At 43.4% G+C, this 72089-nt stretch overlaps 1 protein-coding gene across 1 annotated transcript; it reads left to right on the forward strand.

Moving 5' to 3' along the window:
• Window positions 1-3726: 3726 nt before the first annotated feature.
• LOC147630696 (V-type proton ATPase subunit B 2) lies at window positions 3727-45381 on the forward strand. Its single transcript, XM_086810657.1, has 15 exons — window positions 3727-3863; window positions 4343-4435; window positions 4762-4817; window positions 5382-5480; window positions 5561-5620; window positions 5728-5839; window positions 23289-23497; window positions 23590-23718; window positions 43128-43265; window positions 43349-43499; window positions 43582-43664; window positions 43768-43815; window positions 43908-43961; window positions 44694-44777; window positions 44964-45381. Exons 2-15 carry the CDS (start codon window positions 4384-4386, stop codon window positions 45147-45149), a joined length of 1461 nt encoding a protein of 486 aa, XP_086666783.1. The 5' UTR covers window positions 3727-3863; window positions 4343-4383; the 3' UTR covers window positions 45150-45381.
• Window positions 45382-72089: the final 26708 nt, after the last annotated feature.

Consider the following 72089-nt stretch of genomic DNA (forward strand, 5'->3'; position numbering starts at 1 on the left):
GGAAAGGGCATTAGTAATGGTGGTAAAGAGGCAAATGTGCATGCCTTAAGGAAGGAAAAGAGAAGGTTGATGATCATCTTGAAAATGTACATGATGTGATAGGTGAAAGTGTAAAGACTGGTGACATATCTAGTGTTGGAGACACCGGGCTAGCAACATGGCTCAAATCCTTCCGTCCAATATAGCAGGATAGGTCACGAGTTCTGTCGCTTCTGCAACATCATCAATTTGTTAGTGGGGTGGTGCCCATGACTTTCAGCTATATAGATCTTTCCTCGATTGAAGCACAAGCCCTCGCACACCCTCTACCTTGGCTTTTAGAAACAACATGCTGCCGACGCCCTCTACCTTGGATTTCAGAAAAAAACATGCTCTATTCCAAAAATGGCTTGCCCTGCTCTGCTTTTCTTTATTAAGCTTAGCTTCCATTGCCACATGGCCTCACACCCTTGCTTGCTTTTGTGCAAGGGTGTTAGGCTACCCAAGGTTTAAAAAAAGGCTTGGCCATGCTCTATTTAGTTATATTTCCAAGCCTTTGACAAAGTGCAAACAATTTTGCACACCATGTTGCCAACCTCTTTATGGGCTTATTGCCAACCTCTTTATGGGCTTTTTGTTGTTGCTCGACAAAAAGAGGTGTATGAAGATTTGATGCAACCTTTGTAGTATCCAATTCATTATATCAAGGCACAAATGTGTATCTATTTATTTTGTAAAAGAAAATGATTTCTTATCCTTAGTCAATGCAATTAGATCCCAAGTACCATTCTCATATAGTGCATTCATCTCATTGCCTCTTGCTAGTGTTTATGATCCATAGCTTCTTCCACACAAGTGGGCTCAGCATCTTGTATAACCAGTGTCATCATGTATGCATAATGCATAGCGCCAAAGCCATCATAAGTAAGTTGTGTACTAGATATCTGGCTCTCAAAACGACCTCCTTTTAGTGTATGCATATATAGCTCCTAAATGACCTCCTTTTAGTGCATGCATAGACCTCATCTTCCTTACACCAAGTGTGTAGAGATGGTATCCAAAACTACCTCGTTACTCTGCAAGCACGAGTCTTCGATAACATCATCACGTAGTTTATCAGCTACACCTGGTTGGGGGGTAACCCCTCAACGGTTACGTGTCTCGCGCATTGTTTCCGAGACGTTCCGGCTTGGCTTGTGTGACATACAATGGCTTGTGATGGGCCACAATGGCACCATATTCTTTTCGGAGAATCTAGTGACGATGCTCCAGAAGTATGACCACTTGTGCTTCGACTACGTCGGCCAATCATCAAAGAACCAGAAGCATAGTGCCTTGCATTCGTTCGGGATGGCTAGTTAGCAAATTCTTATTAATCTAGGAGGATAATGTTTTTCCTGAGCGCTCTTCTCTTTAAATATTTTAACTCGATTGTCTTGAGCGGGTGGATCACTCCTCAAACATCAGCCGTTTAGCATCACAATGGGACTACTATAAAGGGTAGACTACGTCCTTGAGCGGGTGGATCACTCCTCAAACATTAGCCATTTAGCATCACAATGGGACTACTATAAAGGGTAGACTACGTCCTTCATGGAGACGCTCCCAAAAAGCTTTTACCACACTGAGGCAAGTGAGCTGATTGCATCATTGATGATTATCGTTTGATGGTATGCCATTTTCATGAGCATCTTCTCCTTTTGATTGATGGCTATATGGCTTCGTCATAACCCCCCTTTAATGTGTCACGTAGGTTGCTGAGATGGGTAAAGCCCTACTTTTGCCTCTATTGAAGGAAGCCCTACTTTTGCCTCTATTGAAGGAAGCCCTTGGATGACTTGGCAGAGTGCATTGGATGGCTATTGGATTTTCTTTGATCGCTTGGTCACTTGAAAGGATCGACACCACTGCGCAAAACTGGAAGGACTGTTTACAACTTGTATGCAAGACAGTTTCTCTATTGGAAATGACGAGGGACATACGGCAAGCCAGTATCAAGGACGACGACATCAAGGTTCTCTAAGACAGTATAGGAACAACATTCCAGTGTGCTATTATATGTAGCTCCATGGTCATGCAAGGCGATGGTCTCGAGCATCTTTTGTTAAGGTAAGGTGCATGTAATTAAAGTGGTTTGGCAACCTGTGATTCATGGGTTTTCTTGGGGATTTCAACTTCTCCTCGTTTTTTTTGTGTGAATCAAGAGCACACCGCGCATATCATCAAAGTTCCTTCCATGTAAGGGGAACATTGACGTGGTATTTATGTGAGAGAAAGTAAGCGAAGCGCACAACCAGTAGAGCGCAAGCTAGAAAGCAATGTAGGCAAGAAGGAATGACATTTAATGGTGTGGATGTGTGTGTTGAAAGGTCCAAGCGCTGCAATCACAAGGCCTATGCAGGTCAATTAGAGCTCGTGCTTTTTGGTGTGTTGACATGGGTGCATAAACATAAGCAGGTACTCTCTCTCTCTCTCTCTCACGTACACACACACACACGTGCATGCGTGCACACACACACGCGTGTGCACGTACACACACACACAATCATCATCATCAAAACTAGCTGCACTCCATGCTCTGAAGCTTGCAAAACAAGATTGTTTTTTTTAATTCTTTTATCGTGTTTTGTGTGAGTGCTTGGGTAAGATACCTCGTGTAGTGTATTTGAAAAATGCTCGAATGAACATGAATTTGAAAGCATACTTGGAAGTAATGCTAGCTTGAAGCTTGTTCTTATATTCGATAGGGATTCAAAAGTATCTCGCAAATTAGAAAATCACAAATTCATTACCACATTTAAAAATGAGTTTCGTATCACGAATCAATATGTAGGACTAATGGCCGCCTTCAACACTGAAGGTGTTTTGGTCCACTTTCGATATCGAAAGTGCTATTTGGGAAATGGGGGAAGGGCACGCTCTCCTATGTTTATTAAATTTTGGGGAGGACTATGCCAACTCCCCGCCATACTTTATGTATGGTTTTTTTTTTAACTTCACTCACACAAACGAGCACGAAAATCCTATGACTTGATGAATGATGTGTAACTCAGATTTAAATGTGGTAATGAATTTGGTATTACCTTGCAATGTACTCTGAGATCTCTTGATTCCTCACATCAAATATAATCATAGGCTTGATGTTCATGCTCGTTCAAGCTCTATAAGCTATTCCTATAAACTTGAGAAAGACTCGCATATGAAGATGATGTGATATAGAAATGGTATGGGTTGCAGTGTCCACCTTCATTCAAGCACTTCAAGATGTTTACACATGAATGGAAGGACACATGTTCTTTCAAAGTACGCTGACAACGCACATGTACACGCAATCAAGAGGATAAGGGTACCCAAGCATTCTAGTTGTCACAAGAGTCTCGTGTAACTTTTAGATATCTTTACAAAACGTGATTCAATAGATCATCCCCAAATTATATGGCGGCCAAAAAAAAAAACTTTCCGAACTCCCACTTAGCGAATATCTTCTTGCATCTATCCTATGGCTTTTAAGCTGCTTTGCAAGAGCCCAGCTGTCACTCATAGTAGAGTTGCGTGTGTGTGTCTCTCTTGTTCTCTCTTTCTCGTGTCAAAGTGTGTCCACCTAGTTTGAACATCCAATTTGGACACGCCATATTTAACACTCGTGTTTCAGTTGGCCCGGATCCTTTTTCCTTCACGAGGGACTTGTTTTTCACCTACAGTCTAGAGATAGAGAGAGAACGCGTGTAATTTTACGGTTCTATCAGAACTAGGTTCTGTGTCGAGAGAGAGAGTATTATTCCACGGGGTGATTGCTGCTATTCTATATATAACTATTGCTTCTAGGTTCTTTCCCTCTCTCTCTTTCTCGTTCAGATCTTGATTGCAGCAAGAGGCTGTCGAAGGTACGTTCTTTTCTTTTGATTACTACTGTTAGAATCTCTCTCTCCCCCCCCTCCTCTCCTCTCCTCTCTCTCTCTCTCTCTCTCTCTCTCTCTCTCGCACCCACACGCTAAATGAACCAACACACACAAAATCAATGAACCAATCAGTCAACCAATTCCTTCGAGTTGCTCAGTAGAAAATTGGGTCGCCAAAGGGAGCTTTCTTATTTCTTCTTATCAATAACATTACCCACATCAGGTTCTTGTCGCACTTTGAATTGCTTCGGTACATTGCCCTACGCCACAGCTAGGCTTTCTGTTATCGCCCTGTGTCTGATGTTCTCTGCTGTTTCGTGTATTCTCTGATGCTTTTCTATGCCAACTTTAGTGTTGTATATTGAGATTCTCCTTTCTTACTCATCAGAAAGATAGAAGATCGACTTGTTTTTTTTTTTTTTGGTTGTTGTTGTTGTTGAAGCTATGGTTTTTTTACCGTTTAGAGTTTCTGCGCGAGTGGGGCAGCTAGAAAGAGCTGTCGACAATGGTGGCCAAAGGACCTGCATCGCGTGACTATGAGTGCCAACCGCTTCTAGGTACTGATACCCCATTTGCTTTTGGTCTCATCTTGTGTGTCTAGATTTGTATGCTTGCAACATCCTTTTTTCAATGCCTTCGTGTAGATCTTGCAATCTCTAGATGCAGGATTTTCGTCGATCAAGAAAATTTGTACTGAAGTAAAAGAAATGGTTAACCGTGAGAAGACAAAGAACGATTCAGAAAGCTGCCTGTTCTGTTGTCTTGATTGGGCATTGGTAGCGTAGGAATGAGATGTTCACATGACTGCAAGGGTTGACTCTTTTCATACAGCAGTTAGGAATGATCAGCATGATTCATTCGTTCACATCTTGATCATATGCAGAGTATAGGACAGTGTCAGGGGTCGCAGGCCCACTGGTGATTTTAGATAAAGTGAAGGTAAGGACCCTATCTTGTCAATTGATTTGCAACACAACACATATAACTCGATATATTTTAAAATAATTTCACAAGTGTTTTGTCTTGCTATGGATCAAAAACATCTTTTTATGGATTTAATCAAGACTGATGCTGGCTACACACATATCTTCATGGGTGGGGGCTTGGACAGGAAAGATTGCTTGTCCAAGATGGGTCTCCCAACCGACCCCAGCCGCCCACCCCTCCCTCCGTCCCTCCGTACACCCCTTCCTCCGTCCCTCCTCGAACAACCAAAAAGAAACAGAAAAAAGGACGAGGAGAAAAAAAGGCATGCCTTTTGTCCCCTTGCCATGCAACTGAGGGTTCCCAACGTGGAGGTCTGGGTTTGACCCCTGATCGCCACAGGTGGGAGCGATACGTTGAATAATGTGATGGGCTAGTCAAATTATGATTAAAGCACGCTCTTTATGTGTAACCGACTTCAGCGTTTCTTTTCACAAAGAGATGATGAGATCCAATGGCTGGATTTACAGTTCATGTCATACAAGAGTTTTTTTCCGGTTTTGGCTGATTTTATGACAGGGTCCAAAATATCAAGAAATTGTTAACTTGACATTGGCTGATGGGACAACACGCAGAGGACAAATTCTCGAGGTTGATGGTGAAAGAGCCGTTGTGCAAGTGAGTATAAAAACACTTGCATTTTGCTCCTTAGGCTCAGTAGGTTTAGTGGTAACACGCATAACTGCTTGATTTTGCAGGTGTTTGAAGGAACTGCTGGTATTGATAACAAACACACAACTATACAATTTACTGGAGAGGTCAGGCTCTGTTTTCTGTTGCAGTCTTGCTGTAATGGATGTTGGCAGTTGGTCAAAAGAGTGGTTGCTGTCCATGTTTTTCATGGGTGTGTATGATGGGAATGCAGGTCTTAAAAACACCCGTCTCTTTGGACATGCTTGGACGCATCTTCAATGGGTCAGGAAAACCGATCGATAATGGCCCTCCAATTTTACCTGAGGCTTACTTGGACATTTCAGGTTTTTAACACATAAATCCGGGGCTTTTATTTAATTAAGTTCTTACCATCTTTGAGTCCAGTCTAGTGCCTAGGACAGACAGTATTTTTCTTGAATCCTCATGCTCTACTTCATTTATGCTAAATTATTGGAATGCCATATTACAAGAACTTCTTGTACTAAGATGGAGTTTAATAGCGAGCTGTTGTGCACTACATCTATGAACACACAACGAGCAAGGGGTGGATGAAGGACACATGCAAGTTCAAAGAATGGCTGTGAGAGAGAAAGAAAGGAAGAAAGTTATACACGTCTACAAAAGGCCAAAATGACCTATGAGACCAAAAGGATTACATCATGTCCATGGAATACATAATCATGGGTACTAAATGAAAGAAAATGACAAAGCTAAAATGCTAGAGCTGATCCATGTACGAAGAGCATAGGCTCGCATATCATCCTAACATATCCCACATGGGGCGCTACAACATGGTACTCAGAGTGGTACAGCTGAGCTGGCGTGAGGGAGTCCTCTGATGGTGTAAAATGATGGCCTTGGTCCTCCTATGGTGATGCTGGCGTGGGCGGGGGCCTCCGGGTTGAGGTTGTCGACCTTTGCATAGCTCGGTGGCTCTGTCCAGTGTCACTCCTCTCGGTTGGCATCATCCTACATCAACTTGGGATCCAGGTAGGGTGGGTGGGTCTGCCCTTGAAGCTCGAGTCTCAAAGAAATCAGTGAGAGCTCTCTGCACTAGGCCTCAAGTAGGTGCTGTTGGTCTGGGCCGCAATAGTAACTCCCCATGTCTGCGAAGCTCTAGAAGGAAGAGCCCTAGGCATCTCTGATCCAAGAAGTCCATGATCTTGGAGAGTTGTCCAAACCCGTCTCGGAAGAGGTAGTGGAACCTCCCCCGTGGTCTAGTATACCGGACATCGGCATTTGTAGTGCTTCTCTGTCTCAGCCTCTGTATGGCAAAGTTGACACATCATATCCTCTAGTGCAGCCGTCCTTGGCCCATATGTGGCTGTCTCCACTCTCAACTCGTGGGATGATGTCACATGCACCATGCATTTGTCAGAGGGCAGTGGAATGTTGTAGACATAGTCACCAGGGAACGGGAACGGATATGGGAACGAGGGGCCAATCCGGAACGGGAACGGGACCCCTTGCAATCCGGAACGGGATCTGGAACGACACGTTATCATATTTCAATACACATGAGTAGACAAATATACAATTAAAAGCAGGTAAAAAGAGACAAATATACAATTGAAAGTAGACAAAAAAAGACAAGAATTTGATAGCAAACTCAATGACCTTGTTCATATTTAGAAAACCAGAAGTACAATAGCTTGTACAATGTACAGCCACATAGTGAAAGCTAGAATCTAGATAGCTAAGAACAAAGAAACCTAAAGTCCTAGGTGATATCAAATAGGTGCAAAGATGTCAGCTAGATCATCCATAGATGCATCATGCATCGATGCAGGTGGAGGTGGAGGTGGAGGTGGAGGTGGAGGGTCGTCATCATCCGACTCAGACTGTGGCTCCATATCTATGAAGCTCTCATGGTCAAAGTCACCACTAGCAACCTGGGCTAATAGTCGCAAGTTGGCTGACACGTACACAAGGTCATTTGTTCTGGTAGTGAGTAGCCGATTTCTCTTCTTCGAGGCAACATGGCTAAAAACACTCCATAGTTGCTCAATTGGAGAAGAACTTGCATTCTGACTGAGAATGCGCATTGCAAGCCGTTGTAGCTCTGGAGTACCCGATCCGTAGTTCTCCCACCAAAGAGCACCTCCCATAAGTGTCCTATCTTGCTGGGCATCTGCTGAACCAAAATTACATGTCTTTGCTCTGTACTTTCCCAAATCAATTCTAATCTTGCTTCTCATCGTAGCATTAGGCACCAATCTGGCAAGGATTTTGTCCCAGCCATTTGTGACTTCTTCATCCGATTCCTGGCCTTTGCCTTGAAACTCTGGATCAATCACAAATGCAGCTGCATGCATTGGTGAGTGATATCGGTCCCACCTTGCTTGACACAAACTTTGAAGTTCTGCCTTCTTTGTTGTGTCGGGCTCCAAAGAAAGGATACGCTCCACCATCTTGTCCATGCCCTCATAAACTTTGCCAATGCAAGGTTTTTTCCCATCCACCATACGCAGCATGTAGATAATGGGCTTCGTAATGTTGACAACATGCTCAATCTTCACCCACAAAGGAGCATCCATGATGTGGGTGTAACAAGTTGTTCCTTGTGTGCTACGGGCAGTGGGCCACGTGCTCCACTCATCACTCACTACAAGCTGCTTGAGAATGTTATGGAGTGCAACTAGCCTCTCTAGCATAATAAAATTATATGCAAAACGAGTTTCCGAATATTTTTTAAGATCCAAGTTTGGGGATCTTTTCCTAAACTCGGAGAGGCTAAATGTGTGCCGAGTGATGAATGAAACTATGTCTTTTCCCTTTGCTATGCATGGTGCTACCCATGAAAGACCATCAATGTCTTTCAGAAGATTATTCAAGCCATGTGCAATGCATGGAGTGAATGTGATGTGTGGATACCTTGCCAAAAGAAGGTCGCCTGCAGCTCGATTTGAGGCCTCCCCATCACCAATGACCTGGATCACATCTTGAGGACCCACTTGCTCAATTGCCTCTGCCCATTCCTCCACGATGACGTCGGCATACTTGCCCGTTGGAGAGGCATCATGGGAAGACACAAAAAATGTGTTCCCTCGAGAGTATGCGATGATGCCATGGATGGAGCGAGATTGGCTATCACTCCATCCATCACTAATGATGGAGACACCGTTGCGTTGCCACCCTTCCTTGACGTTTTGCATGGCTTGCTCAACAGCTTCCTTTTCCTTTGCCAAAAGCGTGGTTCGAAGGCTCTCCGAAGAAGGGGGAGTGTAGGTTGGTCCAAATTCAGCAATGAGACGAACCATTTCCCGAAAATAAGGGGACCTTGCCACATTGAAAGCGATGTGGTCATGGTAGAAGAACCTTGCAATAGCTGCATCCACGGCTTCTCGTTTGCGTGGATTCCAAGAACCCGCAAGAGTTCTTTGCGTGCCTTTGGGGGGTGGTGGTTGATGCACGGAAGAAGAGCCTACGGATGTGGAGAAGTTGCTTGAAGGAGTTGTAAAGAATGATGGGTTCGCAGCCATAGCTCTTGGAGGAGGAGCACGAAAAATCACTTCATTATGCCTAGCTTCTAGCTCTCTCTTTTTCTCAGCTGAGATTGACAAGCATGGTTGGATTTCTTGTCCCGGCTCATGGATTAGGTGACCTCGAACTCGGTTGACTCCCCCATGTTTGGTGCTGCCACAATAGCGACATTTCCACTTCCTAGCTCCTCCGCCTTGATTGGCCTCAAGAATATCCACCTCATCCCACCATGACCATGCTTCGTTCTTCTTGGCTCTCTTGGTTCCCTTAGGAGGCATTATATGAGAGAGAGAGAGAGAGAGAGAGAGAGAGAGAGAGAGAGAGAGAGATTGTACTTGGCTTTGAGAGAGAGATTGTACTTGGCTATGAGAGAGAGAAAGCTGTCTTGGTTCCCTTATGAGAGAGAGAGAGAGATTGTACAATGTACTTGGCTATGAATAATGAGAGAGAGAGATTGTACTTGGCTATGCACACTGTACTTGCAGCTGCAGTGTGCACTCTGTAGGTTTTTATAAGTTCTCAGAGAGGTACGTTTTTTTTAAAACGTTGATATTGACGTTTTTTTTTGAACGTTGCAGGGCAGCCTGGCAGGTCTTCTTTCAACGTTTAAAAAAAACGTTGCATAATCTTTTTTTTTTCCCATGTTTTTTTTTTAGGGGTCGGCGGCGGCGCTACTTGCAGGTATCCGTTTTTTTTTTAATACAAAGGGTGCCCAAAACGTTTTGGGCACCCGTAACCCAGCTTGTCCAAAAAAAAGAAAGAACGATGCGCTATTACGCTGCCGGCGGATTTGTGACGTGGAAAAAAAAACGTAAGGGGTGCCGCTTCGCGAATCATGGAAAAAAAAATTAAAAAAGCGTTCCTCCACGTTCCGCCGTTCCCTTGTTCCATTACTCCACGTTCCCCCGTTCCACACCAATGGAACGGCGTTCCCATGTGACTATGGAACTTGTAGATGAATGACAAAAATGTTGAAGCTCCAAGTGAGAGATGGAGAAAATAGCAAAATGCTGATGCACTAATCCTCAAGAAAGAGATGGATACAACCAACTTGTAGGCGAGGAGTGGACTCCGTAGGTAGAGGGTTGAATGTGCTCACCAAATGACCAATAGCGACGAGGAAAAGTGAGCTGCGCGGGGGCGGGGGGGGGGGTGTGCGGGGGACACATCTACATCCATATGAGCTGGCTGACTCCCTCCTAAACTACCTACACGACCTAAAAAATGGAGAAATAGGCATAAAAAGCCATAAAAAGGGTGGGCATCCCACATCAACGGTCCAATAAAAAAAGGTAAAAATAAGGGAAAATATGGGGGGTGCTTGAGCATGGAAAGGACACAGGTGTACACACCAAAATAGCCATCAATTGGAGATGATATATGTTAACACCCCGTCTTAGGTCTTGGGGGTGGCCCAAGGCCCAAGTAGCTGCCATGAATGCCAATAGCTGATTGAGATAATCCTTTGGTGAATAAGTCTGCATCGTTGTCTTGGATAGGACAATATTCAAGGATAATGTCTCCCTCCAAGATCTGCTCCCGCACAAAGTGGTATTGGATCTCTATATGATTGGTCCGTGCATGAAATACCGGATTCTTAGCAGTAGCCAATCAACTCTGTTTGTCACATGAGATAAGGGTAGGTTGCTGAAGTCGAAAACAGATCTCCTCAAGTAGCTGTTGCTCGCAACCAAATCACCTCACAAGTAGCGAACAATCCGCTCGATATTCCGCCTCAGTTGATGAAAGTGCCACCGTAGGCTGCTTTTTACTCGTCCATGAAATTGCTCATGATCCAAGAGTAAAGCAATACCTTGTAGTAGATTGTCGCCAGCCTAGTCGGATTTGCTCGAGCCACGGAAAGTGCCTCCCTCCATAGAAAATACCAAAATCCTTGGTACCTTGCAAGTACTGCAACATGCGGAGTGTTGCCTGCCAGTGAATGTCCAAAGGTGCCTACATGAAAGCACCGAGAGTCCCCACCACAAATGCACAATGGGGTCGTGTGTTGAGCAACCAAATCAAGGAACCAACCAATTTCTTGTACATTAGTGTACACTGTATTTGCTACTGGATCGAATCTAGGAGAGGAGAGTTTGATGCCGGGATCCATGGGGGAAGTGAATGGGTTTACAAACTGTCATCTTGAGAGCCTCTAGCAGCTCTGTAACATACTACTGTTGAGAAATGAATATGCCATCTGAGCACTGAAAAATCTCCTATCCAAGAAAGAAGTGAAGCAACCCGAGAATTGTCACTCAAATTACTTATCGAGGGCCACCTTTGTTTGAGCAATATGCGCTGTATGGCTGCGTGTGATGATCAAGTTGTCCATGTAGAGAATGATAAGAGTATACAATCCTTTATTGAGAAAGATGTAGAGATTTGGATCAGCCGCCGATTGGTTCAAACCCTTTTGTTGAAAGAAAGCATCAATCTTCTTATACCAAGCCCTGGGGGCTTGTTTCAAACCATTTTAGCTTGCAGACCATACCTGAACCCGAAATCCCGGGGAGTGTTCCACATAAACTACTTCCTTTAGCTCCTCGTTTAGGAATGCTGACTTGACATCCATCTAAAAGATGGGCCAATGAGAGTGTGTAGCAAGAGCAAGAACTGTTCGTATGGTCGCCATCCGAGCAGTCGGTGCAAAAGTATCATCAAAATACGCACTAGCTATTCTGAGAATAGCCTTTGGCCACAAGCCCGGCCTTGTGCTTATTAAGAGTCCCATCTGATTTGTACTTGGTCTTATAGACCTGTTTGATACTAATCACCTTCCGCTTTGCCGGTCTAGGAACCAAGTCCCAAGTCTGATTCCGCTCTATAGAGTCAAGCTCTGCTTCCAAGTTGGTTTGAAGATTGCCTCCCCAATATGAGTAGGTTCGGAGTCCTCCTTGATGTGTGATATTAGTGCATAATTGACGCACAGGTTCTCTTTAGGTGATGTCGTGGTACGCAACCGCTCCGATCGATGGGACCCCCTGCTAGTAGGTGAAGGCAACCATGTTACCCCTCGAGTCCCGTAATGTATGGTACAACCAATTGGGAATATGAGATCCCACAGAGAGAGAGTGTGTGTGTGTGTGAGAGAGAGAGAGAGAGAGAGAGCCTTGAGGGAGGAAGAGATAGGGTCTGTGTTAGAGAGGGAGAGAGAGTGAGGGTGAGAGTGTGTTTGTGTGTGTGTGTGTGAGAGAGAGAGAGAGAGAGAGAGAGAGAGAGAAGAGAGAGAGAGAGAGAGAGGGGCTGCCTTGAGGGGGAGAGAGTGAGAGAGAGTGTTGGGTATGAGAGATTCGAGAGGGGGAGAGAGAGTGCTGTAGCCTGTCGGCTATATCAAATAGCCCAGTCCGTGCACAAGAGAGAGAGAGGCCGGCCGCCAGTGCACAAGAGAGAGAAGACACTGTACGGCCCAGTGACCAAACCAAGACTACCCAAACGGGTAGATTCAAGATTCCAGAAACGGGCATAAACGGCCAGACTTTCCCAAACGGGCGATTCGGCAAAAACGGAGCAGTCGGTGACTCGACGAAAACAACGAAGTCGGCGAAAAAAAATCTAGAAGATCTGTATGCGCCTCGATCATGCTTTCGTACGCCTCGAACGGATAGGTGCGCGCCTCGTAACAACCCTGATCTAAACTAAGACAGAGTAAAGAACATGCCTTGGGTTATAACCCTAGTCTCGATATGCTATCACTTATGTGAAACCATCTCTAGCTATTATCTAGCCTCATAAGTGAAACTGCTAAGTGATTTATTATAAGCTTTTGCCTTCGTATACATTTTCTTTTAACATAAGAAATTAAACTTTTAATTCTAAGAAAGTAGGGCACCACTCTACAAAGACCCAAGCAATGGCCGAGAGACTCCATACAAGAGTATCTGAGAACCTCTAAGTACCTCGACAATGATGGATTTTTAGCTCTTTTATTGGTATGTTTTTAGCCACAAGGTCCCATCCCATGAAGACCAAGGCTCTATCTAAGAGCCAAAAGTAGTACTAAGATCTCACATGGTGATGGTTATCTTCTTGGGTTTTGTCAACACCCCAAGGGTCTCCTCGTAGAGCAATCCTGAAATAAGATCCGAAACCTGCAAAACAAAGCTATAAAACGTGAAGGGAGTGCAGGCCTGACTCACCACCCAGCTATGACAGCCGTGGACAAAACCCACAAGACTTGGCTGTCCCCACCGAGCCACGAGCTGAGCTAACTAGCAAGACGCACCGACTAGTCTCTACCTCATCACGTCCCATACCGCCATGGAGCTAACCTCATGGGCCTCGACACTGTTGTTGGCCTTGGCTACATGAAGCAGGTGCACGTCTACACTAGATCCAGGCTCTTGACCGCAGAGCTCTCGCATGGACTTGTCCACCTAACTGACTGACCTTGGACCCCTTTTATAGGCTGTTGGCCGGTCATCGGTCGTCCACGCTTGGACGCCCGCCCATCAGTCCATTCCTAGCCCAGCTCGCCAATCAGCCTGCCTAACTCCAAGCTACCCCAAGTCTCGAAGCTAGTCTTGTGTGCGTGCTGCACATGGTAGGTACACTTTGTGCGCATGACATACTCCCCTTCCTCTAAGAGCTCACTCTTGAGTTCAGTAAAAACTCATGGTAATCCCTCTGAAGAGTAGTCAATGTCTCCCATGTAGCGTCCTCCTTCATACGATCCTTCTACTTGATCTTGTATTCCGTGAGTAGCATATGCCGTAATCGTCTTTCACGAAATCCAAGAATCTTTTCCAGTTCGTGTGGCACAAATGTCATATCCTCGACATCTATGATTTCTTGAGGAGTAACTGATTGGTCTGTTCCACCCAGTACTTCCTTAAGTCTACTGACATGAAATACGGGATGAACTTTCACATGAGAAGGCAAGTCCAATTCATATGCAACTTGAACCAATCCGGTGTTTAACCCGAAATGGTCCACAGTATCTAGGGGATAATTTCGGAGATCGACCCGTTGGTAAAGTCTCAGAATCTTTCGGAACTCGCAAATACACCATCGTTCCTTCAGAGAACTCTCTTGGTGAACGATGTCTATTAGAATAAAATTTGTCTCTGTCTTAAGCGCTTCTAATAGATTCCTTTGTAACGTGTAACATTTCTTGCATGTCTTGCAAAAAAGTACGTGCTGCATCATGCTGAAGTCCTGAAAATCCCATGGTAATAGGTGATCTAGGTTGAACTCCGTACGTAAGCATAAAAGGACTAAAACCGCCACTCGTATGCTTAGTACTGTTGTATGCATATTCTAACATAGGAAGATAATCCTTCCATGAATCCTGTCTTTTGGAGACATATGCACGAAACATGTCCTCCAAAGTCTGATTCACCCTTTCAGTCTGGCCATCAGATTGAGGATGATTTGAGGAACTCAGATTCAAAGTTATTTACAACTTCTCAAAAACAAGCTTTTAAAAGTCACTTGTAAACTTAGAGTCCCTATCACTGACTATGTCGTGCGATAAACCGTACAGTCTAAACAATTGCTCGATAAATTGTCTTGCTAATTGCTTAGCCGTAAGAGTCTTCCGTGTAGGTAAAAATCTAGCCATCTTTGTCAAGCGGGCTACCATAACCCAAATAGAATTGTGGCCTTGACGTGTTCTTGGCAATCCGGTGATAAAATCCATGGAAATACTTTCCCACTCATTACTTGGGATTTGCAAAGGATGCAACATCCCAGCCTGTCTAAAGTGTTCAGCATTATTTACTTGACAAATCTAACACTTGAGGACATAATCTTCTAGATACTCTTTCATCTTTGGCCAATAGAAAGTGTCTCACTAAAGCTAATGTCTTGTGTACCCCACACTCCTTAAGAATCTTGGACCTAATGTCCGAGATCTGCGGTACACAAATTTTGTCATTACGGAACAGTAAACCATTCCGAATCATTCACTGGTCTCCCACAGCCTGAATCGTAGGTTGCTCAATCACCGAGTCTTGGTCAATCAATGAGCTCTCGTCCTAGATCCTCTACCAATATGGACCAAAATAACTATTAGTCTTGCAAAGCCCTCTCAATGACTGAAATAAGTCCGTGGAAATCTCAATGAACGACAAAGTATTCACCTCTCTAAACCGACTAAGCGCATTTGCTACACTATTCGTGGACCCCTTGCGATAGCATATCTCAAAATCAATATCTTGCATTAACTCTGTCCATCTGGCTTTTCGTCCTCTCAAATCATTTGCATCACACATACTTGATTGACTGATGATCAGTCAATACCACACACTTGGAGCCATATAAATAATGCCTTCAAACCTTGAGAGTGTAAATGACAGTGTAAAGCTCTTCTCAAGGGTTGACTAACGAGATTGAGTGTCGTCCAGCTTTCGACTCTCGAAAGCAACTGGTCTACCATCTTGGAATAGAGCAGCCCCAATCGTAATGTGGTGGCTGTGCCCTTGAGGAGAAGGGCAGTCTAGCTCATCTCAATCGCTCCCTCTCCCTCTCTCAGTATAATTGCATAGAGGACTCTAGTGCTAGTAGTCACAAAATTCCTCACAGCTTTTGCTTTTTCTAGTGTCTATGTAGCATATGGAGCCTGACATGATAGTACATGTATGGCTGGTGTAGAGTACATGTGTGGCTTGTGGGGCCTGACATGGTGTACATGTATGGCTCATGGAGCCTGACATGATGTAATTCTTTGGGAATAGCTATCCTGGAGATCTTTTGTATTTATATTCTAGGAAGGTTCCAGAAGGATCATGAGCCCTGGACATTTCATCGGATACAACTGAGTAGATGGGTGTTTCTTCCAGTCTAGGTGCACTCATGTGTATGCATGACTTTGATTTTATCTTTGGATGACTTGTATTGTTTGCCTGGACAATGCTTGAGATTTTTGCCTGCGTTGTCCATGGGGCCAGGACGCCTGGGCACCCTACGGACGTGTATGCGCACACCTGTTTGGGGCTAACAGGTGGTCTACATGTGTCTTGCGGGTGGTAAGTATCCCCAAAAACTCAATTTACAGCTTTATGATTTCACATGCTAATAATTATTGGTGCAGGATCACTCACTTATAAGTGACCGGACAACTTATAAGTGAGTACACATTGGGCAGGACTTAACGCGGCGGCCAAAAGTCGGGCCGTGGACAGTATTTGGGCCAACTTCTAGTAGGTGCCCTTTCTGGACCAAAAAAGCATACGTGTGGGCTATTCTCAGCAAGGAAGCCCTATTACGAGAGTAGAACTCGAGTTTTGGGGTAGGCGCTTGCTTTTTGGTGGCTGAGGGCTGGTCGACCTGTTTGGGGGCAGAGTTGGTGGATTCTCTCGCGTGAAATCTCATCCAAGTGGAAGACGGTGGCTGTCCAATCATCATGCAAGCTTTTGTTAATGTTGGCAAGCTGTAAACAGCCAAATAGAGGCTGGTTGACTGTTCTTGACTGTTTGGGCGTGTTCTCTTCCGTATAAACCTATCCAGGGAAAACACAGAGGCTGGTCGACTGTCCGGGAGGCCAAAAGGTTGGTCGTTTTTGAGGTACAAGCTGGTATCTACTGATTGGTGGCCTTCTGGAGCATAGACTACTATTGTATGACCTGTTTTAGGGTTTTTGAGGGCTGGTTGACTATTGTCAGCCCATCTTTTGGCCCCTAGTGTGGTGTATTGTGCAGTGTTGTTATCATCTTTATATCTGGCATGCGTATGTATTTATTCAGATTTCATGATTGTTAAGATTTTCCTTGTGCAGTTGCCCTTCTGTTTACACTAGTCGGGGAGGCGATCCTTGTCGATCGTGTATACATGCTGAATATAAGTGATAGTCTGAGAGAGAGAGAGAGAGAGAGAGAGAGAGAGAGAGAGAGAGAGAGAGAGAGAAAATTATAAATGAATGAATGAACTGCCTGATGGAACTGATCTCTGATTGAATATGTATATATGGTGCTGAGGTATAGGTCAGCCATTACCAGCAGCAGTCGGCCTATTCTCAGCAGTCGGCCTATTCTGTGGACAAATAATCATGCTAAAATTCCTTCTATTGTTGTGCTTGACTTAGTGCTGTCGACACTTTCTGTTATGCCTTTTGCCCTTGGCTACCTGTTGCTTGGGCAACCTTGCTGGTTGCCGACAAGGTGCCAAGTCCTCCTATGGTGTGTATGGTGATCATAGTAACAAAAAAACCTGTTTCTAGCTTTCGAAACGGTTTTTAAAAACCTTGAAACCTCTCCAGTACGGTAGTTTTACCCAAATTTTAGGTTTCGTCACACCCACCTCCCTTCCCCGCAGCCGGTTTTTCTGGGATTTTTTTATTTTTGTTTTTCCTCCATATCCTCCTGATCACGCGTCACCAGCCTGGACATTTCCCAGTCTGAAAGGAGTCTGGTGGACTCCAGGATGTTTAAATATTTGGAAAGTACAAACTTTGGGAATGGGGGATTATCCTAGAATACAAAGGACCACACTCCTAAAATTTAGGAGAGTTGCTATTTGCTATTTTTGGCCCGACTCTGATGGAAATTTTGTTCACATCATTACATCTGGAATTGAGCAGATACCAAGAGTTAGCAAAGTGCCTATGACAGAATGTCTACCAGTTGGGATATTTTTAGAGGTAAAGATTATGGAAGGACCCATCTCTTAGATTGGGACATGTGGCAAGAAAGTGGACCAAAGTGAGACAAGTGGCCTGACACTTGTTAGAAAAAGGGATCAAAGTGAGACAAGTGGCCTCACACTTGTCACTTCAGCTATTGTGTGGCTCTCCACTTGTCATCGTAGCCTTCTCTTGCCATTTTAGCTCATGGGAGGCCCAAATCTATAAATTGGAGCTCTCTCTCTTCATTAATGGAGGCTCTCTTGCTGCACACTAGCCTCTACCACCGTTGAAGGCTTCCCTAATGATGGCTACTCTCTTTCTCTCTCTCTTGAAGGCTGTCCATGAAGAATACCGGCTGTTGGGGACTGTTTTGGAGGCTTCCATCGCGAAGAAATACTGAAGGCAAGGGTATTTAATCATTTATTATGATGTCTAGCCATTGTACTTGTTGCACCAGCATTTGTACTTGCTGTACCTACTGTACCAGCCATCGTACTTGCTGTACCAGCCATTGTATTTGCTGTACCAGCCATCGTATCGACTGTACCAGCCATTGTACCTGATGTACTAGTCACTGTACTTGCTGTACTAGCATTTGTACTTGTTGTATCTGTTGTACCAGCCACCGTACCGATTGTACCAGCCATTGTACCGACTGTACCGGCTGAATGGAGAGTTGTACTTGCTGTACCCTTTCTATTGCATGAAGACCCGTGGTTTTTGGGGAAGAATCAGTACCCACACGGAGGTATATGGATTATATTGTTGGCTCGGCATTTCTACAGCCTATGTTCCGACTTGGTTGCCTCGTGTTGGGCTGTGTTATGGCATTTGTATATGGATAATCCGGCATCTCCCGTGGGGAGAGTAAGGCCCTCAAAGCTTGTACATGATATTATTCTCCTTGGGTAATAAAATACTCCAAGGAGAGGGGTCGGCCCATTCCGGCCTCTATGCGGTGTCACACGTGCAAGCTCCATTTTCAGCATTTGTGGATGTTTTGTCCAGCTTTATGTTTTATGCAAAGTGATGATGGATATGTGTTAAGGCTGTGGCCATGTTTAAATGTTTTAATATGCATTGATGGTATCAACAAGTGTGTCAAAGGCCCTAGTCCCCCGGGCACCCACCGCGAGTTTCATTGGTATCAGAGCATAGGCTTTCTTGGAAGCGGAGGTTTCCTTCTATCAATAAGGAAGAGAAAAGATCTCAAGTGGGGACCACACTTACCATCATTGCTGTTAAGCATGGCCAACCGCTTCATAGCTTATGAAGCAAGAGCATGAGCAGTAGACAGCTTGTTGATCTAAGGATTTATGAATTCACAAAATTTATCTTGGAAGTATGGAGTTGGCTTTATATGCACACATTTAGCACTCTTTCCATATGGATATTGTGGATTATATTATCAAGCTTACAGGCAAGCTATATGGAGGTATATCTCAGGATATCTTAAGGATATGGTGATGAGATATTTTTTTTGGCTTCATGACCAACCTGGCAAAGAAAAGCTAAGTATACTTTGAGTTTGCAAAGTTGGTGCTTTTGCTATTTACTATGAAGTGTTTTTGATGTTCACTAACCCTTGTATAGCCATGCAAGGAGAAAGGTGTTGTGGTTTGCCTTGAGATGGTTTCAGGGAAACATTGTTTATGGCTCCCTTTAATGGGATGAATTCTTTTCATGGCTCCCTTTATTGGGATGGATTATATCTTTGGAGATTTCTTTCTTGGACGAGATTTATATAGATATTGGGCTTCACAAGCAATTTCTATGGACGAATGTGTCCGAGTTTATAGAGAAGAAATCTTTGGATATCTCATGGATATGATGCTTTTATGGATAAAGTCCACCTCTACTCCAAGGTGTGTGGTTAGCACGGAGTATGTGGTAAAAGGTATGGCATACAGGTCTATGGATTCTTGGACTTCTTTTCTAGGGATTTGAATTCATCCTCAGGTTTATGGATTATGTTTATGACTCCCTTTTACTGGGATGGATTATTCTTTATGGCTCCCTTTATTTGGGATGCATTGGACTTATGAAACTCATGATTCATATACCTTGTGTAGTGTTCTCTTGTCCTACGTGCTCTCTTGAAGATTGTTTCTACCATGTGAGGGTGGAACAATAGAGAGCAGATGGAAGGGAACATGGGCACTTCAAAGGGTAGTGACAAGCACAACATACCTTGTGTAGTGTTCTCTTGTCCTACGTGCTCTCTTGAAGATTGTTTCTACCATGTGAGGGTGGATATACCCTGTGTAGTGTTCTCTTGTCCTACGTGCTCTCTTGAAGATTGTTTCTACCATGTGAGGGTGGAACCATAGAGAGCAGATGGAAGGGAACATGGGCACTTCAAAGGGTAGTGACAAGCACAACATACCCTGTGTAGTGTTCTCTTGTCCTACGTGCTGTCTTGAAGATTGTTTCTACCATGTGAGGGTGGAACAATAGAGAGCAGATGGAAGGGAACATGGGCACTTGAGAGGGTAGTGTGAGTTGGTGGCCGAAATGCCTATAAACTATGTGTAGCAGAAATGCTTATGGAACACCAGGTTATCTATGCTTGCGAGTGATTGTTTTATCTTGTTACTTGAGCCCACCTCTATGCCAAGGATCATGTTGACCGATGTCTTGTTGGCAGGAGACTTATTTTGTCTCGCCCATTTACTTGGGACATGGATTATGATATCTGGACTTATGGGACTGTTTTGTCTCGCCCATTTACTTGGGACATGGATTATGATATCTGGACTTATGGGGCTGTTTTGTCTTGCCCATTTACTTGGGACATGGATTATGATATCAGGACTTATGGGACTGATTTGTCTCGCCCATTTATCTTGGGACATGATTATGATATTTGGACGTATGGGATTGTTTTTGGCTCGTCCATTTATCTTGGGACATGATTTTGATATTGGTATTATGGAGACTTATTTAGTCTCGCCCATTTCTTTGGGACATGGATTCTTCAGTTATACTGGATTTTTGAGACTGTCTCGTCTCGCCCAATCGATGGGACATGATTATATCTTGAATATACGACTTGAAGCTTAAAGTTGCGGACAACTTTTAAGAAGTTGGGGAGGATGTCACCAGCCTGGACATTTCCCAGTCTGAAAGGGGTCTGGTGGACTCCAGGATGTTTAAATATTTGGAAAGTACAAACTTTGGGAATGGGGGATTATCCTAGAATACAAAGGACCACACTCCTAAAATTTAGGAGAGTTGCTATTTTTGGCCCGACTCTGATGGAAATTCTGTTCGCGTCATTACATCTGGAATTGAGCAGATACCAAGAGTTGGCAAAGTGCCTATGACAGAATGTCTACCAGTTGGGATATTTTTAGAGGTAAAGATTATGGAAGGACCAATCTCTTAGATTGGGACATGTGGCAAGAAAGTGGACCAAAGTGAGACAAGTGGCTTGACACTTGTTAGAAAAAGGGATCAAAGTGAGACAAGTGGCCTCACACTTGTCACTTCAGCTATTGTGTGGCTCTCCACTTGTCATCGTAGCCTTCTCTTGCCATTTTAGCTCATGGGAGGCCCAAATCTATAAATTGGAGCCCTCTCTCTTCATTAATGGAGGCGCTCTTGCTGCACACTAGCCTCTACCACCGTTGAAGCTTCCCTAATGATGGCTACTCTCTTTCTCTCTCTCTTGAAGGCTGCCCATGAAGAATACCGGCTCTTGGAGACTGTTTTGGAGGCTTCCATCGCGAAGAAATACTGAAGGCAAGGGTATTTAATCATTTATTATGATTTCTAGCCATTGTACTCGTTGCACCAGCATTTGTACTTGTTGTACCTATTGTACCAGCCATCGTATCGGTTGTACCAGCCACTGTACTTGCCACCGCACCGGCTATACCAGCCATTGTACCTGCTGTACTAGCCATTGTACCTACTGCACTAGTCATTGTACCTATTGTACCAGCATTTGTACTTGATGTACTTGTTGTACCAGCCATCGTACCGACTGTACCGGCTGAATGGAGAGTTATACTTGCTGTACCCTTTCTATTGCATGAAGACCCGTGGTTTTTGGGGAAGAATCAGTACCCACACGGAGGTATATGGATTATATTGTTGGCTCGGCATTTCTGCAGCCTATGTTCCGACTTGGTTGCCTCGTGTTGGGCTGTGTTATGGCATTTGTATATGGATAATCCGGCATCTCCCGTGGGGAGAGTAGGGTCCTCAAAGCTTGTACATGATATTATTCTCCTTGGGTAATAAAATACTCCAAGGGGGGGTCGGCCCATTCCGGCCTCTATGCGGTGTCACACGTGCAAGCTCCATTTTCAGCATTTGTGGATGTTTTGTCCAGCTTTATGTTTTATGCAAAGTGATGATGGATATGTGTTAAGGCTGTGGCCATGTTTAAATGTTTTAATATGCATTGATGGTATCAACAAGTGTGTCAAAGGCCCTAGTCCCACGGGCACCCACCGCGAGTTTCATCACGTTCCTTCCCTCTTCTTCTCCTGCCGCCCTCCTTCCCATTTCCATTTTTTGCTACTTCTCTCACCTCTAATCCTCCTTCCTTCATTCTCTTCTTCTCTCCTCTTCTTCTGCCTTGCACTTCTTCTCCTCTCTTCTTATTTCTTTTTCTTCATACACCATCCTTCAATGTTTTAAATCTTTCCCAATTTCTAGCTTCTCTTCTTCAATTTCTTAAGAGTCCTTGATTGAACCACTGTGGCATCTAATCAAGCAAAATTGCCATAATGCCTCACCAAAATATGCGTGAGAAGATACCTTTTCTTCATCAATACACTATGTTTTTAGATGGCTACTGTAAGGTCTTTAAGTATTTATACTTTATGAAATTATTTATTTTTTGAAATCTCGCAATTTCTTAGGCAAGAAACAAAACCCGAAAAACCTTGAAACGAAAAAAACCTTGAAATGTTTCTTGTGACTATGATGGTGATTTTGTTGATGCTATTGATGTTCATGCTTCTGCTTCTACTTTTGATGATGATGATGATGATGCTAATTTGATGGTTCTGATGAAGATGATGTTGATGACCTAACTGCTGTCCTAACTGATGATTAATCAGGGATTAATGATGTTCATGCTAAGGTTTAGTCTGGCACGGGTGTGCACATGACAAAGTAGAGAAAAGGTCTCCTTTGGATGAACATTGCTTTGACCAAGGAAAACCCCTACTACTTATCAAAACAAGCAAGAAACATAAAAGTTTTCTATCTATGGAGCTCAATATCGCTCAAGGAAACTCTAGAGAAGAACACTAAGCTTTCCGCAGATACAGGTAAGCTTTTAGAGGACTCCACTATGTACAGGTGCATAGTTGGTAGCTAGACGGATTCTCAGATACAGTTGAGAAAGGCAAACGATTTTGATGAATTGTTGAACCACTTGCAGAACCACTTGCAACTGAAGTTAGTTTTCTTTTGAGTGTCTGCTGCTCCACCTAATGGCACTCGAAACATCTGTATGGACCATCTTCTTCTTGGACTGAAAGCCTTGCTTTTGATGCTACTTGCTTGTTCTTCTGATCTTTGCATAGGGCTATTAATCTTTAATTATTTAGTGTGGTGATTTATTACCCAAGTTAGTTTAATGGTTGAATGATGATTAGGGTGGGGAGTCTCCCTGTTGGATGGGAAAGGTCCAAAGTTGTTTTGTTTGTAACTTGATTATGCTACAAGCCTTTTTTTTGGATATCTGAGTTGGGTTGTTTGTGCAGGCAGTTCCATCAATCCTAGTGAGAGAACATACCCAGAAGAAATGATACAGACTGGAATCTCCACAATCGATGTCATGAACTCCATTGCCCGCGGCCAGAAAATTCCTCTGTTTTCTGCAGCAGGTTTACCTCATAACGAGATTGCAGCGCAAATCTGCCGCCAAGCAGGCCTTGTGAAACGATTGGAGCATTCAGAAAACCTACTGGAGGTATAAGGTTAAACCCTGACTAGCTTCTGCAAGCTTATGTATAGCATTGCTTTCAACTGAAGCTAACAGTGCTTCCTTGCTCGTTTCCCCAGGATGTCCAAGAAGATAATTTTGCCATAGTTTTTGCAGCCATGGGGGTAAACATGGAGACTGCACAATTTTTTAAGCGAGATTTTGAAGAGAATGGATCCATGGAACGAGTCACTTTGTTTTTGAATCTGGTATGTTTATACCTCTTTAATAGTGTAGAGCTGAATCATTGGCTCTTAATGGTGGCTTATACAGGACATTTTAAATGCTAGTTTGGAGTTTAGGCAGTTGAAAAGAGAAAAGGGCGAGTAACTGCAGTGCACATCTCTCCATTTACATGGTCCATGTCCACATCGGGCATCCTGCTCCGCATTGTCTCCCTCGTCCCTGTCTCCACATCCACATCCACATCTCACATTCTTGTTTCCATCTCCATCTCCATCTCCATCTCCATTCTTCTCCATCCACATGTACATCGGGTGAGTTCCGAACTACACCGAATGCTCCGTTTGTTTCACCAGGAAATAGGCTAAGGAAGCATGGGCTGGCTTTCTGACTTTTCAGTTCATACAGCATTTTTAGCCGGTGAAGGCCTTCTTTACACACTTTATACTTTAAAACAGAATATAGGCTTCCCACATCAGTGTCTAGAGAGCTGATTGTGTGCAAAAATATTAAATCCCAAACACACAGATTCATGGGTTTTCCACAAACATCGACCTTCGCACTAGTTTAGTAACAGGACATAAAAGTGTTGTGGGCCTCTTATGTCCTATTAAGTGGCTACCTTTGCAGATTTTTTACAAGCCACCTATGAGGATTTTTCACATGCTATTTTTTTCCTTATGGCCGGAGTTCATCATGAAAATACACTGGTTAGATTTGATTCCTAACAAGAAAATTATAAAAAACTCTTACCATCTATATTCTTGGTATAAAAAACAAGGCCCTAAGGAGAGACAAAGCAAGTTTGAAGGAGGGTAGAGGGTCTAAATCTCAAATTTTTTGAGACCTTGGATCAAAATCCTTCTTATATAATCTAAGGGCTCTCTTTGCCTTAAAATTTGGAGAATTTGGTGATGTGATGAGTTACACAAACCCAGCTTTTCCTCTAGGCTGCTGTTTTGACGGTAAAATAGTAAACCTGCATTCCAAGAAATTTTTCTTGCCACCAGCATCCTCAATTTGAGTTCCCTCTGTATAACTGGATTTGTCTCCTCATGTTGAGTATGCTCGTAGTTTCTTTTGGAGTCCTAATTAGCTGGAATGTGGAGGCTCCAATAGCTTATTTCGGACTAATTTGAGCAAAACAAGAGCATGGAAGCTCTGAGGAAGTAGTTTGGTATGTAGATACCATTATAAACTTCCATCCATGCTTAATGAAGTTCTAGATTTAGTATGAAAAATGCATAAGCTTTTTTTAATTACTTTTAAGTCATATCTATATGTTAAGGATGGACATTCTTGTTGGAGTGGAGATCAAAGTAGCAACACACACATAGATACAGCAAGCAAGAAGAGATAGATGGAAGTACAACACTCAAAGTAGATTGATGAGAATGAGTCATGATAAGGTTACTTACACATACTCATAAGAGTGCCTACATGGGTTTCTCGCAACGGCTAATGCACTCTGGCTGTCAATGAAGATGGAGGTGGGGGATTGTTATCCAACACCAAGATTTGCCAAAAGACATGTGAGCCATATACACTCCACAGTCATTGTAAAAGCTGCCCTGTACTTAGTTTCAGAGCTTGAAGTGGCCACTTGTCGACTGCTTCTTGCTGAGCCATGATATACGTGAATCACTAATGTGAAAGCAAAAGCCACTAGTGGACACTCGCATGTCATAACATCCAACCCAATCGGAATCACTGAAAGTATACAGCTGAATATCACCTCCCTTAGCATAGCATAGAATAGGCTAAGGGAGTGAGTGCCATGTTGTAAGTATCTAAATAGCTTGCCAAAGCTTACTTTCGGGATTGTGCATAAACCTGCTTAAATGGGAGATCCCAAATTGAATGTTTGGTCTCGTATTACATAGATAGATGTGGCATCCAAGAGCCTGCTGATAAAGTGATGCATCAAATGGTTCACCTGCATCGTGGAAACTAAGCCTAGTACATGTCTCTACTGGTGTAGCAATAGGCTTACAGTCTTCAAGACCAAACCATGTAAGCAGCCTCTATATGTACTTTGACTGCAACATCATAAACTGTATGTCCAAATAATAATGTAATGAGTTGAAATTTGTCATCTCAATGACATACTTAATTCAGTCTTGAAGGTTAAAATCTTCTCCTCATTAGGGCTTGCGAGCAATATGTCATCAGCGTATACAACAATGACTAAAAAACAATCTTGACTTCTCTTGACATGGAAAGCACTCTCAGTTGGACTATTGCAAAAACCATTTGCAACCAAGTATGTGTTTATCTTCTCATACCATGCTCTAGGAGCCTGCTTAAGGATATATAAAGCTTTTCTTAACTCGCATACTTTAGATTTTTGCTCCTTCTCAACAAAACCATGAGGTTGAGATACATGTACCTCCTCATGTAAGTCACCATTCAAGATGGTAGTCTTGATATCCAACCACCAACCATGATGCACTACCAATGCAATAATACACATGATTGTAGTCATACAAGACGTGGGTGCAAAGGTCTCATCATAATCTAATGCCCTTGTCTTGAGCAGAACCCTTTGCAACAAGCCTTGCCTTGTAGCGATCAACGTTACCATCAGCTTTATGCTTAAGCTTATGAATCCACTGGCCTTTTTACTGTAAGGCAAATCTGCTAAATACCAAGTGTCATTTTTGAGGATTGAGTTGTACTCATCTTGCATGGCTTGGATCCAATGGTCATTTTCCTGTGGTTCCTCAAAGGAAACAGGTTCCTTTTCATTGCATATACTGGCAATGAGAGCATGATTCAGAAAAGAATAAGATGCATGATGAGAACTTATACGTGTCTTGCAAGGTAGGGTACTAGCTAATTTGCTGTCCCGCAATGTTTGCACCAGCCATTTTGGCATACTCTTGGATGCATGTATGCTTCCCTTTCCTCATCCACTTTATCATTCACAATTGCCCCATCAATAGGTTGATCTATGGTTTAAATTTGAGCTGATTTTTAACCGGTATGGGTTGATTTGCAGCAATCCGAGGCATCTCTGATCCTGGTATCTCATGACTCTAGAAAGTGGTCCGAAACCCTCTCTAAACAGGCAATGAAAACGGCCTCGTATCTCATAATATACTGGACAGTGACATATGTAATGTAACTGTGTCTCTGGCTCCATGTGGCACAGCTGACAAATCCTGGCCTGACCTTTTTGAGCATTCATTGTACAAAGGTAGGAGTGTATCAAAGATGTCATGTGAACGTATAGTTTGCTGTTTGTTACATAAAACAAAATTTTGTTGGGCATGTCCTTTGGCCACTAGCCTGGCCTTGTACCCGTCAATGGTACCATCAGACTTTCTTTTTAACTTGTAAATCCACTTTGTGCCAATGGGCTTCTTGCCAACAGGCAAGTCTACCAAATCCCAAGTGCTATTTTTATGGATAGAATCCATCTTATTTTGCATGGCTTGCATCCAATGCTCATTCTCATGAGTCTCTTCAAATGAATCTGGCTCATCTTCATCACAAAGTGTACTCATGCAAGCAACATCCGCGTGTTCTCTTGCATTACGTGAACCAGCCCGTGTCCTGCTACCAAGTGGAGTTGAAAGTTTGCTTTCCTGTAAAGTACGGAGCAGCCAACGAGGCACGACTCTAGCCTCCTCTGTTGCTGTCTGCTCTTGCTCCACTGCTTCCTCCACATTTTGAGGTATAATGAGCTCATTCATATGTTGATTTTGAGCACCCAAATGCTGTCCATCGGGAAAAGTTGGTGGCTGATCTGTTGAGCCATCAATTCCCAATGGGAGAAGTCCTTCAAACATGTTATGTGGGCCCGAAGGTGGCTGTCCAAAAAATTCAGCCAATGGCTGGTTTGAATTTTCAGCAAATACATCTCTGTTGTCCAAAATCTTGTGTGGAAGGATTAAAGAGACGGTAGCCTTTACTGCCACTGCTATAACCCACAAATATGCACTTAGCTGCTTTGTCATCAAGCTTACCTCTCAACTGTTGAGGTACATGTGCATAAGCTACACATCCAAAAACTCTAAAGTGATCAACTTTAGGTTTCCTTTCGTACCAGGCCTCATATGGCGTGATGGTTTTCAATGCTTTGGTAGGGCATCTATTCAACACATGTGTAGCACACATTATTGCCTCCATCTAGAATTTGTGAGGCAAGCCCTTCCCTTTAACCATGCATCTAGCCATTTCCATCAAAGACCTGTTCTTTCTCTTAGCAACACCATTTTGCTGAGGAGAAAATGGCATCGTGCATTGATGCTTTATGCCTTTTTTTTTGCCATAAATGCTTTGAAAGCAATGGACATGTATTCCCCCTCTTGATTTGTATGGAGGGTCTGCACTTTGCAACCTGTTTGATTTTCAGCTTGTGCCACAAAATGCTGAAAACATGCAAATACATCAAATTTGGCCTTCAAGGGATACACCCAAGCAAATCTGGAGTAGTCATCGATAAAGGTTACAAAGTATAGATGCTTTTTTTTTTTTTTCCGAGAAAAGATCCTTTCATTAGTTATGTAAAAAACGCCCGTAGGGCTACAAAAGAGATCTCTCCTGCTCCTAACAGTGAGAAGAGCAGTGAATACATCATGGCAGCCCGGGAGACTCTCCCTAGGTGCTGCAAAATACAAGCATCAGTCTAAAGGACTGAGCGGCTAAATCATACAATGGGGAGTATAGATGCTTTCTAAAAGATGGTGTCCGCAAAAGACCACACACATCACTGTGCACAAGCTGTAATTTCCGCACAGCCCTTGTTGTCCCATCTTTTGGGAATGCATTTGTGTATCTTACCCAGTATGCACCCTTCACATACATGTTTTGGTGGCAGCTCAACATGAGGCATATCTTGCACCATATTATGCCTTTGCAATAGCTTCAAATTGCCATAATTCACATACCTAAACTTGGCATGCCACAATTCTGCCTTGTGCATGGCAGGTGTAAGAGTGGTAACCACATGAGCCTCATGCTCTTTCTTGTCAAACCTGTCAAGCTGATATAACCCATGGTATAATGTAAATCAATCAAAGCCATCGCTTGGGCATCTCGAGTATCCCATCTCTTCCCTCCTGTGAGGGAGGAGTGGGTACTGCTACTTGTCAAGCACCACGGCGAGGCGCGTTAGGTGCTATGTCAATAGGGCGTACAATTAATACATAACCCCATAATTCTTTGGCCACAAGTAGATTTCAGACCATGAAACTCCATAGGGAGTAATTACTGCCATCCAATTTGTCCTCGTGGGACAAAATCCCGAATATATCGGTCGTATTTCCAGCCATGTGTTGAAATCTCTTGGAAGAGAGATGCACGTGCAACCAAACATGTTGTAATTAAGCACTTGCAGGCAAAATCCCAAACGCATAGGAGTGCAATGCCAAGCAACCACAAATTCTTATGCAAGTGTTTTGCTCGAATACAAGGATACAAATAAGCAATGCTGAAAATCTCCAAATTTCTGAGCACCAATGGGCTGATTTATGTGTCAATTGCACATAATTCACAAAAGTCCCAAAAATCTGCGTACCAATGAGCTTTAATTGTGCAATTAAGCACTGATTTTAAAAAACCCCCAAAGTTCTTTGTCCTCTATAATTGCAATTGTGCAAATTCTAAAAAATCTCTATGGCTTGCACCCTAATGCTGCCCTGCCCTGCCCTGCCCTGCCCTGCCTTGCCCTGCCGTGCTACCTGCACTTGAATCTTTCAATGAAGCAATAAATACAGAGAAGCCCCTTGATTTGAACCAAAAATCAGTAACTTGATTTTGAAAGGTTGCTGTGATGAGTTGGGCAGGCAGTGTCGTCTTGGCGTTGACTCTCTGTCGATGGAGTGGTTGTTGGAGATGATGATGATGGCGTAGCAGAGAGCGTCGTAGGGCACCTCCTTGTTGTGCACTGAGCGGCAATCACAACCGGGTGCTGTTGAGCTAGAACCTTGCACTGACAATGGCGTGCTGCTACAGGCAGGAGCTGGACTGCATTTGGCGAGAGCTGTAGGGTGAACCAATAGATGGCGGGAGTTTAGGCGGTGCGGGCTGTAGAAGACTCAGGTAAGGCGACTATGTCACATGCCACCTAAGCCTTGAAAATCCGTCAAATGCCACCTAAGCCTCAAGTGGGGTTGAGCGCCGCCGATGGTCGTAAGGGGCGGCGGTGGAGCCCTACCCACTAGTGCTGCCCGGAACGGGCGGCGGAGGGCCAACTGGGTGGAGCATAGGCGGCAGGGGAGGCGGACGGAATCACGCAGGGAGGCCGGACGGACTGGGACAACGGAAACTCGCAGGAGGTGACGGAATCGCGCGTGGAGAATGGGAGGTAGCCCAGCTGTGATACCACTGTTGGGTCAGGATTTGAGGGTTTCAAAGAAACCGAGAACACACAGAGATGTACACAGCAGCAAGCTCTCTCAAGAGAGGGAGAGATGATGATTGATACTCAAAGAAAGGATACAAAGATGTGGAGCAAGTGAGTTGACTCCACAATATCAAAATACACATAATAAGTGTGGCGTCCTTTCACACCTAATATCCAAGGGGAAAACCCAAAGGGAGAAAAGTGCCCTTGGTTAGCCCATGTTCACTACTCATATCATAAGTGGCATAAGTCATAGCATGTATGCCAATAGGTTCAAATCTAGGTACCAAATCGATACGATGGTTGTCAAGACGAGAGGGTGGGGGTCCGGGCAGGAGATCATCCCGCACATGATGTCCTGCAATTGCTGGAGGAGTCTTGTCATATGTGACTCTAATGGAGTAGCGGTGGATGTCGCTATCTGTTGTGGGCGGACATAGATCATGGGCGGCACACTTTGTCCCCTTTCTGATAGCTCTACTAGCTTGGAGGTGGGAAATGAGCGGAATACCTTGAATGCTCCGATCCCCACGAATGATAGTAGGCTTAGGCAAACCTTCGACGATTGTAAAGGTGTGCTGTCTCCAATTAGGAACGGGTGCATACTAGTGGAACCGCTGAATCCCTAGGCTCATGTCGCACCCGAGGAGGGGCAAGACAATGTAATCCCTCTAAAACTCGGCCTTCTGGAGTGTGAAGGTGAATTGTTAAGCTTTCTAGGTGATATGGGTACGCAGGCTAGGAGTGAACCCGTGCACATCCAAATTATAAGGCACTAGGGCACATCTCATCTTGGCGCCAAGTGCGGAGAGATGGCATCTTCAGAACTTCCCATGTTGAAGAGAATTGTTGCCCCTTTGTTGTGCCATAAGCACTAATAAGACCTTTCTGACGCTCCTCAACTCCGCCCTCTTCCTTAGCAGCTTATCATCGAATACCACTGTGGGTAGTGTTTTCAAAGCGGGCAAAAGCTGAACAACATTGGTCGTTGAGAGCAGGGCTGGAGGGGGTGGTACAGTTGTGGCGATAGCCACTGTAGAGGCTTGTTGCTTGCCTTTTTCCACTTGCCATTTGGTATAATTCTTCTTTGCATGTCCCGTGGGTAGAAAAAACAACAGTTCTCTTTGAAGTATCATTCCTTCTCATCTGATTGTAGGAATCCTTTGGTAAGGCCCTCCTTGATCTTTTCTTCAGGGGTCTTATTGTGTCCATCTTGTTGCTCCTTCCTAGAAGAAGAGCTATTCTGGCCCTTCTTCTTCTGGTATTTGTTGTTGGATGCCCCCTTACCTGCCTGTTGGTTAGACGCGTGGTTTTGCTAGGTGGTTTGCATCTCCTGCTACTAGCGATTGGAGTGGTTTTGGGCTTGCCTCCATTGAGCATCATCTTGTGGTTCTGCGCAAGAGTCAAATCTCTGTCATAACTTTGGGGTCCAAAATTTCGAACGGGGAACCGAATGTTTGGATCCATTCCCCGAATGAAATGCCTCCATTGAGCATCATCTTGTGGTTTTGCGCAAGAGTCAAATCTCTGTTATAACTTTGGGGTCCAAAATTTCGAACGGAGAACCGAATGTTTGGATCCATTCCCCGAATGAAATGAACTGCTTCAACTTCTCCTCCTTGGACTTTCCCAACTATTGAGCTGACGTGATTACTTTGTTGGAGTAGGTGAGCACATGGGAACCGTTCGGGTGAGTTTGTAGAACTCGTCCTTGAGATTTGTCTTGTACTGCGGAGGTAGAAACCTTGTCTTCAGATCGGACACGAAGGTGTCCCAATCATAGTCCGGTAAGCTAGTGTAGGAATCTGTGTGCAAATGGGACCAATGTTGCCACCAAGTGATTGCATCACTTGTGAGGTGTGGAGGCACGAGATGGACTTTATCTTGGGGGTATGTAATCTTGGAGAGTGGAAAATGGGCAACAAAGTGGTGGATGAATTGGGTCACAACTGAATGGTCACACTTGCCATCGTACTTGGTGAAGCTCGGTGAGGCACAGATGACGGTTGTAGAGGCCATGGCTGGGATTGTGGAGGACTGAGAAGGGTGGAAAGAAGTTACTAGAGTCCAGAGTGTCTGTTGGAACTGGTCTTCGGAGCTTGATGCCATGGTGAATGGGCGAGTGGTTTTTCCCGATCTCAGCTTTACCATCCACAAGATGCTCTTACCCTAGGTTGCCGGGTTGAATCACGTCACAAGCTTTGATACCAATGTAGCATACGCCAAGCTAGGACCGTGTGAAACAACGAGGCCTTCTTTAAACCTAAGTTTAGTGAGTCTTTAGCAATCCTTTAAACAACATCCATGAATTTGAAAGATGTAGTCGAGACAACACCAGATGGGGTCCCAAATTACCCATTGGAGCCCCCCTCCCCCCCCCTTTGGGGTAAAGGCATTATGCCCACCCTTATAGTGTGTACAAGCCCATAAGTTATAGTACATAGTACACTTAGTACTTTTAATGTACTAAGTGCACTATGTTTACTAGTGCAATATACATGTGTGATAGGGGAGTCACACACTCAATGCTTGAGTTGACTTATCCCCACAACTCTCTCTCTCTCTCTCTCTCTCTCTCTCTCTCTCTCTGTATGTCTCCCACTTGAAAACCTAACCCTAATTCTCCCATTCAACTGGTATCAGAGCTTGTGTTTTTTGTTTAAGCTGGCGCTCTGACTTTGAGGGATCTGCTTCCCATTGCCATGGGGCTTGAAAACCTAACAGTGTTTACGTCCTCCTGCTGCTGCCAGCAACCTTCGTTGAAGTTCATGGCATAGCTCAGCGCATCGTAGCAGAACGCAGGCGGAGCAGGCTTCCTGCAGTTCATCTTCCTTGTCTCTGCCCTCAGCTTCCTCACGAATAGCTTCCAGCGCGGAGGCTTGCAGTAGAAATCGTCGCTCGGCACGGCCTCCTCCTCCCAGAGCTAAACGCCGCCAGCTGGCAGGAGTTTAGAGCGAGTACCCGTAGCGCGAAGGGAAGGCAAGCGAGCGAAGAAGAAAAGGGCAGCGGCGCTTCACCAGCGCGCGCAACCGTGAGGAGTAGTCGCAGCGTCAACAGCCGTGAAAAGGGCAGCGGTGCTTAAGGGGAGGCAAGCGAGCGAAGAAGAAAAGGGCAGCGGCGCTTCACTAGCGCGCGCAGCCGTGAGTAGTAGTCGCAGCGTCAACAGCCGTGAAAGAAGCGCCGTTGCGGTGCGTGTACCAAGTCACCGTAAGCCGAGTGCGGAGCGAAGGCTGGTGACCCACCAGCGTGCCGGAAGCCAAGGCCAGGAGGTCCCGTCGGCCACTGCACAAACTGCGCATTTCAATCCAGCACCCGCCACGTCAACAATCAGCAGCACCAAACTCTTTGGTGCAGCCTGCAAAGCCCATCAGCAAATCTCACCTCATTTTTGCAGTAGCATCAGCACGACCCCCCCCCTTTCCTGCAAAACAAATTTTCAGAGGTACATGCTTCAAATTTTTTTTTTTGGGATTTGCAATTGAGCAGGTACAATTATCAATTGAGCAGGTACAGGTGCCAAATTGCTCAATTTTTGAGCAAAATTGGCAAAATTGGGTGACATTGGTCACAATCAGGATCAATTTGCAGGAAATTGGATGTCAAAATTTGGGGCTTTTGATGTAATTGTGCAATTGGGCAGTCATACATGTTGTATGATGTGAGCAATTTCACATTCGGGCCAAAATTGCAGGAAATTGCAGTGCAGATCAAAGGGCTTTTGTGCCGATTGGGTTGATTTGCATGTAGGCACTTGCATTTGATGCTTTGGGCAATGTGTTGATGCCTGTCAAGCACTCAATGTGCCTGTAAATCAAGGGGCTTTTATGTATTGGATGTATATGTGGCCAGGGGGAAGCATTGTGAAGACTCTGGATGCCTTCATGTGCGTTAATGTACCATGTATGATCAGAAATCGATCTTGAATCAAGGGGCTTTTCAAGATTTTATGCTTGTTGAGCTTGGCAAAGCAGCAGGCAAGACTTTTATGCCTTGAATCCTCAGAAATCAGCTTGCAGTCAAGGGGCTTTTGCCCAATTTCTGTTCGGGACTGTTGTATGCAGTGATCGGGACTGTAAAAGTCTGATTTTCACTCATTTGGACAGCCAAGAGAGCATTTATTGCTGTTGTACTTGCTGGTACAGATTTGGTACAGCTTTGTGCAAGTTTTGGCATGGTTGTACACTGATTTGAGTGAGGAAAAGGCTCATTTTCAGCTACTGTACTTGCCGGTACAGATTTGGTACATCATTGTTGAGCACCTGGTACTGTTGTACAGTACTTTGGAAGGGGGACAGAGCACATTTAAGGTGCTGTCCTAAAGCTGCAGCAGCCAGATTTTGGTGATTTCATCACATACAGTGGGAGTAGAGTTGCATTTGTGCTTCCGCAGTGGGAGATAAACTTTGGGAGAACAACTGTGAGCACTTTGTGTGCTTTTGGTGTAGTGTTTACACATCTTGCAGGGAGTCAGGCATTGACAGGTTGCATATTGCTATGGCAACCACAGGTGAGAGCTCTTCATTGCTTCACATCAAGAAGCTTGAAGGCTCACATAACTATGATATTTGGCAACCCCAGTGCTATAATGTGTTGCTCCAGAAGAAGCAGCACAAGCCTATCAAAGAAAGGGGTGTAATGCCCGCTTCTCTTACTGCTGAAGAGTGGGAAGATATGGATGAGCTAGCAAGATCCACCATCATGTTGTCTGTGTCAGACACTTTACTTTTCAGCATTCGTGAAGAGAAGACAGCTTGGGGAATGTGGCAAAGATTGCAGGACTTGTATGCCCAGCAAAGTGCCTCAAGCAAAGTGTATTGGTTGAAGAAACTCATAGGTCTTCAGATGAAAGAAGGGGCGTCTATGACAGCCCATCTAAATGAGTTTAATGGTATTGTCAGCCAGGTCATCAATCAAAAGTTGGCAATGGACGATGAGTTCAAAGCCACCTTTCTCTTATGCACTTTGCCAGAGAGTTGGGACACATTCAGGACAGCCACTAGCAATTCGAATGCTATGCTGTCATATGCAGATGTTGAGGGTGCTCTCCTTCAAGAGGAGATGAACAGGAAAAAAAACTTTGTTGGAAAGTCCAATGCAATGAATGCACGTGGGAGATCCCAGCAAAGGGGTAAAAGCCAAGAACGGGGAAGAAGCCAGTCCCGCTCCAAAAAGGACTTGGAATGCCATTATTGTGGCAAGAAGGGACACATCAAAAAGCAATGCTACAAATGGAAGAATGATCAAAAAGAAAAGGGCAAAGGAAAAGACAAAGACAAAGATGAAGCCAAAGATGCAAAGCCAAAGGGCAAAAGTGGAGTCAAGATTGAAGAAGTCAATGTGTCACATGCAGGTGACAGTGAGGATGAAGTCCTATTCACGTCTTCACTTGATGCCCCTTCACTTCTTGCAGGAGATGGTCATGGTATGCACTCATGGATCATTGATTCAGGTGTCTCCTTTCATGTCACAGGTTGCAGAGACTTGTTTGTCAGGTATACTGCTGGCAATGAAGGAGTAGTTTATTTGGGTGACAACCATGCATGCAAGATTCTTGGCAGAGGTGATGTGAGGCTTGTGTTTTCAGATGGCTCACAGCTTATGCTCCATGATGTCAGGCATGTGCCTGAGATCAAGAAGAACCTGCTTTCTACTGGACAGCTTGATGATGCTGATTATGTTACCACATTTGGTCGTGGAAAGTGGAAGATTAGTAAGGGCTCACTGGTTGTTGCCAGAGGCTCTAAGGTGGACACTCTTTACTTCATGCATGCAGGTGTTTGTCACATGAGTGTCAAAGGAATGGAGCAATTGTCTCGTTTGGGTTACTTGCCTTCTCTAAAGTTTTCAAGTTTTCAGTTTTGTGAGCATTGTATATATGGCAGGCAACTCCAGTGCCCCCACAAGAAAGCTCTTGGACAGAAAGATGCTCAGTTAGAGCTTGTGCATACAGCTGTATGTGAGATGCCTCAGCTTTCTTTGGGAGGGGCAAAATATTTTGTGTCTTTTATTGATGATGCCACACGCAAGGTGTGGGTCTATCCTCTTCGTTTGAAGAGTGATACATTCTCAGTGTTTGAGAAGTTTGTTGCTCTTGTTGAGAATCAAACTTGCAAAACACTGAAGGCTTTGCGTTCCGACAATTGTGGAGAGTATATGTCCAAACAGTTTCAGGACTTTTGTGATGCTAAAGGCATCAAGAGGGAGCTCTCTACTCCTTATGATTCTCCACAAAACGGGATAGCAGAGAGGATGAACAGGACCATTCAGGAGAAGGTCCGTTCTATGTTGTCACATGCTGCATTACCTCATGGTTTTTGGGCTGAAGCTGTTATGACAGCCGTTCATCTTATAAACAGGTGACCTAACACGAGGCTTGGTGGGAAAGTGCCAGAGGAAGTATGGACAGGGAAGCCTCTGTCCTACAAGCACTTGAGAGTGTTTGGTTGCGTTGCGTACGTGCACATACGCAGGGAAATGCGCACCAAACTTGATCCTAAGTCTCACAAATGCATATTCCCAGGATATGGTGACAGAGGTGAAATGGGGTATAGACTTTGGGATCCCGTGAATAGAAAGATTATACGCAGCAATGATGTCATTTTTGATGAAACATGCATGTATAAGGAGCCTGCAAGGCAACAGGAGCCTGGCAGAGTCATCTTTGATGATGATGGACATCATGGACAACAACCAAGGGCTGTAAATCAGCCATTACAGTAGCAAAACCAGCCCTTAAATGGTGCTGAAAATGGTCCAAATGGACAGCCAGAGATGGCAGAAGATATCCCTATGGATATCCCACAGTTAGAGGAGATACCGGGCATGATTTTTCAGCCTTATGGCATGGAACAGCAGCCACCAATAGGTGATATGCAGGCTGGACAGCAACCTGCATGGTGTGGACTTTGATGAGATCTTCTCTCCAGTGGTCAAAATGACCACACTTAGAGCTGTATTAGCTTTGGTTGCTCATGATGATCTGGATTTGATACAGATGGATGTGAAGACTGCTTTTCTTCACGGTGATCTCCATGAGGAGATATATATGCAACAGCTAGAGGGTTATGCAGTAAATGGAAAAGGAGAAGCTTGTATGCAAGCTGAAAAAGAGTCTTTATGGGCTCAAACAGGCATTGCCGAGAAATCTCGCAAAGAGATGGATGCCTTGAAGAAGAGGCTGCATCAAACCTTTGATATGAAGGATTTGGGTGATGCAAATCACATTTTGGGTATGCGGATACTTCGGGACAGAAATCAGCATGTGTTGTATTTGTCTCAGAAGGAATACATTGGCAAAGTTTTGCAGAGGTTCAATATGGACGGGGGGAAGAAGACTAGTACTCCTTTGCCTCCATATGTGAAACTCAGTGCTATGGACAGCCCATAGTCGGATAGTGGCAGGGCTGATATGGCCAAGATTCCGTATGCTTCTGCTTGTGGCAGTCTCATGTATGCCATGGTTGCTACCAGGCCGGACATTGCATTTGCAGTGGGAGTGGTTAGTAGATACATGGCCAACCCTGGTAAGAAGCATTGGGAAGCAGTGAAAGGTGTCATGAGATACCTGAAGGGCACACAGGATATGTGCATTTGCTTTGGCAAACAGGATGCATTAGTGCATGGTTACACGGATTCGGATTATGCCGGTCATCCAGATAACCGGAAGTCTACTACCGGTTATGTGTCTACATTCACAGGAGGTGCTGTGTCATGGATATCCAGGATGCAGAAGTGCACTGCCTTATCTACTACAGAGGCCGAGTATATTGCAGCCACAGAGGCTTGCAAGGAGGCATTATGGCTATCTCGGTTAGTGGTTGATTTGGGTTATACAGGGGATATTCCATTGTTGCATTGTGACAGTCAGAGTGCCATCCAGTTGGCAAAGAACCCTGTCTTTCATGCAAAGACGAAGCATGTGGATGTGAAGTATCACTTCATCAGAGAGGTGATAGAGAACAAGCAAATTCAGCTTGTTAAGGTTCATACGGATGACAACCCGGCTGATCTGTTGACAAAGAGTTTGCCTCCAGAGCGGTTTGCTCATTGCAGACGCTTGATGGGCATTGGATGAGGCCAGTTTCAGCCTTGATATGGCCTTGTATATTATCATGTACATGCTGATTTTTTCTTTTCCTTCATTTAAGGGCATATTGCCTTTAAGTGGGAGGTTGTTGGGGTAAAGGCATTATGCCCACCCTTGTAGTGTGTACAAGCCCATAAGTTTTATAGTACATAGTACACTTAGTACTTTTAATGTACTAAGTGCACTATGTGTACTAGTGTAATATACATGTGTGATAGGGGAGTCACACACTCAATGCTTGAGTTGACTTATCCCCACAACTCTCTCTCTCTCTCTCTCTCTCTCTCTCTCTCTCTCTCTCTTCTTCTCTTTGTGTATGTCTCCCACTTGAAAACCTAATCCTAATTCTCCCATTCACCCCCCTCCCTCCCCATGCAAGCAGGAGCATTTGCTTTATTTCTTATGGAGAACTGAATACAAGCTGAACTGTGTCCACAAGACTGTGTAGAACTGACTGACTGACTGACTGACTGACTGACCGCCCACCAAATGCAAGGACAAAGTCACCAAACGCTGGGCAGAACTGTGCACAAGATGTAGGCGACTGTGAAGCTATCTTCGAAGAGAATACACCGGCCCGAGACTGAGGGTTGGTGTGCTGAGAGCTCTCGAAAGGACATTGAACTTCCGATGCCTTGTATTGAAAGCACAAGAATGCTCAAAGTATTCAAAGGCTGGATGCCTAAGCACACATGCTTGACTGTTTGCTTGAGAATTTGATTTGTATCTGATGATTTATGGACTGAGTTTGACTGCCCTATTTTATAAGTGAAACTGCTAAGTGATTTATTATTCCTTCGTATACTTTTTCTTTTAACATAAGAAATTAAACTTTTAATTCTAAGAATGTAGGGCAGCACTCTACAAAGACCTAAGCAATGGCCCAGAGACTCCATACAAGAGTATCTAAGAACCTCTAAGTACCTCGACAGCGATGTTTCTTTAGCTCTTTTATTGGTATGTTTTTAGCCACAAGGTCCCATCCCATGAAGACCAAGGCTATGGACCCAAGGCTCTATCTAAGAGCCAAAAGTAGTACTAAGATCTCACATGGTGATGGTTATCTTCTTGGGTTTTGTCAACACCCCAAGGGTCTCCTTGTAGAGCAATCCTGAAATAATATCCGAAACCTGTAAAACAAAGCCATAAAACATGAAGGGGGTGCAGGCCTGACTCACCACCCAACCATGACAGCCGTGGACAAAACCCACAAGACTTGGCTGTCCCCACCGAGCCACAAGTTGAGTTAACTAGCAAGACGCACCGACCAATCTCTACCCCATGACGTTCCATACCGCTATGGAGCTACCCTCGCGAGCCTCGAGACTGCTGCCGGCCTCGGCTACATGAAGCAGGTGCACGTCTGCACTAGATCCAGGCTTCTGACCGCAGAGCTCTCGCATGGACTCGCGAGACTCCAACTAACTGGCTGACCTTGGACCCCCTTTTATAGGCTCTTGGCTGGTCATCGATCGTCCACGCTTGGACGCCCGCCCATCAGTCCATTCCTAGCCCAGCTCGCCAATCAGCCTGCCTAACTCCAAGCTACCCCAAGTCTCGAAGCTAGTCTTGTGTGCGTGCTGCACATGGTAGGTACACTTTGTGCGCATGACATACTCCCCTTCCTCTAAGAGCTCACTCTTGAGTTCAGTAAAAACTCATGGTAATCCCTCTGAAGAGTAGTCAATGTCTCCCATGTAGCGTCCTCCTTCATACGATCCTTCTACTTGATCTTGTATTCCGTGAGTAGCATATGCCGTAATCGTCTTTCACGAAATCCAAGAATCTTTTCCAGTTCGTGTGGCACAAATGTCATATCCTCGACATCTATGATTTCTTGAGGAGTAACTGATTGGTCTGTTCCACCCAGTACTTCCTTAAGTCTACTGACATGAAATACGGGATGAACTTTCACATGAGAAGGCAAGTCCAATTCATATGCAACTTGAACCAATCCGGTGTTTAACCCGAAATGGTCCACAGTATCTAGGGGATAATTTCGGAGATCGACCCGTTGGTAAAGTCTCAGAATCTTTCGGAACTCGCAAATACACCATCGTTCCTTCAGAGAACTCTCTTGGTGAACGATGTCTATTAGAATAAAATTTGTCTCTGTCTTAAGCGCTTCTAATAGATTCCTTTGTAACGTGTAACATTTCTTGCATGTCTTGCAAAAAAGTACGTGCTGCATCATGCTGAAGTCCTGAAAATCCCATGGTAATAGGTGATCTAGGTTGAACTCCGTACGTAAGCATAAAAGGACTAAAACCGCCACTCGTATGCTTAGTACTGTTGTATGCATATTCTAACATAGGAAGATAATCCTTCCATGAATCCTGTCTTTTGGAGACATATGCACGAAACATGTCCTCCAAAGTCTGATTCACCCTTTCAGTCTGGCCATCAGATTGAGGATGATTTGAGGAACTCAGATTCAAAGTTATTTACAACTTCTTAAAAACAAGCTTGCAAAAGTCACTTGTAAACTTAGAGTCCCTATCACTGACTATGCCCCGCGATAAACCGTACAGTCTAAACAATTGCTCGATAAATTGTTTTGCTAATTGCTTAGTTGTAAGAGTCTTCCGTGTAGGTAAAAATCTAGTCATCTTTGTCAAGCGGGCTGCCACAACCCAAATAGAATTGTGGCCTTGACGTGTTCTTGGCAATCCGGTAATAAAATCCATGGAAATCTTTCCCACTTATTACTTGGGATTTGCAAAGGATCCAACATCCCAACATGTCTAAAGTGTTCAGCTTTATTTGCTTGACAAATCTAACAGTTGAGGACATAATCTTCTAGATACTCTTTCATCTTTGACCAATAGAAAGTGTCTCACTAAAGCTAATGTCTTGTGTACCCCGGGATGTCTAGCAGAAGGGGTGTCGTGACCCTTAAGAATCTTGGACCTAATGTCCGAGACCTGCGGTACACAAATTTTGTCATTACGGAACAATAAACCATTCCGAATCATTCACTAGCCTCCCACAGCCTGAATCGTAGGTTGCTTAGTCACCGAGTCTTGGTCAATCAATGAGCTCCCGTCCTAGACCCTCTGCCAATATGGACCAAAATAACTATCAGTCTTGCAAAGCCCTCTTATCAATGACTGAAATAAGTCCATGGAAATCTCAGTGAACGACAAAGTATTTACCTCTCTGAACCGACTAAGCGCATTTGCTACACTATTCATGGATCCCTTGCTATAGCATATCTCAAAATCAAAATCTTGCATTAGCTCTGTCCATCTGGCTTTTCGTCCTCTCAAATCATCTGCATCACATACATACTTGATTGACTGATGATCAGTCAATACCACACACTTGGAGCCATATAAATAATGCCTCTAAACCTTGAGAGTGTAAATGATAGCGTAAAGCTCCTTCTCAAGGGTTTACTAACGAGATTGAGTGTTGTCTAGCTTTCGACTCTCGAAAGCAACTAGTCTACCAGCACCCCCAATCGTATAGTGGTGGCCGTGTCACCGAGGAGAAGGGCAGTCTAGCTCGTCTCAATCGCTCCCTCTCCCTCTCGCAGTATAATTGCATAGAGGACTCTAGTGCTAGTTGTCACAAAATTCCTTACAGCTTCTGCTTTTTCTAGTGTGTCTGTGTAGCATATGGACCCTGACATGACAGTACATGTATGGCTGGTGTAGCATGACATGATAGTACATGTGTGGCTTGTGGGGCCTGACATGGTGTACATGTATGGCTCATGGAGCTTGACATGATGTAATTCTTTGGGAATAGCTATCCGGGAGATCTCTTGTATTTATATTCTAGGAGGGTTCCAGAAGAATCATGAGCCCTGGACATTTCATCAGATACAACTGAGTAGATGGGTGTTTCTTCCAGTCTAGGTGCACTCATGTGTATGCATGACTTTGATTTTATCTTTGGATGACTTGTATTGTTTGCCTGGACACACTACATGCTAGATTACCCAAAATCGAACAAAAACAATTTGAACTGACGCTCCCGTGATATGCCTGCAAAACCCTTACAACATGCAAACGAGTCCCGAAACGCGTCTGAAATACGCCGAAATGCAAGAAAAATTAAAATATTAACGTAGTTGCACCACACTATAAGGTATACCTTCTCCACCTAAGAGGGTAGCTCAATCTGAGATAATCAAAAGAGAAACTCCAAGAGAAGATGACAAGGGGGTAAAAGCCAAGAGAGCTTGCTCTGATACTGATTGTTGGAGTAGAGATCAAAGTAGGAACACACACATAAATGCAGCAAGCAAGAAGAGAGATGGAAGCACAACACTAAAAGTAGATTCTTGAGAATGAGTGAAGTATAAGTGGAGTGACATGATAAGGTCACTTATACACACTCATAAGAGTGTGTACATATGCTCTTTGGAAAAAACCTCCTAAAGAGGGAAAAAGTGTCCCAACCCATTATTAGTGTACGTCCACAGATCACTACCATATAAATGGCTACAATTCTTGCCTCTAGCCTTTTGACTTTGAGGTGATTGAATCAGAATGTAGTTTAAATTTCTCTTTTTAATGCATTTGTTTTTTTATTTGATGTTTCTATGTAGCATCCTCTTTTAGTGAAGGTGGCCTTGTTTCTATTTGACCGGAAGCCGATTGCATGGAGGGCTTTTGGGAAACCCCGGTCTTTTGGTATAGTGAATACGCCCCTCCCTATATACATAGTATTGACGGTGCATCCCTCAAGTTTTGCAATGATCATTGGATTGTAATGTCTCGATTTCATGTTGTGGTTGTAATTGTGTGTACTCTTAAATAGTTGTTTTCATATGTGGAGATTACTTTTGTATTCAAATGTGTTATGAGCTTGAAATTCATTATCTATGCTCTATGAATCTTTTGATTGGTACCTAGTTATGTTGTTGCTTTGTCATGAAATCTTTTGGACTCTTATCGTGGTTGTGAATGCGTACTTGGGGTTGATGATTGTCCTCGTTTTTTAACTTACAACCTCTTAAAATGATTGATGTTTGGGGTCCTTTGAAGGCCAATGATCCAACAATCGAGCGCATCATCACTCCTCGAATTGCTCTCACAACAGCTGAGTATCTAGCTTATGACTGTGGAAAGCACGTGCTTGTTATTCTCACAGACATGAGTTCATATGCTGATGCATTACGTGAGGTACATCCAAGTTTTCAATTTATCAACCTTTGTTTTTGCCCTTCTCGTATGTGTGCTTTTAAGTATAAACTTTATCACTACAGGTATCTGCAGCACGTGAAGAAGTGCCTGGACGTCGTGGGTATCCCGGCTATATGTACACTGACTTGGCTACCATATATGAGCGTGCAGGACGAATTGAGGGCAGAAAAGGATCCATTACGCAGATCCCAATCTTGACCATGCCAAATGATGGTAAAGCCATTTAGGTCTCCATATACTAGTTTTTATCTTTGCGATGGATGGCTATGTTCTAACAGAGAGTGGTGGTTTTTAGATATTACTCATCCTATCCCGGATTTGACTGGATATATTACGGAGGGCCAAATATACATTGACCGACAGCTTCACAACAGACAGGTGTGATTAGTTTTAGAGGGGGGGGGGGAAGGGGAACAAAAGAGGTTTTGTTGGTAACTTTCTCTATGCCAATCATGTGGTGACAACTGGACGTGTTTTGCAGATCTATCCGCCTATCAACGTCCTTCCATCTCTTTCTCGTTTGATGAAGGTATATGTGCCCATAGCTTGCTTGTTCAAGCGGTACTCTTGATGACTTGACAAGAAATAAGAATGTTGATGAGTGTATGTACCTTTTGACAGAGTGCTATTGGTGAGGGGATGACAAGAAGGGACCATTCGGATGTCTCTAACCAGGTTTGGAGTTTTTGATTAAGTAAATGGATGAAACATCAGTTGTCTGTTGGAGGCTCTTTTAAACCATTTCTAGTTAGAGAAAATAAACAAAACTCCGTAGAGAAAGCAGTACTTTAATTCTCATTCACTCAGCATGATAGTTTTGCATGACACATGTTTGGTTGTAGTACGTAGTGTTTAGGTCGTTGCATGATTTGTTATGTACATTGTCATTTTTGGGTGTGTAGGCCAACAGAACTTTCTCGTTCTCTTCACAACTGCGCACACATGTGCGGTCACTCACACATGCACGTGTATGCTTGTGCACTTAAATCACTTGCCTGCTTATGTATACACATCCATCCAGATGCAACGGCCCTCCTCCTACCCAAAAAAATACACGTGCACATGCAGGCACACATGTACGCTTTCATGCATGCACATGATGTGCATGCAGGCCCCACACTGGGCACACTCCACCTGTGGTATGGTAGTCCGAAAGCAAATGTCCATCATTTTCATGTCATCATCTTCCATTGTTATCATAATACTTATTATTGTGGCATTCACCACTATTTCATCATTGCCATTGTTATCATCATAATCCGTGGCAATGGATGGTGATCTGCATGTTCCTCTCTTGATACCTGCCTTGGTCATATATACATGCTATGTGCGATTTCTGCAGTTACTATGCATTTTATAATCCATGTGGAGTGAATGCTCATTCAGGCTGTGTCCTGTTTTTGGCAGCTTTATGCCAATTATGCTATTGGGAAGGATGTGCAAGCAATGAAGGCTGTGGTTGGAGAGGAAGCATTGTCTTCAGAAGACCTGGTAAGGAATCACTAGGGTGGTTTCACAAACGTGGTAGCACGTCTGGGCTGACCAACATATTCAGTCCTCCAATGGGTGGATGTTGTGAAGCCACCCTTAGCATCAAGAATTCAGTCGAACAGATGTTGTGAAGCCCTTTTTTAGGCTGCTAAGCTTATAAATCGTTTTTTTCCTCTTTTTTGTTAGTTATATTTGGAGTTTTTGGAGAAGTTTGAGCGCAAGTTTGTCACACAAGGGGCATATGACACCCGGGACATCTTCCAGTCTCTTGACCTCGCTTGGACTTTATTGAGAATTTTTCCTCGAGAGCTTCTGAGGCGTATCCCAGGGAAGACATTGGACCAATTTTACAGTCGGGATGTGGGCCATTGATGGTACACATAGTTTCACTAATACCAAGATTGTGTGTGGACTGATTTGTCTAGTTGTGCAAGGCTGTAAGCACAAGGAGGCTTCTTTATTTCGATTCAAGAGAGCTTTTAGTTGGTAGGAGTGAAATAAAGTCTATTGCCAAGTTGTAAGACATGAAATGATTTTTGCTTGTGGAAAGTCCCTTAATTTATAGGAGCATTTGCTAGAATAACATTACATGCTCTTCTTTCAATTGCAGTTTGAAATTTGTTAATGCATTTTTTGGTCATAACTAGCATTCAAAAAACTTGTAGCCATTCTAAGTAGGTTCTCAATGCCCTATCTCTTGAGATCATCTGTGAGACTGCCTATATTATGTATCTTTAAAGGTTCTGATATGGGGCTTAACAAAAATACTTCGAAGTAAGATTATGTTACGCATGGTGGTGTTTCTTTAAAACCCAAGCAAAACACATGCTATTAACCAAAGAAAGATTAATAGCTCAAGAATGGTGATTAATCTGCCACATGATTGTATCGTTAGCTGGAATTTTGAATAATTATTTTGGGCACTATTTGTCATTGGAGCATTATTAAAGCCTTGGTTGCATAGGTTTTTGTACACCTTAGTTTGTGTGTGCAAATCTAGTTTTTATAGAAGGGAAAGCATAAGTCTTTAGAATGTTATTTTTGGTGGAAGCCTTGTATATAAAGACCTTGAGGATCTAGGTGTGGATAACTGGGCATCATTTATTATGAGAGAGTATTGCTACAAATGAGTGAGTGTGTACGCTTAGCCAAAGTATAGAGAATTATATATTTTAGATTTTGTGCTTTATTTGGAGTCTTCTTGTCATGATCTCCTCTTACAGCCTCAAGCACATAGTTGTGTGGGTAGAACTAATCAAAGGCTACCTCACATTTTTGGTGTGGTGAGTGTGAAGGCCTCTTGTTTTAGGCGTAGGAGGATGCGAGGGGAAGGGGCTACGGCGCCTTGGATGGTGCTTTCACTGGTCAAGGTGATCTCCTTATGTTTTTGCGATAGGTACAAGATAACCAGTGACCATGGTCATTGGTTATAAAGTGGATCATCGTATAGAAGGGTTATAGTTTTCTTTCAAGGTTCCCCATTAGCATTGTATCATCAACAATTGGAGGTAACAAAGTATAATTGGGAGTTGCTCATCAAACGTATTTTATATGCTGTTTGTCCACAACGTGTTTGGTCCAAATGTTGTGTAGGATTATGCAGTCCATGGTTTTCTGTTGGTTAAGGAAAAAATGCTCCTACACAAGGTTTATGGGACATTTGTTGCGAGGAGAGTGGAGATTGTGTGTTGTGAGGACGTTTTCAAGGTTGAGCATGAGCGGTTTGGCTTGTGAGCTTCAACAAGGGGAAGACTTGCTTGAAGAAACATAGTAAACTACCTTTCATGGACATCATCAAACGACTTGGAGATATGTGAACTTCTGTTCTATTATGAGGTGTTGAGACAGGAGAATAGCTATTTAAGTGAGTGTGTATGCTTGGGAAAGTAAGGATAATTATGTTTTTTGGAGTTAATGTTTTATTTGGAGGATAATGCTTTTTGGAGTTATGTTTTATTTGGAGACTCCTTATCCTGCTCTCCTACAGCTTCAAGCCAAGCCTCAAGAACGTGCTTGTATGGGCTAGACTTAATCAAAAACAGCCTCACACTGTGTGGTGTTACTACTACTGTGTGATGGTTGTAATCTTATTTTATGGAGGTAGTAAAAGATGTGCTTGATATTTAATGTGGTAGTTAAGTTTTTTTGCTTAGATGTAAAGATGACAGTACAAGAATATAAAGCATCCACCTACTCCCTAGTAGCTACTACAAGACAAAAACACATACAAACCAACATAGATATGGTGCTAGTGGCTCACCACCCAACCATAGCTCTATCCCAAATATCATTGTTACATCCCCATACTAACTAGGGCTAGTGGGATGTGAAAGTCCTATGGATGGAGATCTAGTCCCTATGGTTCGTATTAAGCTAATGGGTTAAGTTGATTGACACCGGATTAACTAAGGCTAGAGGATCAACTATGATTAGCTGGGAGAACTAAGCTCAGCACATGATTACTATTATCAACATGGATTTGCCTATACATAAGTGAGTGCTTGGCTTTAGCTGCACACTTGAGTTACTACTCTGTTTGAGGCTCTCGTTCATGAGCTTTCTACAACTATCAGCAATGCTGACCTCACCCTTAGGTGGGATCGTGCTTAGTATGGGACACATGCGGTTCTTCAGGATTGGTTAGCAGATAATGTGCTGTTCTCTAACCTGAGAGCTTGGTTGTGAGCTTGTCAGGCTTTACTGTTGGGAGGTGAGTGATGGTGTCATCTGTTCAGGGTAGCAAAGTAAGCCTCAAAGTGACGAATCCATATGCAAAGATGTGGGATCGCCTCTTCTTCTTCCCTTGTCACACTAGTCCTTTGCTTTCCAACCCACAGTTCACTGGGATTGCAGGTGTAGCTATGGTCGAATGGTTGCTTCCAATGCATCAGTAAAGCTGAAGGATGCGAGTTAAAACTAGCCATGAAACCGAAAACCACAATGATCACCAGATCCACGAGCAGCGGTCCGATGGACTAATGGCCGGCGGCGCCGCCACTCGAAGAAGTGCTCTCCACCAGGTCTACTCATTTGGTGACCTTTTACTATCATGGGTGGTCCAAGAGTTGAAGACGTCTCAGTATCAAAGCTTATCTGATGCGAAATGACAACGGAGAACTAGCACGAGAGATCTACATCATCAGCAAAGATAACTAGCAATTGACCACGTGGGATTTTTTCCAATATTTTTTTTTGGTGTTGCAAATTTTCTTTTTGTCAAGGTGTATGGCGATACACTATCTTGAAAAGTTGTTGCTTTACTGTCTAGGTCCCAGGTCATAGGATAGAGTATCAGCACTGCAGAATGTCAAGGGGATTTGGGCAACTTAACAGCTAAAGAATGCTTTCCAATGTTGATGATTTGTCATACCTGTAGAGCTTCAACAATCTACATCATCTTTTGAATTTTCTCTTTCCAAGAAAAGTTGTCACCATCAATTATGGATTTCCTGCTCCCCGGGTCCTTGATGGTCCGGAAAGAAAGAGAGCATCAGAGAAGGGCTCCTGGCTCCTCTTCTCCAGGGAAAGGATTCCCTTGTTCATTTCCCTAATCCGTCAAAAGGGAAAGAAAGGAGAACACACAGTTCTGAAAGCATCGCAGTCCATGACACAACATTGTGTTGAGGGAACCAGCGAAAAACATTCTGCATGCACGCAATGCTCCGACACCTCCCATACATATTCAGAAGACTGCTATTAACGAAGACATCTGAATTGAAGCCCTTCCTCTGAACATCACTGTGCAATGCCATGCCTATGTCCCTTTCCCTTCCACATTGTCTTCCTGTCTGCAAGCAAGCAGCATGCTTGAAGGGAAGTTACAACAGTCCGCTCCCTTTGATTCATGCCTTCCTCTTGCATTTTCTTGTACAGCTGTAGAGCCTTCTCTCCCCCACTTTGTTCGACATATGCTGAGAGCATTGCATTCGATGACACAACATCGTGCTCGGATGATACATTAAACACTCTCTACCTCCACAATGCTCCCATACTTGCAATACAAACTCATAAGAATACTTCCAACAAATACATTTGAGTTCAAGAATTTCCTTTGAGCATGAGTGTGTAATGCCTTCCTAATTTCCAAAGACATTGGCCCCCGAAACCATGCTCTAGCTCCCTGTGCGCACGACCATGGAGGCTCCATCGCACCACCACCACCGAACCCACTACCATCTGGCACCTGGCAACATCCGCTCGACATCCCCACCCCTCCATGCCAAATTGACTTTTGGCGTGCGCGCACACAGAGAACTCTCTCTCTCTCTCTCTCTCTCTCACACACACACACACACACACACACACACACACCCCACACTCAAGGATATGCAGTGGGGGATATATGCTTTGTATGAGTCTGTGATGACAGGTAGAGTCTGAGCTCCAAGCGGACTATCCGATATAGTGACTAGCACAATAGGGGTGAAGCAGGGATGCCCGCTATCGCCCACCCTCTTTGGACTGTACATTGATGTGGTCTCCGATTATACAGACAGATTAGGAGGCCTAGGGGCATGCTTGGCAAGGGTGTTGATACCCATCTTGTTATGTGTTGATGATATTGTTCTAATCTCAGACTCTCCAGAGGGATTTTAGAGACACTTGGATGCATTACATGCTTTCTGTGCGGATAGAGATATGACAGTGAACCTTGGGAAAACCAAGGTTATGGTGTTTAACACCACATAGGCATGGGTGACAAGATCAGAGCCTCAGTTCACTTTCCGAGGGGAGCAGGATGAGGGATGGAGGCAAATGGAGAGATCACTCATTATGATGATTGCCCGCATGATTCGGAGCAAATCATTAGTACCACATGAGATTGTTCGGGCTGAGCTGGGTGCCGCACCAGTAGTGACCGAGCCCTATTCCAAGTAGTTACCTTTTTACAGCGGCTATGGGAGCTCCCTCAGCAGAGGTACTCCCGATTGGCATTGACCTCATCCATACAGTTGGCAAAGGATGGAGATACTCATTGTTGGTATGCGTAGATGAGATCATGGTTTGACCTACATGGTTTGCGGATAGAGGCACTACCACCCTTTCAGTACAGTCTAGATTGTCCATTTTTGGATCTCACCTGCTCAGATTAAAACCGTGTGACCAGGATGGATATCATCAGAGTGGACACAGAGAGGACATGGATTAGTCCCCTTGAGCCCTTAGGCACAAAAATGGCTCATTACAAGAGCCATTTTCTACCCCTCTCACCAGATGATTTTATCACTCGCCCGACGTACATGGATGTACACCTATCACATGGGATATGTGACAGATCCGGACCTCATCACACCAGCGCGGATTGAGACAGGGCGATATGTGCATTAGATCTTGGATGATTGCATTTGTCGGCTATGCTACCAGGAGGCAGAGAGACAGAGGAGCACTACATTTGCCGATGTACAGTCTATTATGAGATCCGGGGGAGATATCACTACCTCTTCCAAGAGGGTTTTGGGCCGATACGCAGGGTCATGGAGTTTGAGGGTCAGAGATGCTTGGGATTGTTCCTACTTGAGCTCAGGAGAGACACAGAGAGACCCTCTTGGTAGACATGAGGCCGAGCCATGATGTACCTAGACAGAGGACCCTGACAGATTTTTTAGGCACCAGCACTAGCAACCCAGCCCACACACCTCCTGATACCTCCTCCATTGGGCCATCAGGGCACCGACCACACTCCCAGGGAGTCACCACTGATAGAGCAGTCATCTTATGTTGTGCTGTCGGCCACGCCCACCAGGATCCCGACCACGACATCCTCACCATTATTGCTCGGCATCGGAGGCACCTACCTCGCTTCTATGACCTCTCCATTCTAGACAGCCCCATGGCGGAGATATTTGATGTAAGGAGAGGGCAACACTTCAACTGATCAGCATATATGGATCTACCTGATATACATTTTTAAGTATTTTCTACTCAGTATCATCTCGGAGTGTTACAATTATGTTCTTATAACTGTAAGACAATCAGTTTATTGTACTTTTTAGTCTCATTTAGTTGTTCTCTTTGATGAGACACCAACTTCAGATGTACTCTCATTTTTGGTCTCATAGGCCATTATGGCCTCTTAGAGACGTTAATATATCATTTCATTTCATTTCTCTCTCTCTCTCTCTCTCTCTCTCTCTGTCTCTCACACACACACACACATGCACGCGTGCACACACACACAGAAACCCACAAATCTGTATCTCTCACATGTACACACACCTCTCTCTCTCTCTCTCACACACACACATACACAAACCCATAAATCTCTCTCTCTCTCTCTCTCTCTCTCTCACACACACACACACACACACACACACACACTCTTTAGCCTTCATACACAGACACACACCCCACTCTCTCTCTCTCTCTCTCTCTCTCTCACACACACACACACACACACACGACACAAGCATGCAACGAGCTTGGAGAGTGGTGACAAAGGTCCGTTCATTTGGACTCACACCTTCATCTTGCATTTTTTTATGCAATTGCAGAGCCTTCTCCCCTTCACCTTGCTAAACACATACTTGGAGCACAGCATTCCATGACACAACATTATGCTCGGACAACTCAAAACATATTCTCAGCCTCTAAAATGTTTCCATATTTACAATACATACTAACAAGAACATTATTTCATAACAAGATGGTTAAATTTGATCCAATGCAATAGAAAACATCCAAACCTGGCCAATAGCAAAATAAAAAATGCTTCACTATCTTGTGCTGCTTCTCTATATCCCAGAAAGTCACCAATCCGCCAATGCAAGTGTCGGCTGCAATTCATACAGACTCTATTCTCTGTGGGATCAGCTCACCACGACACTACGTAGTGATGGTCATGTCTGGAAGCATGGCTTGTGACATTTCCAAGTCTCGCATCTGCATCCCCTCATATGAGGGAGGCAAATGAATTCTCAATCACCAGCATTGATTGTTGTAGACATCGAAGATAACTTCTCATGGCTCTTCTGAAAACTGTGCGTGATGTTAAAGCCCACACAAAAGGCCTGAGTTCGATCCGCTACCTAGCTAAAAGAGATATGAGGTGTAGCTAATCACCCGATTACTTGTTGCCAATGGCAGCCGATTACTTGTTGCCAATGGCAGCCAACTGCTATCTTGGCCACAACGTATCAACCGATTACTTGTTGCCACTGGCAGCAAGTGCCATCTCGGCCATAACGGTATTGCTCTTGTTAAAGCCCACACAAAAGGCATGAGTTCAATCCGTTCCCTAGCTATAAGAGATGTGAGATGTAGCCAATCACCCGATTACTTGTTGGCACTGCTGGTGGCAGCAAGTGCCATCTCAGCCATAACGTATCGCTCTTGTTAAAGCCCACACAAAAGGCCTAAGTTCGATTCGCTCCCTGGCTAAAAGAGATGTGAGGTGTAGCCAATCACTCGATTACTTTTTGCCACTAGCAACAAGTGCCATCTCGGCCACAACGTATCGCTCTTGTTAAAGCCCACATAAAAGGCATGAGTTCAATCTGCTCAAAAGAGATGTGAGGTGTAGCCAATCACCCGATTACTTGTTGCCATTGGCAGCAAGTGCCATCACGGCCACAACGTATCGCTCTTGTTAAATCCCGCACAAAAGGCCTGGGTTTGATCCGCTCCTTGGCTAAAAGAGAGTGAGGTGTAGCCAATTACCCGATTACGTGTTGCCACTGGTAGCAAGTGCCATCTCGGCCACAACGTATCACTCTTGTTAAAACCCACACAAAAGGCTTGAATTCGATCTGCTCCTTGTAACAAGTATCCAATTTTGATTAACGCTATATATAAAGGGGACAACAATCTTTGGGAGAAACAAGGTGATCAATCTCTTGGATGATACTGTCTCAACTCATGTGTTATCATCATTGCTAATAAATAGTGGATTGGATGTGAGTGTGAGTATGAGAGTGACAGTACGGCTCTTAATTCCAATGACTAGTTGGGAACCCGTGCTTCGCACGTCTTTTGAGGCTTCCAAAATCAAATTCTACCCAACCTCCCTCCTCCCCTTCCCGAACCTCCAAATTCTTACCGTGTGGTAGCTTTGTGAAACTCTTACTTAAGATAATATAGAGAAGTGACTAACTTAGTCCTGAAATTTGATTGAGGTTGGATAAGATCACAATGGTCTCATCGATACTCGTACTTATCTTATATAATAGACACCCATATAATATCCTCGACCAAATCTTGACTGTATGGAAATAAAGAATTTTTGGCCAAAACTTTTTTTCTTTGGGTTTTTTTTTTTGTTAAGTATGAAAAAATCAATACAAAATCATGGCTAGATCCTCATCAAAAGCTATCGAACATCTAGGGCAAGCCGGTTCTACACCAAAGATAGCATTGCCCAAATCTTTTGTGACAACTTAACAAGATTCACAAGCTTATGCTTATGTATACTTATGTACTATACTTTGGCTAGCCACTCATTTTAGACCACCTTGAACTCCATGATGTTAATATAATCAAAGACATTGTCTTCTGCTTAATTTTACATGGTTTAAAGCGAATAGCGATTTAGTCTAGCAGCTTGTAAGTGCATGGTATCCAAACACCATCTCTCAAATTATGCAAACACCCCTCAAATTATGCAAAATGCAAAACATTGGGAGTCATGTAAGTGCTTGTGCTTGTGTGCAACATGAAATATGTGTGAAAGTTAATAGAGGAGAAAAAAAGGCCTAACATGAGATATTTTTGATTAAAGACATGTATGGGTTCCCTTTGGAGAGCGTAGAAGCCTTCTTAGGGGGGGATTGCGAGATGATGTGTTTTAGGTGATATACTGATTACAAAAATGAGAATTTGTGTCAAGAACCGGGGTGCTGATTTAAAAATGAGGATTGGAGTAAGTAGAAAATGACATTTGAAGTGTTAAAAGAGATTTCAAGCTAGAAAGCGATATTCCAGTCAAAAAAGTGTTTTTGAAGTATATTCACTAGATGCACTTATTTGGAGGAGATCCAAAATGTGAACTTTTGGCACCCTAATGATGATGAGTAAAAAGGTCTGACGGAGAAATATAGATTTTTTTTGAAAAGTGTACGCACAAATTCGCTTAATATATGTTTTAGGCTTTGCATTGGTTATGCAAAATGTTAAGGGATTGGTAAAGGGAGAAAGTGATGAGTCTTGTGAGTGGAAGATTTTGGAGCATTTGAACTAATACAATGTCCTGTTTTGTGCCGAAGCAGTGCATATCCAAGATGCCAAAGATTGCACAGAGCCCCCAAGCATGTTGAGATCATGTAGCTATTAGCCAGGGTTGTTTCCGTACAGTGTACGATGGCTTATCGTGTGGAATATCATACGGCACGATACTGTATGTACTCGTACGGATTTTTTCAAAAAAATAGCAAAAAAAAAATTCCCCCCCAAAAAAAGTAATTTTTTTGAGAGGTAATGGCCTTTTTTTTTTTGGCTTATCTATGGTTGTTTGAGCTTCCTCTATACTATGATGCTTTCCTCCTTTTTAAAATACTCCATATCTGGAATTGGAAATACCTAAGTTTATAAGTATTTTTTTAAAACACCGTATTTTATCGTATGATAAGAATTTTTTTAATATCGTACCGTATTTTCCCGTACAGTATCGTATCGTACGAACCGTATGGTATCGTACCTGACAACTATGCTATTAGGATTCCTAGGTAAGCAACATTGGGCATTCATCAAAGCCATTAGTACTCATGGGGCTTATACACCAGGTAGCCACCCTTGTTTTCAGCTGACATACTGACAAAAAAGGAGGAGATCTCCCCATCCATGGCTCATAGATGGGGAGTCTCCTTGTCCATTCTTGCTTACCATATTTTTCAATTGGCATGGGGTCACACTAAAGAGTTTTGCGATCATGTTGACGCAACTTGTGTGACACCTGAAAAATTTGCATTTTTACATACAGAGCTTAACTATGGGAGCTAGCGCCTGTAGCGTTTGACTAACCCAAAAAATACACTATTTCTAGTGTGAGACGGGTTAAGAAACAGAAAAGACGTGTTTTGGAAAAACCTTGGACAATGCAAAAAAATAGATTTAAAAAATAATGTTTTTTTAAAAAAATTCCCAAACTTGTATGGGGCATCTATAGGACCTTCTAACACCCCATATTCCCATGCACCTATGATCTGGGGGTGTATTAGAGACCTATTTAGATGATAGTGCATCTATCGAGGTAGGTACAAATACTGGCTCCTACACTGGACTCAGAACCTTCGGTCTCGGAACCCAGCTTTGCATTGTACAAGGACTTGTACTAGGGGCCAGTGATACTTCGTCAGATTTTGAGTCAATAGAAGGATCCCTGTCCCCAAGAAGTGAGAACCCTAACCAGGTCTCACTTGTCAAGCTAGCTACTAGTTTTTTTGACCACGTAGCTAGCTTCAGAGGTTTGGCCTCAATCGCTACCTCTGAACCAAATTTCATAACTTATAGACCATATGATGAAGGAGTTGAGGTTAACTCCAGAGAGACACATGGTGTACTCTCATCGTTGTTGCAAGTAGGGAGCGTTCACATTGATATCCCTATCCATACAGCTCTTGTTGTACCTGCTGCAACTGTGACTATCGAATCACTCCCTGCACAAGTGCTTATACCTGATAGGACATTAGAAGAAGTTCATGGGGTAGAGGAAGTGATCCAGGCTACTAGAGCAAAGGAAGAAGAGACTTTGCAATTGGCACAACAACGATTAGCAGTCTAAACAACCCAACTTCCCACCTACTCCTATCATTGCTCCTGTTATGCCAACACTAGCTCTACCCATAGACCCAGTTGCTTTTGCATAGGCCTTGGGAGGAAGAGCAGTAGCGGAAAGCATAGCACCTGTTGTGAGAGATGGTGTGGTCAACAGAGCCATGGAAAGGCTGACCAGATAGCCAAGCTAACTCATAAATTCACTAGAGATGGTGATTCTAGGAGACATTTGGTGTGAGGCCCTAGGAGAATGAAATGAGGTTTCCAAGACCAATGCCTTTAGTCTAATATTAGGCGGTAAGGCTGGGGATTGGTATAGAACTCTCAGGGGGTCGAGAAACGCTTGAACTTCACCGCTCTTAGGAGATTGTTCTCGAAGCAATTTGTGCATGAAGGAGTCTTATGGGGTGTAGCTTCACAGCTACACAAAGCCGAGAGGGAAGAAGAGAAGTCGGTTAGAGATTTCATTAGCTATCTCAAGCATTTAAACTCTCGTTGCCTTCCACATGAGCGCTATTCGAATCATCCATTGTTGGATAAACTCATCCATGGTCTTAACCATGAAGTGGGATCACTACATGGGATGAAGTCACAACAAATGCCATCCAAATAGAGGATAATATCATGATCAAGGAAGATAAAGCATTGGATTCTAAATCTTTTGCTTGGAATATAGCACTTCTATAGTTAAACCCCTTGCTAAAGGCAACACTTTAGCGGAGATGAATTTCATAGATTTAATGAAAGCACTCCAAGAGGGAATGAAGACCAATAGAGCCCCTAAAAAACGTACATATTACCCAAGGAGAGAGCTTCAATGGTGCTCAATCTACTGACAAGGACATTCGATAAGTGCGAGTGTCCAGCCCTAAGGGCACGTGATAATGGTAATTCGATTGATGACAAAAAGAGTTAAGGAAGATGGGTTATCCACATCATACGATGGCCCAGCTGAAGTCAAGGAAATTGATATTACAAAAACAAGGGAGGAAACCAAACCTATTTATATCACTAAGGACTTGACTCTGACTAAAGAAAATGAGCTTGTTGCTCTCCTAAAAGAGTTTAAGGATTGTTTCGCCTGGAACTACAAAGAGATGAAGGATGTACCACCTGAAGTGGTGTGGTGTAACATACGATCCCAATCATGGATGGATCAAAACCAACCAGAAAAAAACCATACCAGATGAATCCTAAATATGCGACAATTATAAAGGGGAAAATTAATAAACTCGTTGTTTTACAGATTTCATCTTCGAGATAGAACATATGGATTGGTTGTCACCAATCGTAATAGTACCAAAGAAGAATGGGAAACTTAGGGTCTATGTTGATCTCAAAAAGGTCAACGCAGCTACTAGGAAGGACCATTACCCATTGCCATATACTACGGAACACGTTTTGGAGAGAGTAGCTGGTGTAGAATCTTACAGCTTCTTAGATGGATTTTCATGCTATAATCAGGTGTCTATAATGCCCAAAGACCAGCATAAGACAACCTTCAATACAATGTGGGGGACATTTGCTTACAAAGTCGTGCCTTTCGGTCTCACCAATGCCCCAGCAACATTCCAATGATTAATGTGCATAGCCTTCAAGGATTACTTGCAAAAGTGGTTGTAGGTATTCATTGATGATCTGTGTCACACTCTCGATGGATAGACCATTTGTCTTGCTTGAGGAAAGTGTTTGAGCGATGTCGATTGTATTGTATATCCTTAAACCCTTTAAAGTGTCAAATTTGGGTCAAACACGGTGTGATATTGGGACACATTGTCTCTAAGAACGCTATATCCACTTATGACAGCAAGGTCAGGTTGATCTTGGGATTGGCCCTAACCCACTAATTACAAAGGTGTGCAGAGATTTATGGGCCATGTTGGGTATTATCGTTGTTTCATAATATTTTATGCCGAGATTACCAGACCATTATATAAGCTACTCATTATCTTTGAATGGACTAAAGAATGCCAGGAAGTATATGATAGATTAAAGCAATTAGCTAGCGCACCAATTCTGAGACCACCTAATTGGGAACTTATACTTCATGTGCACATCGATGCATCGAACTTTGCTATTGGTGGATGCGTATTGGCACAGTTTGGTGAGTTCAAATTGGACTAACCAGTTAGCTTTGCTAGTCGTTGCCAATTGAATGATGCAAAGGTGAATTATACCACCACAGAACGAGAAGGGTTAGCCATGGTTTATGCTGTCAAGAAGTATCGACATTATCTATTGGCCAACAAATTTGTATTCTTTGTGGACCATCAAGCTTTATTATACTTGGTGAACAAGCCTTGCACCGCAAGAAGAATCACACGCTGGTTGTTATTACTATTGGAATTTGACTTCATGGTTATGGTGAGAGAAAGGGAACACATGTGTTGGCTGATCATATGTCGAGGATTCCAAATGGGGAACCGACAATGAGTGTTGATGATGACCTCCCTGATGCTTGTTTGTTTCAAACTGGACATGGTGCCCAAATGGAGCGAAGAAATATTAGATTATCTAGCTTATGGTTTTTCGCGAGAGAACAACCCTTGAACAAAGATAAAATGTGGCGGATTGTTAAGCTGGCTGCACCTTATCAATTAATTGCTGGAGAAATATACAAGCTAGGTAAGGACAAGGAGATGCAAGTGGGAAGATGAGTTTGTTGCAATATTGGATGGAGCACACTTAGGGATAGTTGGTGGATGACATTTTTCTGGAGAGATTACAGCTTGCAAGGTGCTTCAAGTAGGACTATGGTGGCCTACATTGTTCGAGGATACCATAGAGTTTGTTAAAATATGCGAAGAGTGTCAGCGATTTGCTATCTCGCAACAGAGGGACAAGATGCCCCTTACCCCTGTTATTGTAAGACAACCTTTTGAGAAATGGGGAATTGATTTTGTTAGACCTATTAGTCTAGCTATGCATCCATCACAAGCCCAATATGTGATTGTGGCCACATACTATTTCACGAAATGGGCAGAGGCTAGATACTATTTCACGAAATGGGCAGAGGCCAGAGGCTCAGCGAGCTGATACATGAATAACAGCTAAGTTCTTATATGAACAAATCATTTTGAGATTCAGCTACCCATTAGATTTAGTCAGTGATGATTGCAGTTCACACTTCATTAATGAGGTGATTGATCACTTGCTGGATTCCTTGTAGTCCACTGGAAGTCATCCCCTTATTATCCACAGGCTAATGGTCAAACGGAGAGTACAAACAAGATTTTGTGAACTATCTTGACAAAAAAATTAGAAGCAAGTCGAATGGATTGGGAACATAAGCTAACGGCAGCTTTATGTGCATATCGAACATCGTATAAGGTAGTGACAGAATATACTCCCTTCCATCTAGCTTATGGTGTTGAAGTGGTAATGCCTATGGAGTACCTAGTTCCAAGCAGTGCAAGAACGATTGACTAAAAATGCATTAGCTGAAAGGATAATAGACTTAGAGAAACTTGATGAAACTAGACTAATTGCATCACATGGTCTTATGGTCGAAAAATTACGAAGAAAATATTGGTTTGACAATAACTTGAAACAAAAGGAACTAGAAACGGGGTACCTTGTCCTTGTGTATGGTGTAGGCAGCACGAAAAAAAAGAAACTCAAGTACAGAGGGTTAGTACCTTTTCGAGTTTCCAAAATAACACCTCAAGGGTCGGTTAGAATTGAAACAATTGAGGGTGTACAAACAGAGGGTTACGTCAATGGAAGCAAGCTTAAAAAATATTTTGGACCACTGACCCAAGAGATGATCATGCAAGAACATCTTTTAAAACAACGGAAGGAGCTCACAAAAGAAAAAATCAAGCAAGCTCAAGAAGAAGCTAAGGCAAGAGAGGCCAAGGCCAAACAGATACTCCTTCTCCAGAAGAGGATATTGCATGTGAATATGGCTTCACTAACCCTCCTTGACGAGGATGAACTGGACATTGAGCCAGCATGGCTCAGGGTGGGAGTCTCTACGACTAAAAGTCATACAACAAGCATTACATTGATAGATATAGGATCAAGTCATAATCTGATCTCATATGAGACATGGGTAGACAAACCACACCTTGAGGTCACCAATGCACAAGTACGAAGTGTGCACTTGACAACTACGAAAGCTAAGGGATTTCTAAGTGTTAATGTTTCCATAAGAAATAATCCCTTGGTTGGGAAGGTGTTTTGTTATGCCTGTAGGATTGATGGAGGAGGAAATGATCCTGGGACGATCTTGGCTTCGCACCAATAACTGTAATATCCAATGGAAAAAGAGAACAAAACAACTAAACGAGGACAACAATGTCGTTTTTGTGGCCTTATGGAGCCGAGTAAACAAAGGGAAGCAAGCCATGATTGAGGATACAGAAACACTAAGCATGGTAACAGCAGCTCATGTACCAGAAAAGGTACCAACCCCACAATCCATACACAAAAAATAGCTAAAGTCACCAGGTACTCAACAGTGGGTGCCTAAGGGTAACTTGGAAACTAGCTATACAATGATGAGAAGGGCATAAATAAGGAATCATGAAAAAAAGTTCAAAGATCAGATAAGGGAAAGAAATGGACTTCAAATGTAAGCTAGCAGTATTCCAAACAAAATAGCACTCCATAAGGTTTTCATAAGCGATGGGTTCGAAAGGAATCGCTAGTGGCACAAGGCTATTACTAGGGTAGTACAACAATATGGGTGCCCAAATTCCACCCAAAGCCCACTGTTTTGCAAATACCTTTAGAAACAAAGAAAAGGATAGCAAGGGCATTCAGAGCCAAATCCAACCTAAAACAAACATTGGTGTGGAGGAAGAAGCCAATCCAACAAGATGAACTAAAGATAACAAACCCCTACTTGTACCCACCACAATAGAGGAGCTAGGCAATGCTACTGAGGAAGAAGAAGGAAAAGGTGCAACAAATGGACATAGATACAAACCCCAATCAACAGGATTCAGTAGAAGCACTCTTCAATTGGATGGAGGAGAAGATCAAGCACTCTCACACGGAGTTGAAATGATTACAACAACAAATGCCCAGAAGTGCCAAAGTACCACCTTGGTTTCCATGGCAATAAACAAATGGAAGTACAAAGGTATCCATTACTCAAAAATGGATACAAGGTAAAAACGGGAATCAATCACTTTATCTAACCTTTGAATGCATGATTGAGTAATTGAGCATGAAAGGAATGTAGGGTATCAACCTAGCACACTCGGCACAAAATGGTTCACGTCGTGAAACTGTCCAAACAGTTCACGCCGTGAATCGGCTCTCAAAGGTTCATGACGTGAAACAATCAAAGTTCATGTCGTGAACCAGTTCTCAAAGGTTTACGCCATGAAACGATCATATTTTCTTCGACCAATCATGGAAAGCCACGTGGCATTCTTCATTAAGGTAGCCGCCCAGTCTGACAACCATGCCATAAAATCAATTTTCTTTCCCTTTTCGTGCATTCTACGTTCATCATCTTCATCGTGTGTGCGATTTGCAAGCTTGCATCTCCACGCTTTTGATTCCCGTCTGAGCATCTGCCTGCGAAATCGACATATCCGGGTTGGGGTGGGAGCTTGTACCTTGCCTTTGCATTTTCTTTTCATGTTTTCAGTTCTTTCCTTCTTGAGCATAAATTGCATGATCGGAAGTTCACTCTAATAATTGCAAAAGTTTAATTAATTGCATAGGCGTGGTTGATTGCTCCATGTATCTTCAAATACATACATTCTCATCATCTCAAAAACCCCGTAATCCATTGTTAAATCACATCCTGCACTCTCATGGTACTATATATTCACAAAAATTGATTGCTGCATACAAATATTTTGTTTCTGTGACCTACCACTTCATAAACTACACTCGCCCATTTACTCTTCAACAAGGTATAAACGAAACATGTTTCATGGGACTTAACCCTGCACTTTCACGGAAACATGTTTCATGGACTTAACCCTGTACTTTCACGAAAACATGTTTCATGATGGGACTTAACCGTGCTCTTTCATGGAAACATGTTTCTCGAAACTTAACCCTGCACTTTCATGGAAATACGATTTTATGAGGTTAGACCATTTCACGGTTTTAGGCACTTTCACGGTTTTAGCCCATCTCACAGAAATACCATTTCACGGGTTTAGACCATCTCACAGTTTTAGACTAACTCATAGGACTTAACCTTGCACTTTCATGAAAACATGTTTCATGTGACTTAAACCTGCACTTCACGGAAACATGTTTCTCAGGACTTAACCATGTACTTTCACGAAAATACCACCATTTCATGGGTTTAGACCATTTCACGATTTTAGACTAACTCACGGGACTTAACCCTGCACTGTCACACGAAAACACCATTTCACGGGTTTAGACCATTTCACAATTTTAGACTAACTCACGACAGTACTATATATTCATAAAAACTAATTGCTACATACGAATCTTTTGTTTCCGTGACCTACCACTTCATAAACTACACTCACCCATTTACTCTTCAACAGGCTATAAACAAAACATGTTTCATGGGACTTAACACTACACTTTCACGGAAACATGTTTCACGGGACTTAACCCTACACTTTCACGAAAATACGATTTCATGGGGTTACACCATTTCACAATTTTAGGCACTTTCACGGTTTTAGCCCATCTCACGGAAAAACATCTCATGGCTTTACACCACCCTGCACTTTCACAGTGTTTACCCACCTCACAGGTTTTGTACCCTATTATCTCACGGTACATTAGCCTACACTATCACGATGTGCACCTTCTTAATTCGAAATTTATACCTCCTTATTTGCTCACACCATTAACACACTTCTCATCAAATATAACCTTGAGACACTTCCCAAAAAAAGAAAGAAGAAGAGAAAACAACAAGGCATGGCACATGCCCTCACCAATCATTAGACTGACCTTTGTTGAGAGATGTAATCGCGATGTTGTGTATATGGGAAAGCACCCTAGAGGTGCAAGATATTGTGGTGAGATAGGAATGCCACATGTAATATTGTATGGTGTGTGTGTTGACCAAAAGAGTGGAAAAGGAGTTGCCACATGGATGATGATGTGTAAAGTGGGATAAGGCTAGAGAGCCTATATCATTGTATGGTTCATTGTGATATGCAAGTGAATAGAATTGAGTGTTGAGTGTGCAATCTCTCTCTCTCTCATGGAGTTTTTAGTGTGGTTTAATCCACCTTAATTATGTTGATTAATCATTGTTTATCACCATGATCAATCCCATTTTTGGATTGTTAACATGGTATCAGAGCTTGGGTGGGCTCTTGGTCATGGTGATTATTATGTATATTAGCTTGCTTATGTGTTATTATGATTAAGCATTATTTTCAGCTTATTAAAAAAAAATTATGCACTCATATTATCATTTGGATTTACATTTGTGAGGATTTGAGAGAGATTTGGAGCTGCCATTCTCAAGTTTGAGAGGAGATTTGCAACAAGGAGGTTGCATAGAAGCTGCCCAAGAGTTGCAAATGGGAGTTTTGCAACATGAAAATCTTGCTCATAATCATGGAAGCTGAAAATGGAGATTTCAGCCAAGTGTGAAGACTATGGAGTCTTCGGTGTCATCAAGGAGAAGCTGCCAAGGAGATTTGTGAAGGTATTTTGGTGTATTTGCCTCTAATTTGGTATTTGAGCATGGAAGAATGTTCATATTTGAGAAGGGTTGCTATGTGTGGGATTTGTGGATCCCATGGTTCTTTGCATTTGGGCAAAGAGTGTAAGAAGTGCAATGCTTATCTAAGAAGGGACAAGCAATTATGGGCTTGGAAGAAGTCCATGGTTGAGCACATTGGAAAGGGGTGGTGCTCATTGGTTTGCTCAAGAAGGGAAGCAAACTATTGTGGAAGCCATTGAAGGCTTGCTTTGTTGTCATGCACCTAGCGGTTTCTCAAATGGGAGAAACTTGCAGAAAAGCACCCTTGAAGATTTGCATGTAGAGGACAAGCATGCATGTTAGAGCTCAATTTTGGAGCTCATAGAGGCCATGTCAATGGCTATATGGAGATAACTCTACTTGGAGGTTTAAGGAGGCAAAGATCAAAAGTATGCATGTTAAGGGCTAAATATTGAGCCATAGTAGCCATATTGATGGTTGTACAAACCTCATGGTTTGATTGTTGAGGTAAGAGGTTGGAAACACATAAGTTGTGAAAGAGGAGATGGGTGCCTTTGATTAGAGAAGAAAGGTGGTGGCCAGCGCAAGAAGCAGCATCAAAAATCAACGCTGGAGAGAAATAGCCATGGCAGAGCTGCAAGAGACGTTGAAGGCGGGAGGTTGCAATTTGTAAGCATGAGGAATGCTCGTAGGTGCAAGCGAGCTGCTTGAAATAGAAAGGCACAACTGGTGTCCTCACAGCAACATTAGCATTCAAGTCAATGAACAGTCAGTTAGCCAACAATTAGTTTTTGGGTGGCGAAGCAGCAGAGCTGAAAGGCGAGCAAACCCACATCAGCATGTAGGAGGCAACCTATAGAGGAATGATTGCCATGATGAATTCAAGATGGGAGAGAACCAGCAGAGAGAAGACGAAGAGAATAGCCAAGCTTGAAATCTCTCGCTATATTCAGCTCAAGCAACATGGAAGGACGAGAAAGTAGTGAGAAACTGTAGCAGGTAGACATCCAGGCAGTGTACACCTCGTACAAGTGAGAGGCGAACACTCGTGCAAGTGAGAGGCAAACACATATAGGAAGAAAGAAGCGACGAAGGCAGAAAAAAAGCTGTGGCGATAGAGAAGACATTGAAGTAGCAGCGAGATTAGCAGAACCGTGAAGATGAAGAGGACTTGCAGGTGTCCGGGGGGACGGGTCCCGACTCTGAAAAAAAGTCGGTGTAGTAGAAGAGATTCGCCACAGCAGTGTAGTAGCAGAGATTCGCCACCAGCAATACCAAACGAAGAATTAATTTGCTTTTACCACACATTTTGGTAATAAAATAAAAATGATGATAGGTCCAAATTTAAAAGGGTCACTTCACATAGGTTATGTGATTTTTATGCTCTCACACATTTATTCCTGTACGGTTAAAACAAAATTGAAATGTAATGTATAACTGGATTATCACCCCTGTATGAGAAGGGTAACCGTACCCAACCTTGAAGCTCAAAACGAAGTTTTTTTTTGTATTCACCCATGGTATGAGGGTAACCATGCCCGAGCTCACCGAGAAGCTCAAAATGGTTGTTGTGATGTGTGCAAGAGCGATGCACATGTGAGGTGCATGCGCATGGGTTGGTTCCCACACCCGAGTTTTCATGTTCAAATTGGACTCAGTGGTTCCGCTGTGAGCGAGTTGGCTCAAAATGGACTAGGTGTCTAAGATGGTAGACATGCGCACACATGTTTGGTTGATGGACACTCCAATGTATCATTACGAGGGAGTGTTGAGAGGTAGCGATTGTGGTTGTGCAATGCTACATTGATGGGTGATGGGTGAGTTGTGGAACACCTCGATTAAGAGAGGGTGTTGAGAGATGTAATCGCGGTGTTGTGTATATGGGAAAGCACCCTAGAGGTGCAAGATATTGTGGTGAGATAGGAATACCACATGTAATATTGTATGGTGTGTGAGTGTTGACCAAAAGAGTGGAAAAGGAGTTGCCACATGGATGATGATGTGTAAAGTGGGATAAGGCTAGAAAGCCTATATCATTGTATGGTTCATTGTGATATGTAAGTGATAGAATTGAGTGTTGAGTGTGCAATCTCTCTCTCTCTCTCTCTCTCTCTCTCATGGAGTTTTTAGTATGGTTTAATCCTTCTTAATTTTGTTGATTAATCATTGTTTATCACCATGATCAATCCCATTTTTGGATTGTTAACAACCTTCTTCTCATTGTTACAAGTTTTGACCTCAGCTAGCTCTGACCTGGAAGCCACAGAGACTCCGATAATGACATAATCTAGTGCAACTGGATCACCGGTTTAGCAGAAGGAAAAGACCCACATGAGGCCCAAAATTGAGCTATCTGGATCAGTATGCATAGACATTCCATGGTGCAATCATAAGTAAGGAAGTCCACACTGCGTATGGAAAGATAGCTTTGCAATACCACAACCCTGAGTGCTTGCATATTTTGGAGGATGCTGAAGTCAAGGAAAAACTAGAGAGAGTTGGCCGCCTAGGGAAGATGGTAGAATGTCTCCCCCGAACCATTGATACAGAGTTGTGTGTAGAGTACCTCAAGATATACGACAAGGCCACTAAGAGGGGAAAGGTAACTAAAGCAGATGGAACCATAGAGCACGTTTTAGTTGATACGGGAGGCCCTATAGTTACCACCACCACTTAAGATACACTCTCATAATTACAAAAAGATGCCCCTCTACGCCATGCTGAAGAAAAGTTCTTACAACTCTAACGGGGCCGAGTATGACAACATCAGGGATGAGGTGACAGAAAAAGCCTGCAGAGCAATGCCACTCATAATGCAAGTAAAGCCAATAGACAAGTACAACAGGGTCCCCCTTAATAGGATAGCCAAAGTACATGAAGAAAAAGAAGATGACTGGGCTTATTACATCCATAGAGAAATGAAGAATTATCTAAAGGCACACCAGTCAAAGGTATGCAACTTGTATTTGATGCACAAGTACTGAATCACATAGCTCAGCGGCCTCTTCCAGATCTGGAACCAGAAGACATTTGAAGAATTGGATGTCACAAGGATGGTGCAAGAAATGAGTCTATCAGATCTTCTCACCACCAAAGAGTCACGCATATAGGAATTGGAGCGTTAACTAGTAATCTAGGAATACAGCCAAAGACAAGAGCCAACCGATGAGTTGCGACTACTCCTTGAGCAAGCCTTGGAGATATGTTCTTTTTGCCAGTAACTCCTTGAGTCCCTCCTTAAACTTTGACTCTCTTTTTGTCTACACTAACACTCTCTTTACTACAATATGATATCAATCTGGTTGATGATCTGAGCGTAAGAGAATTAACACTTATTAAATAAAATACAAAACATGATGCCGACCCTACTGTAATCATGGGGATTTTGCGGGGGACCTAGTACTGACTAATCTTAAGAATATTTTCTTCTATCCATTGCACCCCATTGTTCTCAACCTTCATAGTTGGTGTCGGGTGCTACAAAACTCAGACATCCTAGACAACAGTGTCAATAGATTAGACCTATTTGTTCCAAATGATATTCTTGAAACACCGGCGGTGGCCAATTACGAGGTTGTAGCTTGTAGTTAACAGTTACCAATGGATCATAAGCCATGGGTGGTTAGAAGTATATAATACTCACCAACATTTAAATCTTTGTGAGTCTACATAATATCATCCTTTTGGCATTCTTAAACTAGATCGGAATATCCACGACCATCTAGAAGCCATGTTGATCACCGTACTTTACAATTTTGATAAAATATATATTGAGTATCCTAACATATCTCTGGAGGATATCACTGAGCTGGTGCAAGTTTTTATGAAGTTCCACAAACCCAGCCACCCACCCTCTAGTTCTGGAGAGGGTAAAGAAGAAGCATCAAGTTCATCACCTAATCCTACTTACCCTATATATTCAAATATTGCAAGTAAATTACTTAATCCATACCCAAGTGCTCTACCTCAGGCCAACTGTATATTTTCTAGACTTCTTGCTCAACCTTTATATTTTCCCACTAACACTCTCACTCCCAAGGAGTTGCCGACACCTGACCCATCTCCACCACCATGGCCAAGTCAAGGTGTTAGTCACACTCTACCACAAGATACTCTTGATCCATTTACTGATAATTCTATTCTTGAGTCTTTGCCTGCTGCAAAGTACTAATTCTATTCTTGAGTCTTTGCCTACTGCAAAGTACGAGGGTTTAATCAGAGAAGGGAATCCTCTACTCAAGTCAAAGTTAATGTTCAAAATGTTAATGCAAATAACACCTTTGGAACCTACTCAACGGATCCTGCTAGAAGCCTATTCGGATGTTAGTATACGCCCATTATCTTCTAGGGCTTGTTATCTTTCATTTTTGGCACTCATAATACACTACTGTGTTGTGCTCAAGCTTCCTCATCTTCTTGAAGTTGTGTGTGCATTCCTGCAACCCTAATTCCAACAATTGGTATCAGAGCAGGCTTCCTCCTCCCGGGCAGCATCACCGGCACCTGCCGCTTCATCTCCTCCGATTGCGACGAGGTTTCACGAGCGTCTGCAGGTTAGTATATGCCGTGGGAGAGCCCTTAGGGCTTGGTCATTTCAGAATTTTGATCTGAGGTCATTTCGCCCTACGTTTTTGCATTCCAAGTACTGCGCAGGCAAAATCGTCCTACTGTGCAGATTTTCTGTCAAGATTAAAATCTGCAGGACAGGTGCCCATTCGTCTGTTTTGGGCTGTGCTACATAGCACAGGTCGATTTTATACAGGTTTACCTCTTACAGACAGCATTCACATCTAGTAGTACAGTCATTGGCCATGGCTGACAACAATGATGTATTCCGCATGTTGGCTGCTGAGGATAAGTTGGATGGCACCAACTATCCATTGTGGGCATATATGATGCGACATGTATTGGTAGCAAAGGGGTTATGGAACATTGTGCAGGGTATTGATGCACGTCCTATTGTGGCTGGGAATGCTGCAAACACATCAGAAACAGGTACTGTTGATGATGGTGCAGGCACAAGTGCTGTAGCAGCTGTTCGAGAACCACCACTTTCAGCAGAGCAGATTCGTTGGGATGGTAGAGATGCGCAGGCTCATGCCTTGATTGCGCTGTCTGTCAAACGTACCATTATCCCACATATTCGCTCCTGCAGGACTTCTAAGGATGCTTGGGATGTACTTGCCACATTGTATCAGGCAAGAAATGAGGCTCGTGTTGCTTATCTCCGAAAACAGTTGGAGAGTGAGCATATGAACGAAGGTGATTCTATGGATAGCTTTTTGACAAAGATCAAGGATTTCAAAGAGCAGCTCATTTCTGCAGATGAAATCCTGTCAGACAGTTCACTTGTGCAGACTGTTTTGAATGGTCTACCAGATTCTTATCAGGGTTTTGCTTCCACTCTTCGCTTGATGATGAAAGGCAATCCTAATGCCTTATCATTTGAGGAGTTAGTTTCTGTTTTGCTGCAAGAAGACCAGTCAAGGCAAAACAGGAATATTATGCGTGTCGCAGATCAAGCTTTCGTTGCTAGTCAGAGAAGCGGGAAAGGTAAAGCTGGCTTTTCTTCTAGTAAGCAGAAATCTGCAAATGCTGCGCAACCAAAGAAGGAAGACAAAGATGAGAAGAAGGGTGACAAACAGAAGACATTTTGCAAGTATTGTAAGGGAAATGATCATGTCATCAAAGCATGTCCTAAGCTGGCTGCGAAAGAGGCTAAGAAGAAAGAGGCTGGTATGGCTGTTGCAGATGCCTCTCCTTCTAACAATGAATCTGCTAATGTTGTGCTAGATACAGAATGGGCATTCAATGCGCAGTGCAGTTATGACCCATCTTTGCATGACACATGTATGTCTGCAGTAGATTCAGATGTATGGTACTTTGACAGTGGTGCCACTAAGCACATCACCTCGCAGCGCAGTTTATTCACTTTCCTTGAGTCTGCTCCCACAGGGAATACTGTCACTTGTGCCAATAACTCCTCTTATCCCGTTAAAGGAGTTGGACAGATTGTGCTGAATGTTGCAAATGGCAACACCTTTACACTTTTTGATGCATTGTATGTGCCAGGGATCAAAAAGAATCTGCTGTCAGTCTCCGCATTTGCCAAAACAGGTTTGGTTGTAAAATTTGTGGATGACAGATGTACTGTTCATGATCTCTCTTGTGGTGACATCATTGTAGCATCTGGTTCACTATGTCGAGGGCTGTACAAGCTCAATATGGATGGCAAATGTGTAGAGGATTCAGCATGTGCTATTATGGATACGCAGGCTATTTCAGATGCAAAACTGTGGCATGCACGTTTTGGTCATCTGAATTTTGCAAGTTTGCTGCGCCTGCAGAAATCTGAAATGGTGTCTTCTTTGCCTAAGCTTGAGGCACCTGTCAAGCATGTTTGTGAGGGGTGCATATTGGGTAAAATGCAGCGTGCTTCCTTTCCCAAAGATGGATCAGTGAGAGCTGAACGCAGATTGCAGCTTGTTCACAGTGATGTTTGTGGTCCCATGCAAACTCCATCATTTGGAAACTACCTTTACTTCGTGACTTTCATTGATGATTTTACCAGGCATGCATGGGTATATCCTTTGAAGGCAAAGTCCGAAGTGTTTTTGTGCTTCAAACAGTTTTTGGTTATGGCTGAAAATGTGTCAGAAAGTAAGATGGGCACCCTCCGTTCAGATCGAGGGGGGGAGTATATGTCTTCAGAATTTAATGCATTTCTGGCTGAGCGTGGGATAAAACACCAATGTACAGTGCCGTATACACCACAGCAAAATGGTGTGGCTGAGAGAAAAAACAGGTCTCTCATGGAAATGGCAAGATGTATGGTTAAGAGTCAAAGTCTACCACATGGTTTTTGGCTTGAGGCTGTCATGTGTGCCACTTATGTACTAAACAGGTGTCCCACTAAAGCATTACAGGTTGTCACTCCATATGAGGCTTGGCATGGCCGCAAGCCATCTGTTGGCCATTTACGTGTTTTTGGTTGCCTGGCATATGCATTAGTGCCTGTGCAACATCGCAGAAAATTGGATGACAAAGCTGTCAAATGTATTTTTGTTGGATATAGTGCTGAGAGCAAAGGCTATCGTTTGTATCATCCACAGACAAAGCGCATTTTGGTTAGCCGTGATGTTGTATTTGTGGAAGATGCAGTTCAGCCCTTGGTTTCATGTACTAAGGAGACAGATATCAGCTCACGTGATGTCTATGATACATTGTTGCCTCTTTTCAGTGGTGCACAGTCAAGTGCAATACCTCATGAGGCAGTTTTTCAGCCTATGCAGGTTTTAAATGATGGCACAGATCAGCCTATATCTGATGCAGATGTGCATGATGCACTTGAGGATGAGAGACAAGAGATTGAGGGCTCTAGAAACATGCCTAGATGGCTGGTGCAGACTTTGCGTGACAGCAAGTTGGATGCCCCTTTGTCTAGTCGCACTCGTTCTGGCTCTCATGGTGCCTCTTATGCGTCAGATTGTTATGCATTGGCTGTTTCTAGTCTGTGCGATGAAAGTGAGCCTGTTTCATTTGATGAGGCACAAAGTTCAGAAAATTGGATGGCTGCTATGCAAGCAGAATACGATGCTATTATGAAGAATGGTACATGGTCCTTATGTGACTTGCCCCCTGGCAAGAAGGCCATTGGCACTAAGTGGGTATACAAATTGAAGCGTAAGCCTGATGGCACAGTGGATCGCCATAAGGCTAGGCTTGTTGCAAAAGGTTATGCTCAAGAGAAGGGCATTGATTTTGATGAGACTTTTGCTCCCACATGTCGTATGACCACTGTTCGTAGCATCTGTGCATTAGCAGCTCATAATGGTTGGAATGTACATCAGCTGGACATAAAGACTGCGTTCTTAAATGGAGATTTGCATGAGGAGGTGTATGTATCGCAGCCTCGTGGTTTTGTTCAAAGAGGGCAGGAAAACAAAGTGTGCAGGTTAAAAAAGGCTTTATATGGTTTAAAGCAAGCTCCACGAGCTTGGTATGAAAAAATACATGCATATTTGACTGCACATGGGTTTCAGAATAGTCCAACAGAAAGCACTTTGTATGCTAAACGTGTGGATGGTGTACATCTAATCATTGCTCTCTATGTCGATGACATGCTGCTCACAGGACCAAATGAGAGTCATATTGCTGATTTTAAGGCTGATTTGAATGCCTCTTTTGAGATGTCAGATTTGGGGCATTTGCATCATTATTTGGGGATACAATTTAAGCAGTGTGATGGAGGTATTGCTTTGTGTCAGACAAAGTATATTGAAACATTGTTGCGGAGATTTGGCCTTGAAGACTGCAAGCCTATTGCTACTCCAATGGAGACAGGTTTGAAGTTGAGTCTTCATGATGCTGGAGATCACTTTGATGTCACACTCTATCAGACAGCTGTTGGTTGCCTCATTTATGTATGCATTACGAGGCCAGACATTCAGTTTGCAGTCTCACAGGTGAGCAGATTTATGCATAGCCCAGGCATTAAGCATTGGCAGGCAGTGAAGCGTATCTTTCGCTATTTGAGTGGTACTCGGCATCTTGGGTTGTTTTATCCCAAGGGGGGATCATTGCCGCCAGATTTACATGCTTTTTCAGATTCTGACTGGGCTGGTTGTTATGACACACGCGTGTCCACGAGTGGTTTTTGCTTCATGCTTGGAAGCTCATGCATATCATGGTTGAGCAAGAAGCAGCCTACTGTGGCCACTTCTAGTTGTGAAGCTGAGTACAGGGCAGCTTTCACAGCTACGGTTGAGTGTGTGTGGCTCAGACGCCTTATGGCTGATTTGGGTGTTGGGCAGCCATCTGCCACCACCATCTTCACTGACAGTCAGAGCGCATTGGCAGTTGCGCGGAACCCAGTGTTCCATGCTCGTACGAAGCACATTGAGGTGCACTACCATTATGTCAGGGAGAGACTCTCTGCAGGAGAGATCAGTTTGGCTTATGTGCCAACACAG

This window comes from Cibotium barometz, chromosome 16 (assembly GCF_041138505.1).
Source record: "Cibotium barometz isolate CiBa-2024 chromosome 16, ASM4113850v1, whole genome shotgun sequence".
Lineage (NCBI taxonomy): Eukaryota > Viridiplantae > Streptophyta > Polypodiopsida > Cyatheales > Cibotiaceae > Cibotium > Cibotium barometz.

Excerpts from the sequence above, each read along its gene's own strand:
- LOC147630696 (XM_086810657.1), top strand. The coding sequence starts at position 4,384 with ATGGTGGCCAAAGGACCTGCATCGCGTGACTATGAGTGCCAACCGCTT. Across the intron at positions 43,266-43,348 it reads ATGCTGATGCATTACGTGAG|GTATCTGCAGCACGTGAAGA; the intron begins GTACATCCAAGT and ends TTATCACTACAG. Across the intron at positions 43,665-43,767 it reads GACAGCTTCACAACAGACAG|ATCTATCCGCCTATCAACGT; the intron begins GTGTGATTAGTT and ends CGTGTTTTGCAG.